The following is a 72089-nucleotide window of genomic DNA, read 5'->3' as shown; positions in this document are numbered from 1 at the left end:
AAACAGAAAAACAGTAGATGGCACAAGGTTTGTTTCTGGAAGTTCGAAGATGAATCTTCTACGTCTCTCATTCTTCTGTTCCAGAAGGTATCACTAAAAGACTTTGGTGAATACAGCACAACAATTGTACACACCCACTTCAATAGGACTTGCCCTTCGCCTATTGAAACTCTTAGCTTTACAACTCAACTTCTTGAATGATCTTAAATTCTGGAAAAGACTCTTTTCCAGTTACAAATTCTTCTATCAATGAAATAATGAAGTGAATAGCTTGAGAAGATATAACGAAAATAGCTAGCACAATATAATCTCAATGATCAAGAGTATGCAATGAAGCGTGTGCTGCTTTTTCAGTGTTGAGCTTTTGGGATGACTGAAAGTTCTAGCGATGCTCAAATGATATTCTTTGATTTAGATTCGTTCCACTTCTCTCTTTTTTTTAAAAAAAAAAGTGCTTCGTCTCCATATATATAGACTTTATCCAACGTTAAAATCGGAACGGCTCTTTTTGACTTTTCAGTGGTTTAGCTTTATTGCCGAAAATGGACCCTGCAGAATACATTAAAAGTAATCAGTCGCAGTTCATATCAAAAATGGTATACCGTCTTAAATGTTCTTGTATAGCATTTAATGGTATTTAATGAAGCAATAAATGCTGGTATCACGTTAATAGATCAACGGTAATATTTAGAGACTTTGAGATACGCAAGATTCTGTTAGTGTATATTTCGAATTTTTTATCCTTCTAGTTCTGATTTTAGCTAAGAAATAGTACTTGACAAGTGCTGCTACTGGTCTTTAGCTCGATACAAGTGCTTCTGTTTTTCTGCTATTTTACATCTACTGGTTTTGTACTAAGCCAGCATCTACTGGTTTTTACTAGCATCTCCACTTTTACTAGCATCTTCACAACAAATTTAAGTCTAACAATTTCCCCCTTTGTGGTGATGTCAAAACCTAGATGTTCCTTAGACGTTAAGATGAATAGATAAAACAGATTACGAAGCAGATAAAAACAGTTATTATCCAGAAAAATCACGTAAAGCACAAATTAGTTAAGACAAGAAAATAAAACTAATTTGTTCCAATATCTCTGAAAGTAGCTTCATCTGGATTTTGATCCCTTCCAGAAGAATGTGGTCTGCTGCTACTCGCTCCAGTTCTATCTCCAGTTCTATCTTCTTCCCCCTTTTTGGCATCATCGGCAATGACCCTAGCAATTAAGTCATCCATTCGCCCAGATAAGTTGTGAATGCCATTAGTCAACATCTCCAGATATGGAGCCTGATTAGAAACTCGATCATTTAGAGCGGTGAGAGATTGAGATTGAGAATCGATCTTGGCATCCATTAGGTCCATGGTGGTAGAGATTGAGCGAAAAAGACCATCATGCTCGGTGAGCCGGGTAAGTATGTCAGATTGAGCAATCATGAGCTGACTGGAACTTCTGGATATAGCTTGTCGAAAAACAATGGTTTCAGCATTCATTTTATGCACAGATTCCGCCGTTTTATGTATTTCCTTGGACATACGGTCTCGGAAAAACTGAGCACCACTGATTTCTACGGCATTCTCACGAGATAGCCGCTTGACTATATCAGAAAGATTCTGTAGCTCCTTTTGTAGATTATCAATCTGAAACTCTAAATCAAATGGTTCCACAACTGGTGAAGGGGTTTTTGCAAGCAATCGTTGCTTAATGTCTTCCATTCTGGCGATGCGCTCAGGAGACTGCAGAGAAGGAATAATAAGAGCAGTAGATTGTGCAACTTCTGCTTGAGTGATAACAGCTGGTTCTGGTTCAGCAGAAGGTCCTTCTGAAGCAGTAGATTGACCTGTTGGCCCTTCGTCTGGTTGCTGCAAAACAGCAGCAGGTACAGATACAGCTTGTGGCTCAACAACAGAGGGTGAAGTATGCAACAAAGTTGCCATTTCAGCTTGATGAGCTTCTGAAAAATGCTCAAGCTCTGGAAGAGATGAAGAAGCAGTAGCCGTAACAGTAGCAGTGGCAGTAGCAGTTGCAGATTCTGGGATGGATTGGACTGGAGGATGATCAACAGAAGGTAGAAGTAACGATCATTGTGTCATCCTGTGCTGCTTGAGTCTGCACAATCAATTCGATCACCTTATCAACCGATGCCAGATCATGAACATAAATCAGAGAGGATGATTGAATAGGAACTTCTTGAGGTGCAGGAGTACTAGAGACCTTGACTTCAGAAGAAGCTTTGGCCGGTTCCTCAACTGACTGAGTCTTCAAAATGGTGGGGACAGTGGTGACACTGAATTTTGGAGGCTGAGAAAAAGCCTTTTCCTTATCAGCAATTTGTTCAGAAAGAATTGTCAGCTGCTCCGACAAAATTTGAATGACATTCTGGTCATGAAAAGCAGTAGGACTTGCAGAGTCAAAATTTGACTTTAAGGTTTTCAGAACAATGTTCATCTTCTGCATTTTGAATTTTTCCAGAATGTAATTGCGACGATTTATAGCTTCTATCACATTTCGTGTCCCGGCAGCATCAAAAACTTTTTTCTCATTTTCTACTGTTTGAGCATAAACACCAGTAGTTTTCAAAAATGTGATTGGGTGGTATACTCGTACCTTAAGCCAATCGTCAAAAAATTTCATATCTTCTCTAGTTGAGATCTCAACTTCTTCCAGATGTAGATTTATTGCTGTTTGAATGGTTGATGTTGCCACCGGTGACTGAGACAACTCAGTAATCTTTTCTTTCCCTTTTTCAGAAGCAGCAGGGACTACTGGTTTAAAAGCAGAAGAACCAGTAGCAGATTCTCTAATGACCACACCAGAAGTTGGTATGAAACTTGGAGCAGTTGAAGGCCCTGATTCAACGGCTTTAGCTTTGGTGGATGGGACAACTGGTGGAAAAACTTGTCGAAGAGGAACATTCTCTAATTCAGCAAGAGCTGCTGTTTTCTTGATGCGGATGGTGGTGCGAGGCTTCTTCTTAGCTGGGGTGGGAGGCAGTGAAGCTTGCTGAGTGGGTGCTGCTGATTCTCCAGATTCCGTTTTGTCAGAATCAGACAAGACCACAACTCTTTTTCGTTTAATTTTCTTCTGCCCCTCAATTTGAGATTCTCCAATCTCCTTCTTAATGGCCACAAATTCACCAACTGTTGGCTTTGGCCTTAAGGCAAGCACATTATCAGCATAAGTCATGGTGACCGAAGAGCCATCCTCTTCTGTTGTGCCAGGAAAGCCATCATCTTTCAACATCTTACTGATTTTCACAGCAAATCCAGTACTTTTCCTGAGAATCATATCCTTCATAATGCGAAACAGAAAACGTCCCCAATCCACTTTCTTTTCTGATGTGATGGCCACCATCACTTGAACATTTTCTTTTGTTAGTTTGTCAAAGGTTCCAGCCTTAACTAACAAGGCTTTTGCTACTATATCAGCGAGTACCTGATACTCAATTTTCAGTAGCTTCTTGAAGCAGGAAGGTGAGAGCTCTTCACCAGTAGCTGAAAAGATGGTTAAAGCAGTAGACATTTCTTCCTTTGCGATATCCGAAAGCTCGGAAAGGCCAGAAATCGGTAGGAAGAAAGTGGAACCCAGAAGTGCAGCATCAATAGAGATCGATGCATCTCCCTGTGTAAAGGTAATCTTGCCTTCCACAACTTCTGCTTTGGCATAGAAATCCAGAAGAACAGACTTGTAGATAACAGCAGGCGATTCCAAGAATATTCGAAGCCCAGACTTTTCCAATGATTTGAACATCTTGACAAGATTCTCATCCTTAATAGTGAGAACAGAAGCAAAATTCACATGATAAGCATTCAACGTATATGCTGCGGCCATTTCTAAGTTTGAAAGAGAATAGAAGTATGTTAGCAGTAGATGCGAAAAAGCAGTAGAGACAAGGAAATAATCTGAGTTCGTAAAGCGTAGTAAAAAAAATGAACGATTAAAGCAAAATATACAGCCGTCAGTGAACATAGGGACACGTGTCGATGTGTTAGAAGAGAGAGAGGCAAAAGTGTCAGTTACTCTACTCATTTTAAAATATTTTAAAAATTGGCGGGCTGTCCGAGGCGGTTGCTAAATAAACAGAAGCTGATTTGTCATTTTATGATAATATCTACTGGAAGTGGATAAGATGTTGAAACAAATGCAGCACTTCAACAACTTCTGGTAGGTATACTGTTTTATCGAAAAGACAAATCCGTCGACTAAGTTCTGCTTTTTGAGATTGTTGATAGACTTGAAATTCAGATGATTCAATCTCTTGTGCCACAGCCAGTGTCTATCACTTAGAGATGCAACTAAACATGTAGGAGCAATGATATGATCTATGTTCCATGAAATTTTATAGGTGTTGCCTTTTCTAACTCCGGTTAGAACAGTAAAGTCATCAGCATTTTTGACTGTGCAAATGTGCTTCTGGAATGCTACTGAAAAACCACTATCACATAATTGACTAATACTGATCAAGTTATAACAAAGATTTTCAACTAAGAGCACATCCTTAATAGTGATGTTACCATGAATAATCTTACCCTTACCCACGGTTATACCTTTTGAGTTGTCCCCAAAGGTTATTTCTGGACCAGCACAACTCACTATTTTTGATAGTAGACTTTTCTGTCCAGTCATATGTCTGGAACATCCACTGTCCAAATACCATGTTGAGCTACTGATCTTGGTTTTCTTTACCTGTACCTGCAAACACAAATTTTATTATCTGGTATCCAATCTATTTGGGTCCAAGCCTTATTAGTCCCTTTGGAACCCACATTTGTACAATTCTTGTACTTCGGGTATCCATGGAGGTGTGTGCAACGAAGGGTCTGTTATTTCTCACATTATGCATCTTAAAAAGTTGTTCTTCCCTTCTGTTTCTATTGTCTAGCCTGTATCTCTTCTGAACAGGTCTAGAATTGTAGTACTGGTAGTTTTTAACCTTCATAGGAGGTTGTCTTCCTGAGTTGAACCTCTACTGGATCCAGAACTCTGGTCAACTCTTTCCTTAGGTTTAACATAACCCAGACCATAATGCATCATGTTGTTCATGTGATTTACATTCCTCTCAATTGAAGCAGTAGGTACTTCTGGTTTCTGTACCACACTGGATTTCACAAAGTGAATGTACTTTCCTTTGCACATATCCAGTTTTGGCTTAGTATTCGTTTCAGAAGTGCCTTCATTATTACAAAATTCGAGACCACTCCTGTCTCCAGATTGTTTTTGTAATTCTTGCATCTTTTCCAGTGAAATAGAGGACTTGTTCCAAGCATTCACCAGTAGCGATAGCTTCTGATTTTCCGAAAGCATCGTTTGGTAATCTGCTATTACTCTTTCATTCTCAGTTTTTAATTTACTCATCTCAACTTGTAGATCATTACAGCTGTTTACTTGCAAGCAAGTTAACTTACTGTTCTGATCTCTTAAGTTCTGATTTTCAATTTTAACTTCCTCGAATGATTGAGAAAGTCTAGAATACTCTTCTACCATGTCGTGTAATGCTTTGACTAAATCATTGCGTGTAAATTCATCAGAATCAAAGTCAAATACCTCTCCGGATGTCGAGGTTGACTCAGTATTTGCCATCAGACATTTGATCTCATCTTCATCACTTTCACTCGAATGGCTTTCAGAACCAGAAGATTCAGAACTTGAGTCTGTCCATTTGGACTTACTTTCTTCTGCAACCATTGCCTTCCTGTCTCTTCTGATCTTTTTATCATTGCGTTTGACACCCTTCTTCCTCTGGTCATTCTTCTTTGGTTTTGGACAATCAGCAATGAAGTGTCCAACTTTTCCACAGTTAAAGCATGCCATATCACTAGGTGATGATTCCTTTTTGAAATTGCGGTTGGGACTTTGAAATGTTCTATGATTCTTTCTCATGAATTTGGAAAACTTCTTAACAAATAATGACATTGCGTCATTGCTTATCTGTTCAGCACTTCTCTCAGAATTGTTCTCTAAAGCAGTAGCAGAAGATGAGCTTGGAGCAACTGTAGTAGTAGAGTTAACAATAGCTGCTAGAGCTTTGGTTGGTGGATTTGCTAAGGGCTCTTCTCCACTTCGAACTTCAAGTTCAAACTCATATGCCTTTAAATCCGAGAACAATTCGTGTAGTTCTAACTTGTTGAGATCCTTGGAAGCTCTCATTGCCATTGTTTTGACGTCCCATTCTCTGGGTAGGCCTATCATTATCTTTAATGCAATTTCTCTATTGCCAAAGTCTTTCCCAAGAGCTGAGAGTTCATTGACGAGGCTGCTGAATCGTTCATCAAATTCATTCATAGTTTTCTCCAGCCCTCATCTTCATATTATCAAACTTCTGCATGGCTACAGACAGTTTGTTTTCCTTTGTTTCTTCGTTTCCTTCACAGATCTGAATTAATTTTTCCCAGATTTCCTTGGCAGTATGGCACATCTTGATTTTGTTGAAGGTATTTTTGTCGAGTGTCTTGTATAAAATGTCCTTCGCAACGTTGTCAAGATTGGCTTCCTTCTTGTCCTCACTTGTCCATTCATATCTTGGTTTTTCAAGCATCTGAGGTGCACCTTCGGTGATAGCAATAGCTGGATTTGGCTTTAAGATCTTTAATGGACCATCAGTGATGACATACCACATGTCATCATCTTGAACCGCAAGATGAGCGTGCATTCTGATTTTCCAATCATCGAAATCTTCTTTTGAGAACATTGGAACATTGCTGAAATGAGCCATGTCTATTAAATATTTTTCAGAACAAGAATAACTCTGCTCTGATACCACTTGTTGAGGATCGGGTTGAGTTTAGAAGGGGAGGTTGAATAAACTCAACGGAAAACTTAACCGATTTTTCGGAATGTTGTGCTAGAGTCCTGTTAAAGATACTAGCAGATTCTTGTTCAAGTATAAAGACCAGCAGATCACAAGATAATGTGCGAAAACGATCTGTTGGTTAGTAGGTGAAAAATAGTGGAACAAAAAAACAGTAGATGGCACAAGGTTTGTTTCTGGAAGTTCGAAGATGAATCTTCTACGTCTCCCCTTCTTCTGTTTCCAGAAGGTATCACTAAAAGACTTTGGTGAATACAACACAACAATTGTACACAGCCACTACAATAGTACTTGCCCTTCGCCTATTGAAACTCTTATCTTTACAACTCAACTTCTTGAATGATCTTAAATTCTGGAAAAGACTCTTTTCCAGTTACAAATTCTTCTATCAATGAAATAATGAAGTGAATAGCTTGAGAAGATATAACGAAAATAGCTAGCACAATATAATCTCAATGATCAAGAGTATGCAATGAAGCGTGTGCTGCTTTTTCAGTGTTGAGCTTTTGGGATGACTGAAAGTTCTAGCGATGCTCAAATGATATTCTTTGATTTAGATTCGTTCCACTTCTCTCTTTTTTTTAAAAAAAAAAAGTGCTTCGTCTCCATATATATAGACTTTATCCAACGTTAAAATCTGAACGGCTCTTTTTGACTTTTCAGTGGTTCAGCTTTATTGCCGAAAATGGACCCTGCAGAATACATTAAAAGTAATCAGTCGCAGTTCATACCAAAAATGGTATACCGTCTTAAATGTTCTTGTATAGCATTTAATGGCATTTAATGAAGCAATATATGCTGGTATCACGTAAAAAGATCAACGGTAATATTTAGAGACTTTGAGATACGCAAGATTCTGTTAGTGTAGATTTCGAATTTTTTATCCTTCTAGTTCTGGTTTTAGCTAAGAAACAGTACTTGACAAGTGCTGCTACTGGTCTTTAGCTCGATACAAGTGCTTCTGTTTTTCTGCTATTTTACATCTACTGGTTTGTACTAAGCCAGCATCTACTATTTTTTACTAGCATCTCCACTTTTACTAGCATCTCCACAACAAATTTAAGTCTAACAAAAGTGATTCGAAGGTTGTTTTCTGTTAACGGCGATTTGTCTAGTCTATTTCAGAGGTCGCTTGTGATTCGGAATTTTTCAACAAGTCCAATTTCTGGTAGTAATTTCTTCCGTCATCGTGCCTTTTATATTTTGTACATATTAACGGGTGGAAGCTGTCTCGTAAAAAGTAATGGTGTTATTCGGATATGCTTGAGGATTATTTTTGGCGTTTGCTAGGAATATGCTCATCTCTTATCCCAATCTTTTGCTAAAAAAAACAAGAAGAAGTTAGCAAGTATTAGCAATAGATGAGATTCCTTTGTCATGTTCTAGTGACACTTCACTTAATGTGTGAACAGCCTGTTTTCAGGACATAGTTTATCAAATATTCCAGTTATTTCGTTCTTTGGAATTAAGCTTATGTTTCATGATCTGCTACGCAGCTGAATATGTTTTCTCTGAGTTAAATCTGGGTTTTGATGATTGATTGCTAGATTATTTGATGTAATCTTTTACTGAAAGTAGTTCTAAGATTTGAACAATTTCACTTTCTGCTGATGTAGATGAAAATTATAACTTTGGCTCGTCCGAGTCTCTTGATTTCGAGCAATTCATTGGTCAGAAGAATGGTCCTCATATGAACTCGTTTTATCGAAAACTTGACAAAGCTGAGAAATCTTATGACCACTATGGAGTTGGATCTAACTTGAATGGGGGAGCCAGATCCGGTCACTTGGATGGTCTAAATGATGGTTTCAGTACATTGAATGATGGGATGAGCCATAAATTAAAGCAAGCAACCGCCTATTTCGAGCATGACCCTGTTGAAGTAAATCAAGAGAATTATGCCTTTAGACCAGATGTTAATTTATTGAGCGGGATGACGTATGATACTAAGGTGTGAACTATACAGTAACATTTCCAACTTCTTGGAATAAGATTTTTAATATTGTTTTTGTTGGAGAGTCCACTCTGGACAACATTATTATCTGTTAGTATTGTGATATTTTGCCTATACTTCATTTGTTTTATAGTTGAATAGTATTTTGTTTGCACTTAATGTGTTTTGCAGTTGAATAGTTACTCAAAGACCTACAACGAGGAGAGTTTGTCAGCATTCCTTCTTCAATGAGAAAAACTAGATGATGCCCTTTCGTCTAGAGAAACTTGTCGATGATTTGAATTCTAGTACTTTTTTATTGTCATGTTAGCATGAGTACGACAAATATCCATTTTATTGGAGATGTTCATAATTGAATTAAAAAATGTTGTGTTTCAATGTTGGACTCTTGGAGTGATGAATTAACACAAGTCTATAGCTTTCAGGTCGAATCACTTGTCTTGTTTCGACATCGATTTACTACACATTATTTTCCTCATTCTCCATTATTGAACCTCTTTTACTGAGGATGATGAACTTGTGAGGCACCATTAGCCCCTTCCTCATTGTTGTAGCATTCTTATAGAAGTGTGATTGTCTGTTTTCATCAATTTCTGGAACCAGACTTGTATTTTTTTCGATTTGGAGGCTATTATTGGTGGAAGCATGTTGTTCTACTATCTAATTTTAGCTGACTTTTTTATGTCTCACGATCTTCACTACATGCTCAGAAGATTCAGTTTCCTGTCTGTATTATGCTATAGTGACTTCTATTGCTAAAAAATACTGCTGTAAATGAATTTATTGTAACACGATTTTCTGCAAATTAACCTCGATGGTATTGGATTCTGCATTTGATATGGCTACCGCCCGTTTTAGGTTGCCAAGCGCTTGGAGAAGTTCAAGCATGGAGCTATCAACCTTGGACAAGGCTTTCCCAATTTCGATGGTCCAAAGTTCGTAAAAGAAGCAGCTATTCAAGCCATTAGGAATGTTAAAAATCAGTATGCTCGTGGATATGGAGTTCCTGATCTAAATTCAGCTGTGGCCGAGCGTTTCAAGAAAGAGTCCACGTCTAATTGTTGTGACTCAATCATAGTTAATCATGATCCAAAAACTTTCAATAATTCCTTCTTCTCGGCCTCACTTTATTCTTGATTTCCTGAATTTTAGTTAAAGCCTTTTTCTTGTTAGTTCTGTCCTTTCAATGGATGGGTTGCTGTTATTTTTTAATCTGTCATTTTTCTATTTTATGGAAAAATTATATTTTACTACGCTTACTCTGTTGATTTTTGTACTAGTTGAAAAGGTGGATTTATTTTATTTCTGGAATTTTTTGTGTGTTTTGTTTTAACGTGTAAATGCAACCGCAGTTCGACTTGGAAGGTAGCAAGAGATAAAACTCTGCCTAGTTTAGATTCAGATTCTAGATACAGTTAGTTTTGGCCATTAATTTGGTATTGGCTCGGTTTTGTATGAGTTTAATATCTGAAGACTTTATTCGCTTTAGTATCATTCTATCATATGCACCAATTGTTGTACAAATGTTTTTCATCATCATTTTATGGTGTTACACTACTTTAGTTCAAATAAGCTCAAGTTAAGGTTCGAATAGTTCGAATCGAATTCGAATTTTAGCCATTTCGAGCCATAGTTCTATTATGCTCGAATCGATCTTGAGATAAAATGAACATCACATATTTTTCAAGCTCAAACTGGAATATTCAAATTTTATACTATTCGTCTCGATATTGTTTGTTTACTCCCCCTACTTTGTGGTCGCCCTCTTCATTTCGTTGATGTTTAGTCTTGTGGTTTTAATTTTGTTGAACAAATTAAGAAATCCATGAAGAAAATAGCGGTTGTTTTGCAGGTGAAATGAAAGTGATTCGAAGGTTGTTTTCTGTTAACGGCGATTTGTCTGGTCTATTTCAGAGGTCGCTTGTGATTCGGAATTTTTCAACAAGTCCAATTTCTGGTAGTAATTTCTTCCGTCATCGTGCCTTTTATATTTTGTACATATTAACGGGTGGAAGCTGTCTCGTAAAAAGTAATGGTGTTATTCGGATATGCTTGAGGATTATTTTTGGCGTTTGCTAGGAATATGCTCATCTCTTATCCAATCTTTCGCTAAAAAAAACAAGAAGAAGTTATCAAGTATTAGCAATAGATGAGATTCCTTTGTCATGTTCTAGTGACACTTCACTTAATGTGTGAACAGCCTGTTTTCAGGACATAGTTTATCAAATATTCCAGTTATTTCGTTCTTTGGAATTAAGCTTATGTTTCATGATCTGCTACGCAGCTGAATATGTTTTCTCTGAGTTAAATCTGGGTTTTGATGTTTGATTGCTAGATTATTTGATGTAATCTTTTACTGAAAGTAGTTCTAAGATTTGAACAATTTCACTTTCTGCTGATGTAGATGAAAATTATAACTTTGGCTCGTCCGAGTCTCTTGATTTCGAGCAATTCATTGGTCAGAAGAATGGTCCTCATATGAACTCGTTTTATCGAAAACTTGACAAAGCTGAGAAATCTTATGACCACTATGGAGTTGGATCTAACTTCAATGGGGGAGCCAGATGTGGGGACCCGGGCTCTAACTCAATTCTTTTCGGGATTAATCGGATCCTTGTTCAAAAATACGGGTTCAAAATTTTGCTCTGAACATTAAATCAAATGTTTACAACTCAAGCATAATATAATTCTATATTCATTTCCTTACAACAAACATAATATACATGCCTCTTTTTATTCATATTCTACAAACCAGTATTTAAGTACAGTACATGTCAAAATTACAACTACTAGTTCCTCTGCTACGCCCGTGATCACCACGCTATGTCCATCTCTCATCTCTGTCGCGACCCTGATCCTGCCCCACCTGTTGTTATGCACACATACAGACATAACAACAGTCGGAAACTCCGGTGAGAACAAATCCCAGTATAAAACATGTATACATGCTGATACATAATCATAAATCATGAATCAAAGCAATAATAATGGGCTCCATAGTCTATGAAACCAATCTATATAAACATACAATTCAAATCAAATCATGTCTTGATTCAACTCGACTCTACTCTAGGGATCCCGGTGTGAATAAGACGTCACTGTCTGTCACCTACCCTCCCAATCGGGGTAACTGTACGTCTTATTCCTAGACTTCGGTCATGTCTGTATCGAATGTCTACAATCGGATTGAATCTGATCCGAAGCGTCGATACCACCGAACGTCTAGTTTAGCAAATTATTGGAATGTTGAGTTTAACTGAGTGCAAAAAGTTATGGTGGGATACTTTGCAGTTTTCGATTTGGGGAACGGGTAGTGATTGGGAAATTGTGATATGGGGCTTTTAGTTGGAATTGGGAAGTCTCGTGATTATCATGAAAGTCTGTTAATAGTTTTCAGCATCACGCCAAAAGGGGAAAAGGGGAAGAAAAGACCTACAACGAGGAGAGTTTGTCAGCATTCCTTCTTCAATGAGAAAAACTAGATGATGCCCTTTCGTCTAGAGAAACTTGTCGATGATTTGAATTCTAGTACTTTTTTATTGTCATGTTAGCATGAGTACGACAAATATCCATTTTATTGGAGATGTTCATAATTGAATTAAAAAATGTTGTGTTTCAATTTTGGACTCTTGGAGTGATGAATTAACACAAGTCTATAGCTTTCAGGTCGAATCACTTGTCTTGTTTCGACATCGATTTACTACACATTATTTTCCTCATTCTCCATTATTGAACCTCTTTTACTGAGGATGATGAACTTGTGAGGCACCATTAGCCCCTTCCTCATTGTTGTAGCATTCTTATAGAAGTGTGATTGTCTGTTTTCATCAATTTCTGGAACCAGACTTGTATTTTTTTCGATTTGGAGGCTATTATTGGTGGAAGCATGTTGTTCTACTATCTAATTTTAGCTGACTTTTTTATGTCTCACGATCTTCACTACATGCTCAGAAGATTCAGTTTCCTGTCTTTATTATGCTATAGTGACTTCTATTGCTACGAAATACTGCTGTAAATGAATTTATTGTAACACAATTTTCTGCAAATTAACCTCGATGGTATTGGATTCTGCATTTGATATGGCTACCACCCGTTTTAGGTTGCCAAGCATTTGGAGAAGTTCAAGACCACAATTTTTACACAAATGAGCAGTCTTGCCATCATGCATGGAGCTATCAACCTTGGACAAGGCTTTCCCAATTTCGATGGTCCAGAGTTCGTAAAAGAAGCAGCTATTCAAGCCATTAGGGATGGTAAAAATCAGTATGCTCGTGGATATGGAGTTCCTGATCTAAATTCAGCTGTGGCCGAGCGTTTCAAGAAAGAGTCCACGTCTAATTGTTGTGACTCAATTATAGGTAATCATGATCCAAAAACTTTCAATAATTCCTTCTTCTCGGCCTCACTTTATTCTTGATTTCCTGAATTTTAGTTAAAGCCTTTTTCTTGTTAGTTCTGTCCTTTCAATGGACGGGTTGCTGTTATTTTTTAATCTGTCATTTTTTTATTTTATGGAAAAATTATATTTTACTACGCTTACTCTGTTGATTTTTGTACTAGTTGAAAATGTGGATTTATTTTATTTCTGGAATTTTTTGTGTGTTTTGTTTTAACGTGTAAATGCAACCGCAGTTCGACTTGGAAGGTAGCAAGAGATAAAACTCTGGCTGCCAACTATGTGGACACTGGACTTGGGTATGAAAAGTGATCAAGTATAAAACAAATATACAGACCTTCCGGGTACTTTTTCTTCCACATCACGTGTTACATTCAGAGACGGAGCCAAGGAGGGCGAGTGGATGCGACCGCCCCTTCAATTTTTTTATTTCATTGATTAGTGTTAGGATCGATTCGGGGGGGCAATCGTTGAGCTACAATAGTTCGGTTTTTGAAATATTGAACACCGATGAATTAAATCAAATTTGATATGAAATCAAGCGGAAAACACTCGAAATAATCCTTCGTAGAAACCGATTAAACATTTTGTAAAGCATTTAAAATAAATGCAAGTTGAATGAGTAAAAATATTTTAGTTGAAGCATTTTATCAAACACTTGTATGCAATATTTTGGTACTTGAAGAACACATAAAAATGCTTCAACAATGCATCTTTAAAACTATGAAAATGATAAGTAAATGCGATAAACAAATAGACACGAATTTGTTTATGGATGTTCGGAGATTAACAACTCCTACGTCACCTCTTCTTCCCCTTGGAAGGATCCTTTAGAAGACTTTGATTTATACAACTACTTGTACAAACCCATTCAGCTAGGACTTACTCACTGCCTAAACTGAACTCCTAGCACTCAAGATTGTAGGCAGCACCTCACAATCAGCATATTGTTTAATGTCTCATATGCAAAGACTACATACACAAGTTTATTGTCTTTGTGCAAGACTCACTCAACTAATCTTTGAAGTTCAACTCTCTTGTATATGTGTGAGTGATTGTGTGTGAGAAATTTATCATTTACAGTGTACATCTCAAGTATCCTCACACAAGGGCTTGTGCTCTCAACTAGCAGATTTCTTCATGTTAAGTGCCCATGCTTTGAATTCACTTCCAAAGCTCTTGTTTGATCTTCAAGATGTTGTATTTATAAGCCCCAACAATGATATATACGTTAGACACAAGAATCTGACCGTTTGAAAAGTTTATGTACTGTTTCTGGAATTGCAACGGTCAAATTCAGCTTGCTGGGCATTTTTCCCGACTGATCAACTGGTCAACTCTGGTCAACTCAGCTGGTCATTCAGTTCAATTGTTCAGCAGCTGATTCAGTTCAGTTCAGTTCAGTTGGTCAGCTGCTGGTTCGGTTCAATTTCAGCTGGTTCAGTTGATCAACAACTGGTCTGGTTCAGTTGGTCTTCAGCTGGTCTTCAGTTCAACTGGTTTGGTTCAGTTCAGTTTCAGCTGGTGTGCTGAAATCAGCCTAGCTGATTTCAGTTTGTGCACAACCAGTAGCTTCATCATCATTTATCAGCATATTAAGATTCGATTCAAACTTTGACTTCTGCAGATGATTTGTAGATCTTTGTCTTATCTTTCCAACGCATACTGAATCGCTTCATTTCGATAATCGAGCTGAGAGATATGACCAAAATACCGCAGCTGCTCAAACCCAACTGATTGCTGTTTTTGTGTGATCAGTTCGGTAGTTGAGCGATCAGTTAGACCATGATAACATCCGATTTTGCTCAACTGACGTGAAATACGACTTGTTCCAAATTGAGTTTTCTGACTAAAACGGTTGGCGGATTGTCATTTCGATCAGCTAGCTGGGAGATATAATCAAAACACCGAAGCTCGCTAGAAATTCAGTTTGTGCAGAATTTAGTTTCAGCTTGCTTCTTGTGTTTGCAACTTCACACTTGAGTAAATATGTTAGAAACACAATAACAAGTTTTATTAGCATCAAAACCAAGATTGTGAACTTGAAAAGTTCTAACAATTAGTAGTCTAAAATTAATTATATTTTTCATCTTCTCTCGTAATATTTTTTTTTTTTGCCCCTATAAAATTTTTAGATTACGTTCAAGCTGAGAAAGATCAATTTTGCTATAACATACATAAGAAAAAACAACTCCATCCTAAAAAAAATACATAATGATGATATCCGGGTGAATCGGGTCTAGTTAGGTAGGCAATTCACCGAATATGAGATAGATTTAGGAAATTTGAGTGTGGAAATGGCCTCTACAACACCTGGGAACAAGAAAGAACTCGTGAATGGGCGCCGGAGGGGTGTTCGACGTAGCCACTCTGATGCTTAAGTCAGCAGGTTGAAGATGATATATGTGAAGATATATGTGTGTTTGAGAATTGAAAGTTTCAGAATCAGTAAATGAAAGGGGTACCTGCTATTTATAAGAAGAAATACCATCATTATCTAGTAATTAGTGCCACCTGCTAATTATAGCAAGTCTGCTGCTCATATTGTCTGATGACTTCTTTGATACGCCAAAACCCAAGTTGTTCTGACAGATAAGATAACCCATACTGACTATACTCGAGTGCGCTTCAATTTCCGAGGTAACCCGGATAGTAAGTTATCGGGGACAGGCATGAGGAACCGGGCTCTTTATTGCCCGAGAGGCAAATAGATGTCCGGGTGATGTGCTCGACTACCCAGGATCCTGATTGCCCGGGAAGAAAACTAAATGCTCGTCTTGTGAGAATACCCGGTATGCTTAATATGTTTTGGACTATCCAGTTAACATCCCGGGTCTTAGATGACCCGGATCCTTATGGGGATATCACCGAATGCAATATCGGGTTCCAAGAGAAGCCGAATTTGTACATGATTTGATTGAAAATGTTGCTTCAACAAGGAAAGAATAGCCAAATGAGATTTAAAGTAGCAGTTGGTACAAATATTGTTGCTGCTCATATATATATATATATATATATAATGATTTAGTCTACATTAGTTGTAAGGAGGTGACACGCCTCATTGGAACATAGCGATGGCTTAGCTCCAAAACTAAATTTTCCATTGTGGTCCTAATTCTATTGATCACAATTAGCATGGCCAATTAATTATTTATTCTGGAAAATGATTATTTTTTCAGAGATTAATTAATTAAAACAATCAAACGCCTAGGCTATATCTCTGATCAAAATTTTGAATCCCATATTTTGTCTTAAATTAATTAATCAATGTATAAATAAATTAATTTTATATAATCGTCGTTTAGGACTTTAAATAATTGTTACATTTGAAATGAGTCCGTTGAAAAAAACAAGGCCACTAAGAGTTCCCAATATAAACTTTTATCACTCTTATTAATTTTTTGATATAATTGTACCCGATTAAAGCTCTTTCCATTTTATTTATATAATTCCATAACATAGATATTCATTTTCTTTTATTTACCTTTTTCTCGATTTGATATTACTAAGAAGTTTTTATAGTAAATGCTAATTTTTATATGAATATTAATACCCCCAGATATCCCGGGGTGTGCCCGGGTCACGGGTAACCCGAGACCATAGATGACGTTCGCATAAGAGTCCGGGTCACGGACGACCCGAGATATTGAATGGATAGCTCATATCAGGGTCAATCTGCAGGATGGATTCTTTAGAAGTCGGGCAGATGAATGCCCGAGACATATTCTTCCCGGGCAACCAGATGCCCGGGCTCTCGAGCCATCTCCCGGGAACTTTCTACCCGGGCCACCTCGATTTGAGTACCGCACTCAAGTGTACTAGCAGAATAGGATATGGGCGGCTGTCCCATCTCTGACACAGATCCAAGTGGTTGACAGAATCAGACAAGGAGGATTGGACTAGTGTGTGATTTGACATGTCAGGATATAGGGTATGATTAGCTGTCCTACTATAGTTAGTAGGTAGCACGCAGTTCGAGGTCATCATTACTTCCTCTACTATAAATATCAGGTTCTCTCTTTACATTTACATTCATTCATTCACACCAATATCACAGCCATCACTAGGTTACATTGGTCTTTTGCTGAATCAGTCAGTGACTTAAGCATCGGAGTGGCCACGCCAGACACCCCTCCGGCGCCCATTCACGTGGTTACCTTCTTGAGTGCAGGTCTTCCTATCTATCCGAAGAAAGAAGCTTCTGGTTCAGACGTCTACATTGCTCTCATTTTCCTTCATCATTTTGATAGCAGATCCGGTGGAGCTCCGACCCGGCTCACCCATTTCACCCAGATCGCATCAAATATGATTGTTTTTTTTTTAATAATAGCATACTATGTACCAAAACAAATAAAATCTATATATAGATAACATATTTTTCTAGATTGCCGATAATTCTTTGACATATATTAGTGATTATCAATGATGTTGCTGAAAATCGGGATGGTAGCTGGGAGGTAGGATCTTCGTTTAGGGAGCTCGGATCAGACCTTTGAAATATAGCTGGGAGGTCGGATCTTCACTTGGGAGCTCGGATCGGACCCTCGAAATCTGGAAGCACAAACAAGACTGTTAAAAGAGGGCCGGAAGGTTGTTCCGACGTAGCCCCTCCGACGCTCAAGTCAGAGAATAGAAAAACTGAGAGAAAGTAACGTGTGTGCTGAGAGAATATGAATATATGAATGCGTAAATAATGGATGAAACCTGGTATTTATAGGAGGATGATAGAGTCTTGATTTGATATATTTAGATCCTCAGAATCTTGTGTGAGATTTGGTTAGATTTTGTACAAGATTTGATTAGATCTTATCGAGCTTTACCTTTCTGGGTTTTATTTATGTGGGCTATCCGTTGTTTTCTGGATAAAAGTCTTCATAGGCCTGAGCTCGTCTGAAAACTGGACACTTTTGGGAGCTCGGCAGAGGCATTACCAATTGTGCCCATAACATTATCTTGGAGGTCGGCTCGGCTCCTTGTTGGTAGGTCGGCTGGGAGGTCGGCTGATATGGCCTCCCTATTTGACTAGTTTGTGGATTCGGGAGGTCGGCTGGGATGACCTCCTGAGTTTCTCTAAGACCTGGGTCGTCGACATGGGCTATCGAGAGTGGGCCGAACCCATCTCCGATCCGGGGGTATCAGATAATAATATAATAAGTATTTATGGTCTATATATATATATATATATATATATATATTTGAAATAATAATAATACCGTGATAAACTTAAAGTGTCTGAATAATAATACACAACTTTGTTTGGGAGTAATAGTTGTTTGTTTGGGAAAACGTTTTTTATACACGACGTTTAAACTGTTATAGTACCGTTTGGTTCATGGTATAGGATATATAGTATGAAGATAAGTAATATTTTGTAATAATAAAATAAATAGAAAATGATAGTTAATATAGTGTTTGATTTGATTGATTTAATTGATTAAATTTGAGATAATATGATATTACTATTTCGTCCTTTTTAAAATATTAATAATATTATTTATTAAGGGTAATATCATATTTTTATATTATTGATTTGATTGATGTGAGATAAATAATTACGAATTTGATTGATTTGAGATAAATAATTAATAATTTGATTGACCGAGATAAATAATACTTGGTACAAAACAAGTGATATGATAAAACTATTTATATTAGTACTTACCAGTACTTGAACCAAACGGTATCTATATGAATTAAAATATTTAATTTTAAATTAACTATTATTTATAAAAAATTATTTTTTCATGCAAACTTGTAATAACACCGATGAGGTCACGAACATAGAAATAATAATATAAGACAGCAGTACATTTGTATCTGTACTAACTGACGTGCCAGTTGATTGCTCCCTTTACATTAAATAATTTATTATTTATTTCAATTGCTTCGACGGCGCCCACTGGACTACCTCACTTTTAACCCCACAAATATATTCAAAATTCTACATGTTTTCTACGTCATTATTTCAAAATTATTATTAACTATTAAAAAAACTGTATATTTAATATATAAACTTTGTTTTTCTCAAATATTAAGAAAAGTATTATAAATTTTCTATTTAATTCATTTTTCAAGATTTAATTAATAATGATATATTAGTGAAAACAAGAAAATAATGTTAATATATGTAAAAACTGAATTATATATTCGGAAAAATTACAAAGAAAAAGAAGACATATATTTGGCACGGATGAAGTAGTATTAGGCAAGTTAATTATATTTCGATCAGCCTGCTTGGGTAACTTATTTAAGAGTGAGTATCATGTGAGACCGTCCTCACGGATCTTAATCTGTGAAACGGGTCAACCCTACCCATATTTACAATAAAAAGTAATACTCTTAGCATAAAAAGTGATATTTTTTCATGGATAACCCAAATAAAATATCTGTCTCACAAATACGATCCGTGAGACCGTATCATACAAATTTTTGCCCTTATTTAATTAGCTATTTGATTTCGGGAGTCAAAAGTTTATACCTAAATCTGGAATTTTTTTAAAAAAATAACGTATTATACCAAGTAATTTAATTATTAAGCTGCTGGCCATGTGTTGTAATAGGGTAAAAATCTTATGGTTGACTACTTATTAATTATCGTGCATGCATGATGTCAATTAATAAACGATTAAAAATATATGGATTTTTTTGAAAAAAATGAATATATATATATATATGTATGTATATTATTAATCATTGCACATGATTTTCACATTCTCATCTAATTTAGTTATTTGATGAAATAATTTTTTTTAAAAAAAACTCATTTGAGATAAAATACGGAGAAGTTGGAGAAAAAATGAGAAGAAGATGAAGAGAAGTACGCAGATTACTAATAAACTCACATCATTAAAGTTGCATAACAAATTATGAAAAATGATAAAACTAGATATAAATTTTGGTGTCACATTAACACATCAAAAGAGTTAAATATAAGGTGTTCATCTATTGTATAATAGTAAAGATAGTAAATACTAAATATTAACTTTAATTAAGGGTAAAAAAATTAGAGAAATTTTTCTCAAATGTAAATGGTTATGTACTCGATAATTTTTAAATTTTTTTTTGGAATTGTGTGTTAGTTAATTTTCATTCGAGAAAGATATTTGAACCCAAGGAATGTAAAAACGTTTTTTTGTAGATCAGATGGTACAAACACTATTTTTTCATGAGTGACCACAAAGACAAGTTTAGGTCTGAGAATTTAAAGCCGTTTACCCTATATTTAACCAAATTGAATTGATGATTGATTGAATGATACCAAATACAAAACTTGAAGTGGACCGGACCTACCTCTTTTCGCGATAGAAACATGTTTGACCGATCTCGGAATCTTTGAAACCTATCAATAATTTCTCCAATCAACTTCATTTTGACCAGTCACATTTCCCTTTCAGTTTGTATAATCACAATATATGAGATACCATTTCCCTTTTTTTCCCTCAAAATTTTCTTATTGGTTGTCCAAAGGCATTTCCTTCATTGGGACCCAAGATGTCATTTTTCTTATGGAACCCAATATGTGATTGGATTAATTGCCACAGATGGGAGGATTTACTTCAAATTAAATTGTGAAAATATGGAGTAATTATATGAATTTGGATTTGGTGTTGTGTACAACGCCATCGTTGGATCAAGTAGATCTCATATTTTTCATTATATAGAACCAAATTTAATTATATGTACACGAGTAAGGAAATCATACATACACAACACAACATCGTCCATGTCTTGGTTGGCAATGACTCGAGCAATGCGCATATGACAAATCCGTTTGAGGGAAAATCCGATGTTGGCCTGAACCATTGCCCATGTTTCACCACATAGGTCTGGTCAGTCTCACGTCGCAACAAATCCATTTTACCATTTGATGGATAGTAGACTCCACATATTAGACATGGGACTCAGAGAAGTACCATCACACGCGTTTATGCTAATTCTAGAATTTTGTATAGACATGAATCTGGATATACATATGGATATACATGCGTATTCTTAGATTACAGGTGGTGGACGCTAGTCGAGCCGGAGCCGGAATAGCCGGCATGGCTGATGCTATACAAATAGCCAGTGACATTGCCACATTAATACTAATAAAATATTTAATTAGACTAGTCAAAATATGTATACAAAATTGTTGTAGTAACTAGTTCGTTAAGGACACTAGGTTGGTTGATCAAATATATTATTAAGTAACAAAGCCTAGTTTTCACTTTGATGATTACTATTAACTGATCGGATCCTAGTCATTTTTACATATTTAACTTTGTCTTTTCAACTGCTTGTGTAATGTTGGCGTTTCATGTTTTAGAAGGTATTTAGTCTCTCTGTTTTCTTTTTTGTTTTGTAATTTACGTTGTGACTTTGCATTTGTTGGATGAATCAACGATGTTACCACAGCTGGTCGGAATGTAAAGAACTAGAGGACACAAATCTTTTTGTTGACTAGGCACTTATGCAGACAATCAAATGGGATAATATTAAACGGCTTAATAGTAAAATAAATCTATCAAAATGTGAATAATATTGAAATTATTTAGATACATTGATAATTGTTTTATTACATTAATAGAGGTCACATATATATTTTTTTTAACATGAATTCGAACTAACGGTTATTTCTTATCGGAAGATTCACCTTCTTGATATGAGTAGTACATATCAAATCTTTAAAGCACTCCTCAACTACACAGTCCCATACCTGAACAGTTTTGGAATCTCTTTCCTTCCGGTGTGATATCGGTTCATAATGTTCCCTTCGTCTAGAAGTCTGTCAGGAGCCGCTCATTGTCCGTGCAACCTCATGACACTGGCGATCACCCCCCGCCCTCTTCGAGCTCAAGCCTCACCATGTATACTTGTATATATAATGAAAATTGTATTACCATGTCATAATCAATATATGAGCACATAGTAGTGTAAGTAAACGAGATTCTCTTAAGTTGTTTAAAGATTATGTATGAATCAAAACAAAGTATTGCAGGTTGGTGAGCAGAATTTTATGGGAAAATGCAAAATTAAATAAAATTTTAATAGAGTCACCAATTAGAATGAGCATCAAGTTAGAGAATATCCAAAGATAATCTATGGCGCCTTAACCTCCAACCAACACTTCCCTATTTTAGAATTCACACACTTGTTAATTAATTTAGCTGCTGAATATTATACAAATCATTATAAATTATTTATATCCTCAGATGGGACTATAGTTTCTTTCTCTATTATTATTAAATTAAAGCTAGACTGACATTATTGGATTAACCCATGATTAGACACAAATTATTATTTAAATCAAAGTACAAATCCGACCTCTTTATATCACTACAAAAAAACGGATCAAATAGCGACGGTTTCAGTCAATCCGTCTCTATATTTGCGACGGTTTTTTTACAACCGTCGCTATGTAGCGACGGTTAAACAAAAAACCGCCGCTAAATAAAATAAGCGACGGTTTAATAATACCCGTCGCTATTTTAGCAACGGTATATAGTTTACCGTTGCTATTTTAGCGACGGTTCCTAATAAACTGTCGCTACTATGGCGACGGTTAAACAAACCGTCGCAATTTATTTCGACAATTTTAAATACCACCGTCACTATAAAAAACAAGCAAAGGTTTAACCATAACCGTTTATGCGCGAGGAGGGTCGCGCATATGCGCGAGACGTGTTGCACAAAGATGAAGCCATTTGCCCATACATGCAAGATATATATAATTGTATTCATTTCTTTAGCTTTGGAAGTGAAAAGAACGAGAGAATCTTAAGGAAAGCTTCAGGTTTCTTCAAATCAGAGATTTGTGATTTACGCAAAATCCGTTTGTTCAGCATGTTAGTTTGGTAAGCAAATAAGATCTTTATTCAAAAACAGAGGTTGTAAATCATCCTCCCGATGCTTAGAACTGTTACAATTGGATCTTTTTGGTCCAATACCAGTCATAACTTTAGGGGGAATGAAATACATCGCTCTTTTAGAGACAGTTTAACCTCACCCGTCGCTATTATCGCGACAGTTTAACATAAACGATCGCTAATATTGCGACGGTTTAACCGATAATCAAAATAAGCGACGGTGTTCTAAAAACCGTCGCTTGTTTAGCAACGGTTTTTAGTCAACCGTCGCTATTGTAGCCATTTTTTTTTTGGACAACTGTCTCTAATATAAGCGACGGTATTATAACCCGTCGCAATATAAGGCGACGGTTATTTCTAAACCGTTTCCAATCTAATCGGCGACGGTTAAACAAAAACCGTCGCCGATCTAATTCGGCAACGGTTAGATATAAAATGTCACCGATCTAGAGTTGATGAATATGCCGTCGCTATTAGCGACAGTTCAAGATCTAACCGTCGCCCATAGCGACGGTTTACCCGTAGCCCGTCGCTATAATTCTATATATACCGAGGTTCGCGAACATTTTTCTTAATCGATTTTCGCCTATCTCTGGTAGTAACGAATCTCTATAAATTTTTCGAAGTTTCGGTTTTTAATTTTGTACTAACTATTTTTTATTTATTTTGTAGATTTGCTACTCGGTGTGATTTCGCAGCGTTACGTGGAATTGCATGTCATCGCGCAACATTAGGTTTTAAAGCTTTTTTTTTTTACAGAAAATTTAGTACATGATTTATGATTTTAATTTTTGCGTAGTAGTTTGTTTATCTGTGTAAATTTAATACATTAATTTTTGCGTAAATTTAATATCTTCGCGCATATCAGGTTCGATTTTCATGAAACACCGTCGCTATATTAAGCGACGTTTTTTGTTTTACCGTCGCTTATTATAGCGACGGTTTTTGTAAAAAACCGTCGGTTAATATAGCGACGGTGTACATATAACCGTCGCTTATAATAGCGACGGTCTTGTTCAATAAAACCGTCGCTATAATAAGCGACGGTTTGTAAACCGTTGTTTTATGAATGCGACGGTAACTTTTGTTACGGACGTCCAAACCGTCGTTAATGAGGGTTGCGATTGGAACGGCTGGTCACCGGTGATCGACTGGGAGGAATTTTCCGGCGGACAAGATGACTTCCACAACCTCATTGACTCCATAATGGATGATCAAAATATTGTGATATGTCAATCAAATAGTCCTGACTTAAATGAAGAGTATTATAATAATTTGTCATCCCCGGAGTGCCACACCCTGATGAGCACTGATGTTGAATCCGGCGGTGGCGCCACGGAGGATTGTAAGGGGCTGAGGCTCGTCCATCTCCTCATGGCGGCAGCTGAGGCTCTGGCGGGGGTTAACAAATGCCGCGAGTTGGCTAGGGTGATATTGGTTCGGCTCAAGGAGTTGCTGTCATCAAATGTTGGCACCAATATGGAGAGGCTGGCATCCTATTTCACCGATGCCTTACAAGGTTTGATCGACGGTGGGAAGTGCTGCGGCGGACACCCATACAAGGAGGAGCACCGCCAGACAGATGTTTTGGTGGCGTTTCAGTTGTTGCAAAACATGTCTACTTATGTGAAATTCGGACATTTCACTGCAAATCAGGCTATTTTGGAAGCTGTGACTCACGATAGAAGGATTCATATTGTTGACTATGATATAATGGAAGGTATCCAATGGGCCTCACTGATGCAGTCCTTGGTGTCTAGAAAAGATGGGACACCGCCTCCACATCTTCGGATCACGGCCCTATCGAGGGGAGGAGGGGGGCGGCGTTCGTTAGGCACCGTCCAAGACACCGGCCGACGCCTAACATCCTTTGCAGCGTCCATAGGTCAACCATTCTCATTCCACCAATGTAGGCTGGATGCGACTGAGACATTCAAACCATCCTCCTTAAAATTGGTACGGGGAGAAGCCCTTATAATAAATTGCATGTTACACCTACCACATTTTAATTATCGATCCCCCGATTCAATCGCATCATTCTTATCTGGGTCCAAGACCCTAAACCCACGACTAATAACCTTGGTCGAGGAAGAAATGGGGCCCACAGGAGACGAAGGGTTCGTAGTCCGGTTCATGGACTCAGTGCAACAGTACTCAGCCATGTGTGACTCACTGGAGGCCGGGTTTCCGATGCAGAGCCGGTCACGTGCGTTAGTGGAGAGGGTTTTCTTAGGGCCCCAGATAGCCGGGTCATTGGATCGTATTTATCGTGCCCATGGGGATGTACACGAGTGTTCGTGGGGGAAGTGGTTGGCCGGGACCGGTTCATACCCGATGGACATTAGTTTTTCGAATTATTGTCAAGCTAAGTTGTTGATAGGATTGTACAATGATGGGTATAGGGTGGAGGAATTGGCAACCAATAAACTTGTTCTAGGATGGAAGTCACGACGCCTACTTTCGGCTTCTATTTGGTGTTCTCATGAAGATTACGATATGTAATTTGTAATCTTGTGTTTTGTTTATCCATTTCTCCCACTTCTTCTTTCTGTCTTGGTTGATTTTTACTTTCAATCCGTACACATTTGTTGCGTTGCTACAAGCCTTGTACTAGGTTTGTTTCAAAGCAAGTCTTTTGATCTTATTGTCCTTTTTATGTTTCAAACATGGGGATTGAGCAAACTTTTGAATAGTAGATCTCTTGTGAGACGAGTTAATCGTGTTCATATTTATAATAATAAACAATATATTTAGTATAAAAAGTAATAATATTTCATATGTAACTCATATAAAAGATCTATATCACAAAATTGATTCGTGAGATCGGCTCACAAAAGTTTTTATGACTGTTGAAATATCCCTCTCTTACGCGTTGATAACATAACTAAAACATTTTTTTGAGGAGGGTATCAGTATAACATGGGAAGATTCCTGGAATGTACCCATCATAAAACATAAATGCCCCAAATTTGATGACATTAGGCATCCAAATTAAAACATAAAAATTGCACATTAAATACTAAAGATACTCCCCAGACTTCATACAAGTTAAAATATTCGTCGCAGTTTTCTTTTCAATTTATTATATATTTTTATTAGGGAAATAAAAAATTAATAATCTGTCCAAAGCACTTCCAATCATCTTGTCACTCAATTATTTATGATAAACCCTCTCTAAATTCAGTGTACAATTAATTTTTTTTAAAAAAAAACCTTCTTCTATTCTTGATTTTGTATTATAACAAACCTTTAACTGCTAATTATTCGTTCAATATTTTTTGGATACAAATATTGTTTTACTTATTTTCTATATAAAAACAATACACAAAACTCTCGTGAAATGATTTAATGAGTCAATTTTGTGATACAGATTTTCTATTTTGGATTACTCATTAAAAAATACTACTTTTTACGTTATAAATATTATTTTTTATTGTAAATATTAATAGAGTTGATATGTTTCAAACCATAATTAGACGATTCTTTTTCAAAAATTTGGAAGATTTAATTCAAAAAATAATTATATGTTTGATTCAATTATACGACTTTCCACCGAACACCAAAAGTCCGCAGCTGTAACGAGACAGGGCATCAACATTTTGTCTTACGTCATGGTCATCCATTTGTATTACAATATAGCAAATTTTATTAGTTTTTAATTCGGGTATTAATTAATTAATTAATTAATTAATCAAATGTTTTTATTTTTGTTGTGTTTACATGCGTCATGTTTCCATCATCGTCTGTTTTTATTTTACTTCAAATTCGTGGAGGGCTCGGCTTTCTTCATTTTCTTTTAAAACCACAACAATTTTTTTTTTATTTTTATTTTTTGCATGCGACATCATGATTAGTGTAAAATAATCGTGCCATCTTCCTCAATTGGATTAGAATATATTGTACATTTCACTCAACAACAATATCAACTATGGCCAATGAATCCAGTGTGTGTTTTGTTTTTGAAAATAGTCGTCTCCTCTAAAAAGAATCGAACAAATCGAGGGTTGGTACCAGATTCACAGAGACGATATATTACCAATGAGATAGCTATTTTTTTTAAAAAAAAAAAACAACACAAGTAGGACATTAATAGTTCAATCGGTGAATCCTATAGATGCGATTCTCAGATCTCATTTCTTATTACATTTGAGGATGTCATTTTCTTAAAAAAATAGTTGACCAATGTTATTTTACAAATGCTTCCTTATTTACTCGTAGGAACATATGATAGGTAAAATTTAATAGAATCAAATTCTTCATGGGCCCTAATTACTAAATGGTCCGTTCTCAAAATATAATGTGTAGCTCTTCTTGATTAATGTATCCAACTCATTAGAAAAGCCCAAGATGTGTGGTAATGAATATAAATTATGTTTTAGTTGACAAAAAAGATTTTAAATTTATTCAAATTATTTCAGAGATCTTTAAACTAATGGGCTTCAAACTAAAATATTTTCATTTAAGAAGAGCTTTTTTAAACTGTTCTTGAAGTGATTTTATTTATTTATTTTTATGAAATTGGTTTGAAATTCTTAATAGAAAGTTATTTAATTTTTTCGTGTTTCTTAAATCTATAAATTTAAATTTCTTGATTTGAAATTCAAATTACTTTTTGATGTCCAAATCTAACCTTGTAATGTTTATGTAAGTCAAGCTTACAAGGATCAACCTCTGCCATGCTCCATGGTTTTGTTCTTTACTTGTCCATTAATTTTATAATTAATAAAATATAGGAACTTTGCATTTTTGGTTGAGTATATTTGGTTTTTGTAAAATTTGATATTATTTTTATCAAATTCTAATTTTAGTAATTATGATAATTTATCATTAAAAATATTGTTATGGTGACATAAATTAATATATTAGAGTCACTTTGAAAAGAACTAAATTATTACAAAAAATATTATATTAAAATTTGACGTCATAAAATATCAAATTCCATAATTTTCCTAAAATATAAGAAGAATTGGTTTAAATTTAACACCAAAAGAGAAAAATGTATCAAGCTTCCTTCCCCAATAACTTTTCAACCAATTACAAGAATAGCTCGCCGCTCATGCTTCATCCCCGCCCTGTCCATCGTGGTTCAATTCATTGCACCTGGACATCGTCCCACAAAATGCTTAGACTCTACACCCTCAAATCCTTCAGTTTTTGCCAAACATTGTCCACATGTGACGGCTTGAATTTTAAAACTCCTAGAATCTATTGCATTGGTTGCAGCACAAGGCTTTCAGCTATCATGGCTTCCACAATATCCACCTCCATTACTACTGAGCAAGAACCTGTTTCAACTCTGGACGGATCAATCCAGAAACCACCTCCTCTACAGGTGATGCCCATTTCTTTTTTTTTTTGGTTGGATGGACATCTTTTGATATGGGTTTTTGGTGGACCCTTTTGATTGGCTTGCGCAAGATTCATTTTTTTTTATGCGTTGGCTATGGATTTTCTTTTGTGTTTTCTGAACCCTAATTATTGGAATGTTGAGTTTGATTGAGTGCAAAAAGTTAGAGTTATGGTGGGATACTCTGCAGAGTTCAATTTGGGGAAACGGGTAGTGATTGGGAAATTGTGATACGGGGCTTTTAGTTGGAATTGGGAAGCCTCGTGATTATCATGAAAGTCTGTCAATAGTTTTCAGCATCCTGAGTGTTACAGTATAATGGAATGCACGCCAAAAGGGGAAAAGGTGAAGATGCCAATCGAAGTTTTTATTTCTTGTTCACGCCAGTTATTGATTTCGTTCTGATGCCAAAATCTTCAAAAACAAGGCCCTGTGCATTTTAAATTTAGCCGTAGGTACATTCACACTTTCTAGTACTTTTTTATTGTTCTGTTAGCTTGAGTACGACAAATATCCATTTTATTGGAGATGTTCATAATTGAATTAAAAACGTTGTGTTTCAATGTTGGAGACTGGAGTGATGAATTAACACAAGTCTATCACATTCAGGTCGAATCACTTGTCTTTTCTCGACATCGATTTAGTACACATTATTTTCCTCCTCATTCTCCGTTATTGAACCTCTTTTACCGAGGATGATGAACTTATGAGGCACCATTAGCCCCTTCCTCATCGTCTGTTTTCATCAATTTCTGGAACCAGACTTGTATTTTTTTTCGATTTGGAGGCTATTATTGGTGGAAGCATGTTCTACTATCTAATTTTAGCTGACTTTTTTATGTGTCGCGATCTTCACTACATACTCAGAAGATTCAGTTTCCTGTCTGTATTAGGCTATATTGACTTCTATTGCTACAAAATACTGCTGTAAATGAATTTATTGTAACACGATTTTCTGCAAATTAACCTCGATGATATTGGATTCTGTATTTGATATGGCTACCACCCTTCTTAGGTTGCCAATCGCTTGGAGAAGTTCAAAACCACAATTTTTACACAAATGAGCAGTCTTGCCATCAAGCATGGAGCTATCAACCTTGGACAAGGCTTTCCCAATTTCGATGGTCCAGAGTTTGTAAAAGAAGCAGCTATTCAAGCCATTAGGGATGGTAAAAATCAATATGCTCGTGGATATGGAGTTCCTGATCTAAATTCAGCTGTGGCCGAGCGTTTCAAGAAAGATACTGGCCTCGTGGTTGATCCCGAGAAGGAGGTCACCGTCACATCTGGATGCACTGAAGCAATTGCTGCAACAATTTTAGGTTTGATAAATCCCGGTGACGAAGTTATTCTCTTTGCTCCGTTCTATGATTCCTATGAAGCTACATTATCCATGGCTGGTGCTAAAATAACGTGCGTCACATTACGGCCCCCAGATTTTTCTGTCCCAATAGATGAACTCAGGAAGATTGTTTCGAAAGACACACGAGCCATACTGATGAACACTCCGCATAATCCAACGGGGAAAATGTTCAGTAGAGAAGAACTCGATGCTATTGCCTCCCTTTGCATCGAACATGACATACTGGTATTCTCGGACGAAGTTTACGACAAGTTAGCATTCGAAATGGATCACATTTCCATTGCATCGCTTCCCAGTATGTACAACCGGACCATTACCTTAAATTCTCTGGGGAAGACATTCTCACTTACTGGCTGGAAAATCGGTTGGGCCATAGCTCCCCCACACTTGACCTGGGGAGTGAGGCAGGCACATTCTTTCCTCACTTTCGCTACATCCACCCCAATGCAAAATGCCGCTGCGACGGCTCTTAGGGCTCCAGAATCTTACTACAAAGAGCTGAGGAGGGATTACATTACCAAGAAAACTATCCTGGTAGAGGGTTTAAAATCAGTGGGATTCACAGTTTTTCCATCAAGAGGAACCTACTTCGTGGTGGTGGATCACACCCCTTTTGGGCTCGAGAATGACATTGCCTTTTGCGAGTATCTGATCAAGGAAGTTGGGGTGGTCGCGATCCCAACGAGCGTGTTTTATATGAATCCAGAAGATGGAAAGAATCTTGTAAGGTTTACTTTCTGCAAAGATGAAGGGACTCTGAAAAGCGCCGTGGAGAGGATGAAGGAGAAGCTGGTGAAGAAGAAATCATGATTGTACGTGATTCATGGACCGAATAGGTTCTTTGTTTGTGGAACGAAAATTTATAATACTTGGTTGGCATTAACTATTAATCATATTATTGCACTTCAACTTCATAGACTTTGTTTGAATATATGGATTATGGAACTAAGACGATGTCAATTTTTCGTTTCATCGGAGGCCTGTGAAAAATAATTGGTAGATATAGTGAGTAGACTTGGTTCCAATACGATGCCGCTCGAAAATATTTTATTTAATTATTTTTTAAAAAAATAAAGTATTTTATGTAATTTTTTAAAAAATTAAAGTTTTTTTATCTCCAGATTTTTTAGCTAGTATGTTCCTAAAAAATTTTAACAAAAGAATTCAGCTCAAACGAGAAGTACATAAACTTCATGTTTCTTGGCAAAATTTCAGTCTTACTAAGGTATACAACTAGGGGGCAAATAATTATTAGTCTTTTATGTGGTCTCAATATCAATTTTATTCTTCTAAATATATTTTAGTATAATTAATTTTGGGTCATTTTCAACTAAGTACTAAAGTATTTCGCCTATGTTTATCTATTCCGGATATGTAAATTAAGAATAATTAAAAATTGATTTTCGTGATATAATTATTCGGCTAAATTTAATTACACATATTACACATCAATATTTATACATAGGAAATCGACAATAATGAATTTAAACTGTAAATTATACAAATTTTTTTGTACTTTATAAAAAAATTCGATTTTAAATCTATATTTACAATACTTTTTATTAATTATAACTGAAAGCTATCTTTAAATTGAGTACTTCTTGTGGAAAATTCAAATATTTCTAATTTGACAAAATATGTATTTTTTATGATAATATAATCGGAAACCGTTATTTTTTGGTGCGCAGTAAGCAAATCCATGAGTTAATGCAGTAATCTGAAAACTAGACTATGTAAATTGGACAAATCATGTACAACAAACTTCGACTTGCTCGAGAAATTATCGACGGAAAAATCAAACAAATTATCACTCACAAATGCTCAACTATTTCATCATCTAGGAAAATATAATTGATTATTAAATAATTGTTATAGGACTCAAACTAATAATTATCTATATAATTGATGATTAGAAACATCACGTACGTCACATAGGCGTAAGACTAAAAGGGTAAATTTAAATTATATATATATATTTGGACGGACGGTTTAATCCCACATGATATTTTGATTTTAAAAAAATAAATTTGAAATTAATACTCAAATGGTAGCGTCATATGTTCATTGGATGAATGGGGCATCATATTTATGTAGGCCATAAGATTAATTTTGCCAAATATTAAATAATTCAAAGACCAAATACAATGTAAGAAAAACATAAAGAAATGGAACTCTGAAAATCTAATAAAAGATGACAACTCCATGTGGAAAATTTGATCAAAACCAAAATCCTTCGACTCCATGTCTCGCGTTCGACAACGGGTATTTTATAATATTGTTATTTGTTAATGCTAATATTTAATTTTTCAGAAGGATCGTTTTCTTGAAACGAGAGGGAATTAAAAGAAATTTGGAGAAGAGTTATTGCAGTGTGAGTTGACATATTTTACGAGTTGATTTTGTTTAGATCACACATGAAAAAGTATTATTTTTATGGTAAAGTGTTACGTATTATTGTAAATATGAACAAAATTGATATATCTCACGGACAAAGATACGTGAAATATTCTAAAAAAAGCCCTATTAATGAGTTAAATCTAACATAAATTAAACTCGTATAAAATCACCCCAGCGTGAAACTTAAATAAATATAAAATAATACCCAGAAATTCAACAAAAGAAAAACTAAAATTTAAAATTAAAATAAATAAAAACATATATTCCAGATAATTTATACGCCTAATAAATACATAATACACAGGAATTCACATGGGGGAGGCAACAAATATGTCCCTCTCGTGAAATCCTTTACACTAAATTCAATAAAAAAAAAAAAAAAAAATTCAGAGTACGTAATATATGGAAATTTTTTCTGTCAATGTCAGTGTAAAATTAATGCCTTCAAGAAATAAACTGAAGATCATCAAACGAATAAATAAATAATACTGAAAACAAATAATTTGAGGCATATGAACTCCAGTTCTTGATAATATATTTATGATCAGCAGAAGCTCCATAAACTGATATCGTTATATTCGTACGAATCCTCCATCATCAGCGGATCAAGGAACACCCCATCGAGCATGTCATTGTACTTCGGAGAATCGAAGTTGTACCAGGAATCCATAGCCATGTAATCGTGATGATCAGATGATGCAGCTAATGAGATGGGGTCATATTCAATTTGCAGAATATTGGAGTCGTAGTTATTGGAAGAAGATGAAGAAAGTGACGGCGAGGAATTTGAATCATTCGTCGTCGATGTTGATGAAGTACCGGAGTGAAAAGAAGAAGATAATAGAGATTGTGGGATCGGGTTTTTAGAGTTTTCGAGAAACGTGGTGTTGGCCGCGGCCGCCGCGATTCGTTGGATGGACTTAGGGGACATGGCTGAGTTTTCAGGGTTAAGCTTTTGCTGCAAAGCTTTTGAAAGTGGGAAATTTAGGTTTGCGGAAGAGCCCTTGAGGCACAAAAGGGCAGCATCGTAGGCCCTGGCCGCAGCTTCTGGTGTAGAATAAGAGCCCAACCAGATTCTTGTCTTCTGATTTGGTGCCCTTATTTCCGAAACATATGATCCCCAACTCCTCATTCTCACTCCCTTGTACTTCTTTTTCGACTGAGATTTCGAGTTCTTTGTTGATGAGATCTTGCTTTCTGCCTTCACCATTCTTGAAAAAGATTGAAGCAATGAAATGCTTTCTTTTTTCAAATTCCTTCTTTGCGATTTTATTGCTGCTGCTGTTTAATTAAATTCTTCGTCTTTCTTGAGAAGGGGAAAATGCTAGTGGTAAGTGATTGTGAAGGGGAGGTCTGAGCTGATATTTTATAGATGGAGAGTTTTAGAAAATAGAAAGATCCCTTCAGTCAAAACAATAATATAATGCTGAAATATATATCATATGTATACTTTATTTTAAGAAAATATATATACAATATAAATATTTATATTTCAATATTGGCTGACAGATAGTATCCAGTAATGTGCTGATTAAAGAATCAGATTTCATTTAGTTCACATGAAAATGACTTCTCTAACCACATTGGTAATTAATTAAGAACACTGTATTTTTTGTTTGTAATGAATTGACTATTTCTACGCTCTTTTCTGTTTCAGTTAAAAGTTTATGTTATATTTTTTCTGATGATTTGGATCAGTACTTTAATACTATTTATAATTTTTTTCTTTAATACAAAACTTTATATATGTCTTTGATCAAATTGGTTCGATTCAATCGATCCTTACAAGACCGAAATCAATTTTGTTGCAGTTGGTTCAATCACTGATATTAGATTTATTTATGGACAATCTAGCCAGGTGAACAAAAATTTTGTGTATACAAGATCTTAAAGTTAAGTTTTTAGGTCGATCAGTGTGATGAAATAGAAGTCAGACATGAATATTAACAATATAATTGGCCAAACTTTATTTGTGTGTGTGTGTGTGTGTATATATAACTGAGTATATCTAATAATAGCCTTGAGGTTTACATAATTTGAAACTTGGTTGTGAACCATGCATATAAAAATATTGGAATATATTGTTTGTAAGTTCGTCTCTAAACGTAGTTTATAGTCAATAGCTGGTCTAAATAGAAGGTATCGACTTATCCTAGTAGATACTTAAAAATGCGATGCACGGATTATATAACATGTATATAATGTGAAAATTTTGTCTGCACACATGAAACGTAAACACAAACTAATTTGATGGTGACTAATACAATTTAATGAACGAAAGTATATATATAATTTATTTGTTCAGCAATTTAATGACTCTATAGATTTAATAATGTTGTTTAGGCGGAAAAGATTGATATTACTTCTTCTTCTTTTTTTTTTCCAGAATTTTCTGATTTTATATATAGATGATGATGGTGATGATGATGACATCATTATTATTAGTAATACTACTATTATTATCACTATTATTGTTGTTGTTGTTGTTATTATTATTATATGAAGTCATTAAATTTGTCTTGGAAATATTTTTGTTAGTCTCAAGATATTATTTAATGCTATATCTTTACTATTTTTGGACGGGAAAATAATAGTATTCTATTTTTTGCGGACTTTTCTGTTTTTATATATGAATTCTCATTTGAATCACAGTTGGGCATTATAAGGTCTCAATGAGCATTGCATTATGATCTATTGTCCGATAAGTTCATGACAGAGTGGCAAATTTTGATTGTCATGTAATTTGTTCACATGTTTACACATTGTAGTCGGCGACTCGCGCGTCGCACCAACACAAGCGTGGATATTCTATATGTTATGTCGTAGAGAAACAAAAAATAATAGATTAAGAATCATTTCAACAATTGTGATCGGATATAAATGGGAAAAAAACCAATATCGATCCAATTCACTTGTTGTGAGGTTGATTAAACACACAAGTCTCATTCATTTGTTGTTTATTTATACAATACAAAGACTTTAAACAACAATGATTCAATTTCAATGTGCTAGCTTCCTCTGAAGTTAGATCTTTTAATGTGGAATTTGGACCGAGTCTTCCACAGATAAAGGGAAATAAAAACTTCATAATTAATTATGTATGAATGAGGATTGTCATGAATTTTTTCAAAGGCCAACAAAATTCTTGCTCAGAAAATGAAAATGGGAGACTTTTAATTTTCAGTTGTCCGACTGGAATCCATATTTACCATCAATAAACCATAATTTAAGTATAAAATAGTTGATTAATCTACATTTCTTGTAACCACAATTGTTATCCTCGAAAATGACTTTAATTACACCTCCAAGTCATTTGGCCACATGGGGTGGCTTATAATCAATCACATCATTATATTATGTATATAAATTAATATTATTAGACTGAAGTTAAATAATGATATTCAAAATATATAATTCTTATTTAAACATCCTGAATATTATATATTTACAAACAGACGTGTACTGCTAGAAACATAGGATCCTGTCATTGATCAGTAGCTTCCCGGAGTGTTCTTTGTGTTTGAAAATAAATAGAATGCATATGCACTCACATACATTGATATGCATGTGCATGTATGAAGTTATTTTGTACTTGAAAATGCAAAATATATATTCAAATTCATTTATAAATGTTTCAAAAAAAAAAAAACATCAAATTTTATTCTCCTTTAATAAAATATATAAATGATCCACGATCGACTCCGACGTCTATAAATATCGATCAAACCATATATATATCATAGAAAATTTTGATGAATTTCTGGATAGTCGATGTACACACTAAATTTATATAAATTTGAATAAATTAAAATAAAGTGGGATTCAAAAATAGAATTATTAACCCATTGGATAAGAAAACAGCTTGTGCTTCTCTGTCATCCATGACAAAAAAAAAAAAACGCGTTTTCGGGCCCTTATCTTTATTTATTATCTGAATCTCTCTTTTTTCTTTTTTCATTATTTATTATTCAGTCTTTCAGAAATCAAGGTACAGAGGAAAATACGATCAAACAATAATTTAGCTTTGTATTATAATATTGATGAATTTTTTGAGGAAAAATGCAACTGTATGATGGGCCAATAAGTCTACGTATGCATGGATTGAATTTTAGGGTTTCAAATTTTGTTCCAAGTTGTTACTTTTATTTTTATAGGATTCGGAAAGATGTCTTTTGCTTTAAAAAATGCGATTACACGCATAAGAACGTGGTGATGACACAATAGCCTTTTTCCATGTGGGCTCATTGTTCACATTTTTAGGGATTAATAATTAGTCGAGAAAAATGTTACCAACAGACGGATAGTCGATGGCATTTTGAAAATTGATATTTATCGAAAACATCATTAAAATTAAAAAATATAGAATTTTAACAACATAAATGATCAAAATAGCATAGAAACTAATATCCAACGCCAAAATTATAACTTTCTCTGCCGATAATTTAAATTATAAATATCTCAAAACACTATTTGAAGCCGCGTCGAATGAAAATTTTCAAACAAGTTGCCTGAAATTAATGTGTGGCTTTCATCTCCTAACAAAAACATTTTGGGTCGAATCTATCAGAGTACATGCGACGTAGCTAAGGTCGGATCACTTTGAAATTTGGTATATGAGAGGTCCATATCTTTTGAGTTGTTACGTTCCATTGGGTGCTTTAAGATTTTGTATCCCTACCTAAATAATTATTTGTCGAGTAAATAAGAATTTATTATATCATTTTTCTATTCCTAATATTTCCTAACAACGCTGTCATGATTTTTCCTAATTCAAATAACAATTTTATTTGACTTAACTCTTAATTATGTATCCCTCAAACTAACTTCTAATATCATAAAGTTGGAAACTCTCTCTATAATAAATATCATATCTATGATGGTATCTCCGCCTAGGCATGGTTCGGTACGGTATACCGATTTTCTTTTAATAATACCATATATCGTACCGAAATTTTTCGATACCGAAAAATGAATACCGATACCGTACCGAAATTTCGGTATCACATAAATTATATACCGTTCTTACTAAAAAAATTAGGTATACCGCAATTTCGATATGGTATCGGTATAATACCGTCTATACCGAAATTTTTTTAAAAAAATTGTTAATTTCATCACAATCACAACAAAATAATTTTATTATAATAATTTTTAGGTATTTCGGTATATACCGAATTACCGAACATTTCAAATACATATATCGATATCGATACTGAAAATTTCGGTACGGTATTGAAATTTTCGATATCCCGTTAATATCGGTATATGCGGTATATTTCGATATGGTATGCACGGTATACCGAAAATTTCAGGTATTTTTTCCCAACCCTATCTCCGCCCCAATTCCTTTTTTTTAATCGAGGATTCTCTAGTTTAATAATAGTTGGGATTAAGTCTTTATCAGGCCTCCATGCCCGATTCTATCTATTTGATTTGAAAATTCTTCTTTCGACTTCGCAGACATTAAATCTTTATCATAGTCCTCATCCTAGTTCAAATAATCTAAAAATGGTAATGAGGCGGGCCGGATTTGTCATCATCATCCCTGAATTGATGTGAATTAAATCACTATCCTCACCGTCGTTTCAAATATCGGCTGAATTAAACAAAAAAAAAATCTTCAAATTCAGTTAAAAAATATTGATAAAATAATCTAATTACATATATAAATACTTAAACAATTCAAACTATTGTAGTTCATGGTTTTAATAAACAAAAAGATGAAACAACATAATTATAATTTGTTGATAAGTTGGATCATGAATGAGATTTGAACGTCATGAACTAGAGTTTTTTTTCTTAATTATTAAGAAAAATCATTATTATTAATGATATTATTATCGAGAGTTTCGAGACGGGTTTGAGAATAGAGATAATATTCTCATACTACCCGTCCCCGATTTTCAAATCTCCAAACTCGTCTCATTTCGGGTTTTTCCTTAAATATCCTAATAAAATTGTCACTCTCTATAGGTTGAGTCTCACACTCACTCAACTAATTCGAAAGAGTACCTCGGATCGTCATATGAATAATTCCATCCCCACAAAACTAGCCTTACCGATTGTATTACCCTATGAATCCTTGATCTATGAATGCCACATTTGAGACACTAAATATGTACTAAAAAAATAAAATAAAAAAAGTCCAAAATTCCATGAATAAACAAACTATATCATTACATCCAATAATCTTGTACATTGGAAAATGATGGACTAATTGGTATCCAAAATAAAAACTTTAGATCACATGAAAATCGAATTTACCGAATAAACCGAAGCAAAGGAGGAATAGGTAAGCAAAACAAAACAAAAATGGCTGCGGTGCGAAAGGACGCTCCGTGCGTACCCTCGAGCACATTCAGACCACTGAAAAGACATCGCAATAATGTAATAATGAATCGAGACCAGCGTCCAGTTATTGCCAGAACTATTTTGTTTGCCTTTAGTTAAACAATTGTTCTCTCTTTTTATCAATGGAGTAAAAAACAACTGATTATGATTTTAATTTGCAGACGAGAAAACTTTTGTTCATGCAACATAAAAATATTATTCACATAAATATATTTGTAAATCATTGATTTTTCTGGTGGCATGAGAGATTATTCATTACTTGAGCCATTTTAACTTCCGAATATCTCCTCGATTTGTTGGATTACCCGATATGGGCCTTCAGCACACTAAAATCCGGCCCATATAGATCTGCAACGACTCTATTCGGGATTATGTATAGTTCTTGCGGCCCAAAACAATATTAATATAGACGGCCCAAAGACGACTGAAACAAAGCTATTGCAACAAAATGGAAGCGCGTGGGTAGACTCCCAATCCTTGTCCAAACTGGAGCACCTAGTCAAACAAGAGGCTCAATTTGATTGGTTTAAATGAAACCTTAACTGCGTGGCGCCAACTAATTGACTCGCCGATCCCAATCGCATGTCCACGCGCGTTTGCTCACTTCCACTACAAAACCTTAGCAAGTCCCTCCCCGTTTCACTCAAACCTATACTGCTTGTGCTCTACACACCATTAACACACACACATATATATATATATATTTATCGTAAGGGTTTATTGGAATGAAGTTGGTGGAGGCAGCGGCGGTGCTACTGGTGGTGGTTGTGGTGGCGCCGGCGGTGCGTGGGTTGTGGGTGGACCTGCCGAGAACGGGGACAAAGTGCGTGTCGGAGGAATTACACAACAACGTTGTCGTTTTGGCTGATTTCCACTCCTTCTTCGGCCAAAACGATGACGTGAATCGTACCGTCTTACCCTCCATGTCTGTTAAGGTTAAGCATCGCTTTCCCTTTTACACAATGCCACTTCTCTGTCTGTGTGAAGCGAAACGGAGAATTGAGTGATATAATTCTGGCGTTGGTTTGATCTTCGATTTGTTTCAATACAAATTTTCAACCAGACTTCATTTTGCCCCTTTTTCAGTTTGTGCAAATGCTAGATCAATCGTAGTACTTGCATTTATTGGATAAAAGAATTTGCTTTTTTTATTTTCCCTGGAATGAATTTGGAGGAAATTGGCAAAATTTTCCACATGGCCTAACAAAATTGGCATATCGGTTGTAATCCGTAATGACACTTCCCTGGACTTTGTTGCATGATAGAAACATGCATTAGGATATGAATTCTAGTTTCAGATTTGATTTAAGAGTGTTAAGAGTTATTTTATCCATCCAATGTTTGGCATACCAAAGTACATGTCTCGCTTGGTATACATAAACAAAGAAAAAGATTCTTGTTTTGTTGTCGGATGAACTGCTCACATCGATGTGTATATAACAAGTTTCAGAGTGTTTTAAGACTCGAAGATGAAACTTTACTGAATTTGGGTTCAGCGGACCAAATCTAGCTTACGCTCTTGGGGCATGACTCGGTCTCGAAAGTTTTACGATTTACAAACTCGTTTTAGTTCGTCTTTATCTTAACGATGTCTTGTAATGTGCATTTTAGGTTACTTCACCGTATGGAAACAATCTCTATCACCAAGAAAAAATCTCTTATGGTCAGTTTTCTTTCACTACAACTGAGACTGGCAGCTACATCGCGTGCTTTACAGTTGATGGAGAGCAACATGGAGGTAAAACTGTGACCGTGGGCATTGACTGGAAAACGGGAATTTCTGCAAAAGATTGGGACTTGGTAGCAAAAAAAGAAAAAATCGAGGCTAGTTTATTTACTTCCCATCTTTGTTTATACAGTTGTCTGGATTGAGGATAGTTGGTATTCAAGACCTTCTTGTTATCTCTATCACTCGTAACTCTCCTTTAGCATTCTCACATATCGTATATTAAATTTGTTTGCAGGGTCTTGAACTTGAGTTAAAAATGCTCGAAGGCATTGTGCAAGCAATTCGTGACAATATGAATTATATGATGGCTAGGTAAATTTCCATGGCTAAAATCGATTATGCTTTTCCCTTTTTTTTTGTTTACCTGTTAGTGGGGTGATTTACAGATGTAATGTTCGAGTGGGGAAAACTTACATTTTTAAATATGTTCGGTTTTCTTGTGCAGGGAAATGGATATGAGGGAAGTGAGCGAGACAACGAATGGTAGAGTGGCTCGGTTTAGCAATATGTCTCTTGGCATCTGCATTGTGGCCTCAGTTTCGCAATCGTTGTATTTGAGGCGGTATTTTCGGAAGAAGAAACTAACCTAGAGTGCTTTATAGAATTTGCAGTTGCATAAAATTTGAGAGGAAATTATTAGTTCAGTGGTGACTTTTATGGGCTGAAAGCCTGAAACCTCATTCGTATGATTATTCTTTCCCTAATTTCTTTCATTTGTTCTTTGCTTTTTCCGTTGCCAATAGTGTTAGGGAGAAACAATAGCTAGTATTATAAAATTCGACTTTCACATTAAGTCAATTAATCCAACGGAAATAATCAAAAGAATTAGATTCATCGAAATGGGTATTTTCTTTGGATTGAATCGAACTTAATTTTGTTCACTCCTTTTTACAGTACATGACCAAGTCTAATTGAAATTCTGAAATATTTCATGTGAGAAAACCACACTTTATACTCGCCCCATTGAGATTATCACAAACCTTATTGAGATGATTTTTATTCTTGAATTTTACATTATTTCTTTTTGGCTGAGAAATAAAAATCTGACCTTGTATTTGCATTCTACAGTAAATTTCGAGCCCCATTTTTCATAAACAAAAATAACCATGTCCAGGCCGGGAGAATATTGTATTTATTTCTTGAAATGCCGCTCTTGTAAATCTGATAAAAATTGTTCGTCATTTCTACAGTAAATATCTACCACCGCCATCTTTCCTAGCCAACCTCAAGCGCAAGATTCAGACTTTCTCATTTAATTTCTCGCTAACCAATGGAATGAATTCCATTTTGGCGCGAGGGGTTCCTGGTGTCTGCTGCGGGAGCATGTGCCTCACATATCCATAGAAGGTGCACCCCAGGAGCGTTACAGCACATCCAACGATATTCATAATAGAGATCGGGTTACGAAATATGAGCCACGAACATGCAATAGCAACCGCAACCTGGTGTGAATCAGAAATCGGATATAACAAATAGTTGCACAATGGTCGTCTTATATTTCAAAATAGGTAACGTTATATCATCGTTCAGCATGCAGGGATAAAAATGAACGAGCTGGATGAAGAAGCACTTGATGAAATAGTTGAGCTTCTTAATGCACTTCATAGAAAAGAGACTGTGGGACGGTTCTCGAGAGACGCACGTCTTAAGATTTCCGGCAACGTCAGAAAGTCATCGCGGTTGTGTTTTGAATGACATAAAAGATAGAAAAGTTGAGGCAGAAGGCTGAAACTCCAGATCCAAAAATGGTGATAAGGGACAAGAAAAGTGAGGGGCACGTATGCAACCATCCTATAATCCCTGATCCTTCGAGTACCAGAGCTGGTAAAGCCAAGATCATGGTTGCAAATGGAGCCATGTAGTATACCACGTTTATGCTGCAGTTGGCATACTCGATTTTTAGGAACATAAAGAGATAACATCTAATCTTGCTACGAAAAGGGAAATTCAATGAGAAGATTGGGTACCTGTCGAAGTTGTACCCATGCAACAGATGTGAGAACCCGAATTTCCATTAGAATCCAGCAGCAGACAGCAGATTAGAATTCAGTAGCAGACAACAGATAAAATCCAGCATAAGAAGAGCGAGATTCCAGCAGACAGTTACTGATTCAGCTTATGACTTGTAACTGAAGCATTTAACATGGAATAAAGGCTGTTAATGACAGATTATGGTCATTAATTGGGAGGCTAACGGTCAGAATTTTGCGTATAAATAACACCCTCAAACCTCTGAATTGGGTTACACAAATATTGAGATTATCCCTTGAATTTTAGAGCTAAGAGAGTGCTTATTTTCGAGCAGTAGAAACCAGTAGCAAGAACAAGCAGATTCCAGATTTCTACCGAAACCTTATAGCAAATTACAGTAAGTGGGCTTGTATATAAATGTCTTGAAATCAGTTTGATAAATTCTGTTTAAAAGCAAAGTTCTATATGTTTGATTTCTGATATCTGATTTTTGAAACACTGAAACCTAGTGAACTAATGTTAGGAATATATATTCTGAACATTTCTGAATTCTGATTTTGATTCTGGCCTCACCCCTTAGAGGAGATAATATATAGGGCATGAAATTCACAAACGTGCTTAATGCTTACTTACTTGCTAATTTCTGATTTCTGTTCTGAATACTGATTCCTGTTATGAAAATAAGAGTTTTCTGTATATTATTTGTATTATTGTTTCTGTTGAAAATGATTTCGAAAACTTGGAGTTATTCCCGCCCCCGCTTATTGAGTGACAACCATATCACTCACCCACCAAACTCATCTCAGATAAGAACGAGGAAGAATTGTTAGAAGAAGAAGAGCAGAATCAATTCTGGGGCTGGTGAAGAAGACTGTTGTTCTCAGTTATTATTTTTGTTATTTCCGATGCATTTGTTAAGACACTGTTATGTCTGGTTTTAAATTTCCGCCGTAAAACATTAGTTATTTGAGTTGTAACAAATAATGAATTATTCAGTAATATGAATAAAAGACTGGTTTCTGAATTTTGTACTTCTGAGGCTTGTTGTTTTCGAATGTAAATTTGAGAGCAACGCCGGTGTCAACCAACCCCGTCCCGGGGCGTGACAACAGAGACTCTGCGAGAATGGTTTTGGTAGAAGTAGCAAGACAGCCAAATAAAGCAGCAAAAAATCTGATCATGTTAAAACTGAGCTCGGTCATGGACGTGAGCAGAATCCCTGCCACAATCGGAATCAACGAAAGCCAAATTTGCCAGTCGAAGTGCTTTCTCCAGATTAGCCACTGCAAGAAAACTGTATCAAAAGAATTAGAAGTCGTCAGTACCACAAGGTGTGGTCGATATCTATGTATATATTCTTTTTAACCTTAAATAGAGATTTGTATAATCTTTGATGACTGGTTTATTATCACCAATTTAGAGCGCAATGCAATAAAGTTTATCCAACCTCACCTGTTGTATCAAGGGTTAAAAACTTGATGGTTTGCATAATGACACGGGAATATATCTCAGGCTAACATTTCCTAAAACTATGTTGACACAGAATATAGATGACATTGGAAAAATCCTCCACCATCTATCTCCGGGTTCGACAATGATGAGCGGCTTGAGTTTAAGCACTTCGATCACCAAGTATGCACCGATTGCAGATGATATGAAGTGAACACATGACACCGACAATGGATAGTGGAACCCCAGTTTCTGACGAGTAAACAGAAAATTTGAAACCCCACAATTGAAAAATAGCCGACCAAACAGATGAATTCCTACCCGAAAGATCCACTTGTTCATGATGATAACTGCGACATTGAAAACCCACCATTGAAAAATAGCCAGTATGGAAGGAAATACACTCCGCTGACCCAAAAAGGTCTCCTCCATCAGTTCTTTCACCATCTTTAACCCAAGAAAATACAGCAAACAGCAAGAGAAAATAAAGCCCAGATGGAATACGTAATAGAACTGAATGAATTTCAGCGCCACCTTAAAGACGGTGGTTGGAGGGGGACAGGCTGTTGGTGGCCTGGGGGAAATGTCCAGACTCCAGCAAGGCCTTGAGGCGCTTTTTACCAAATTTTGTGCTCTGTTTTATCTGATTTTGTCAGCAATATCTTGTCTTTTTCTGCTCCTTCGAACCTTTATGAATCAGTTAAACAGCCACACCAAAACTCATAAATACGCACAACGCAGGTACTTCGATGGTGGAACCAAGGATTTTGTATCTGTGCGGGTGGCCGCAGTCTACAGGCCAAATATTTTTGAATTAAAATTTTGTGTTTTAATTTTATTTTATCCATACAAATCGAAATCTTGAAAAGGTTACATTTTATTTGATATATAAATAACCATATTAAATTTCAGGAAAACTGTAGTAAATATTGAATAAAAAATAATATTCACTTAAAATCCAATTCTAAATATTTCCCCCCTACGAGGAAAGTTTGATGCGCGATTTACATTTAAGTATTTCATTTATTTGTTTAATAAGCACGAAAATATAAAACCATTGTATCATCAGTTGGATTGTGCTGCCTGCATAAACAAGGTTTGGAGTTTTCAAGAAACTAATCCAATTTAATGATATACTCCATACATACTCCGTCCCAAATATATCATATTGAAATATGATTAGAAAATATAATATTATGAAAAAAAAATTAATTTCATCCTGATTAAAAATACTACTAAATATAAACTATGAATTACATATTCAAGGCATCCCATAAAAGAACTGCAATATATATGTGAAATGGAGAGTGTATTATTTTCAATAATATGATCAAATAACACAAAAACTCATGTAAGACAAATGGTTTCACGCGTCAATTTTGTGAAAAAGATATTCTATTTGAGTCATCCATGACAAAATATTACTTTTTATGCAAATAGTATTACTTTTATTAAAATATGTGCATAATTGACTCGTCACAATAGACTTACTCATCAGATAAAGATTGTTATAACACAAAATGATTTGGGGCTTTAGTTGTGTTCAAGATTTTGAAAGTTCAACCAGTAAAATGATATGACTTCTATATATTTCCCCTTCATTCTTACTTGTATTCATTAATGGAGAATTAAAGCTGGAGGAAAAGTGGAATGCATTTATTATTTGTATTAAAGCTGGACACAAAATAAAAATTTGTAGCTAAGATGGTAAAGTTGCAAAATAAGGTAGGATTTCCTTCTTTTACTTGTATTCATGGATGACTCAAATAGAATATCTTTCTCACAAAATTGACGTATGTTGAAGGAAATATGTGAAGTGACTAGGATATTGATTATTGTGTATGTTGAATTCATTGACGATACCAAATTAGAAGCAACCACCACGGGAGTTGAATCCAATCAAAATCTATACACAAAAACTCATGTGAGATGATCTCACGAATCAATTTTGTGAAACAGATATTCTATATGAGTCACCAGCGAAAAAATATTACTTTTATGTCAAATGTATTACTTTTTATTGTAAATATGTATATGATTGATCTGTTTCACGAATAAAGATATGTGAGATCGTCTTATGAAATACCTATATTAGTAATCCACGAAAAAATATTATTTTTTATGTCAAATATATTAATTTTGACATTATTATACACATTTCCTAAATTACGTGCCACAAACACAATTGTGTAAAATATGGACAATTTACATATCCATCTATACTTACCGTGTTATAATAGTGTAACTAATTAGAGTAACTATCGATAATAAAGAATACCAATTTTTTTCCCAATTTCATATCAATATTATAAGAGTAGGTTTACTCGATAGTGTTTCATTGATAATGAAAAATAAATTTTTTAATATAAATATAATATTTTTCATTAATTAGATTGTATATAAGATCTCAATGGCAAAAGTAAAAGTTTTTTATATTATAAATATACTTTTACTAATTAATTAATAAAAAAAGAAATAAGTTAATTGAATGACTAAAATGACCCCCGCCACGCTTCCTTAAATCTTAAGTCAACAATTCCTTCACAAGCTCGAGTGGACTTCGCTTTCCGCCACTTCCAGCCTGAACTCTGAGAGAGCAACAATGGTGGACACGAAAGTGGAAACTATAGCAAGATTAGCCCAGTGGAAAGTGGAAAATTTCGGGCCAACCTTGGCTTACAAAAGATCCGAACCTTTCAAAATCGGCATATGGAATTGGTACATGATTTGCATAAACTTGTATTTGAATTGGATCACCAATTTAAATCCAATTTCTGGTTTTGACGAATTTCACCTTTCACAGGCATCTATCCGTGGAGAAGAATCGATCAGTTTATATCCGGCTTTTCCCTGAACCGTCTCGGGTTTCGAAAGATCAGCCACCGATTGCCCGGTTTGTTCTACGAGTCACCACAGCTGGCTCCAATCGAAGGCCCTATATTTCGCCGAGTATGTATTTATCTACGTTTTTAGTTTTTTTTTTTTTTTGTCATTCTGATTTCGTTGACCTTTACTTGTGATTTTATCAATTGATTGGGTTTGATTTTGTATTTGCTTTGCTTATGATAGTATGTAAAATCGTGGATGAAAATCTTTTTGTTCTACTTTTTTCTATCACATGTCTGTTGGCTTTCAAAAGTTGAGAACGTTAACCTTATAAGCTTTTGGAAAGCATCAAATTACCTCGTAAAGAAATCAAATTTTTAGAATATATTTTCTACTGCGAGACTTCTGCTTCACGCTCCATCATTACCCTGAGGAGGTTTGATGAGCAAAGTGAATGAATAAATGCTTGAATGTGAATTTCGATGTACCAATGGAGTTTTTTTACTTATGTGGAGTCTTGGATTGCCTTTTGTATATGTTCATTGAAAATACGGTTATGGTTTTATGCTCAGTCCACGAGAGATTGCTGCGGACAAGTGATGACTTTGCCTGCCCCGTGGATGTTAACTTTCAAGGTCGATTCGTCATTGATGTGGAGTTTCTGGACCTCAGGATTTGCGGTGCAAATGTGAGATGCTCTTGCTTGTTTGATCAAAACTTACATCAATTTTTCTATCTGTGCAGTGTCTTTATACATACATGAAAATATGACTTCGCCCCGCCATATAAATGTTTCAGCTCAGTTTTTCACCCTTTCTATACAAAAGTCCGACTCCAATGCTGAGATGCCATAGTTTTGAAGCCTCGTGTAGCCAATGCATTTACACGAGTAACATTGTGAATCGGGATAGTAAACTTCTAGTAGATTTGTCCTTTTCTTTACTTATTTTTTATTCGTCCTTCGGATGTCCTCGTCCTGTGAAATTTAAGGGTGGAGAAGGAAGCTCTATATGGCCCAGTGACGGCATGATGCAATATCTGACGACACAAAGTACTCTCAGATGCCTCTCTCGCATGCTGGATGAAGCCATTTATTCAGATGTGACCATCAACACATGCGACGGAACCCTCCAAGCCCACAAAGCGATTCTTTCAGCTAGCTCCCCCGTTTTCCTCAGCATGTTCCAGCACAATCTCAAAGAAAAAGAATCATCCACTATCGACATCGAAGACATGACATCCCGAGTCCTGTATGGCCCTTCTCAGCTACTTGTACGGAACCATAAGTCAAGAAGATTTTTGGAAACATCGATTAGCATTATTAGGTGCAGCAAACAAGTATGATATCGTGGACTTGAAGGATGCATGCGAGGAGAGTCTTTTGGAAGATATCAACACGGGGAATGTGCTAGAGAGGCTGCAGGAGGCTTGGCTTTACCAGCTGAATAAACTGAAGAAAGGATGCATGATGTATTTGCTTGATTTTGGGAAGATTTATGATGTCAGAGACGAGATGAATGAATTCTTCAGACATGCGGATCGAGAACTTGCGGTCGAGATGTTCCAAGAGCTGCTTGCAGTTTGGAAACCAGCGTAAGTATGTGGTGTACTCCTAAGATTTGTAATCGAGAACAGTATCATACATATAAGTGTTATATTATATGAAAATGTAATATGTAAAATGACAGTTTACAAATTGGATTACATATTCGCTTTAAAATATCAAAATTATCCTTACATTTTATTTGGAAAAAATCTTTCAAAAATACATTTAAGATATTTTTGTAATTTCAAATGCTATTTGTAACCCAATGATTATCCGTCATCGTGTATATAACATAAACTTATATTCTATCAGTGTCAAATATGATATGCATATTTAAAAATCTTTGTTCGATTATCAATTAAACCGAAACTATAGAAAATAGATTTACTCAAATTCATTTCAAATTAACATAACCAATCAAATTAAATATCATAAATATTCAAGCTGAAACAATCAAAGTTTTGTGTTTCCATAATTTAATTAATTTTCTTTTTCTTTGGTCATGTATATATTACTGAATTAAAATGAGCTAACGTAGCTTGTAAAAATAGTAATCAATCTATCAAGCCAATCAAATCAAACAAAGCCGGTAATTTATTTAACACAATAATTTGCATAAGAGCGACTCACGAGTCAATTTTGTAAGAAATTTTTCCTATTTGGGTCTATTTTTTATGTTAAAAGTATTTTTTAAATATGAGTAAGGTTGACATGTCTCACAGATAAAGATCCGTGAAACCGTATCACAAAAAACCTATTTTTTATTTAATTAGTTTTTTTATTATATTATATTATAAGTTATCTTAATATTTTATTAAAGTTTTAATTGATTTGATGAAATTTTATTTAAAATTACAATTATAACATCATTATATAAATTTATACTTCTTTATTTTACTAAAATACTCTTTCTTCTAAAATCTTAAATCCTATATAAATAAATAAATAACAGTTCTGTTTTTATCACTCTTGATCTAAGCAAATACTCATTCTTTATTCTCTGTGCTCAACCAAGTTCAGTTCATCAGAAGTAAAATACTGTGACGTTCGGTTTTCAAGATTCAAACTTTGAACTGTCATAATCATTGATTCATGGTACATCAGGTCGTAGCTATCAACAAGGGATGGAAGTTGAGAATAATAATGAGATTGCTGCAGAACTATACACAAAAAACTTGGCAGGGGAAAAAATTACGTGTACAGTTGCTCTTATTTGCCCAAAGGGTGTGCGCCGTGACAATTTATTTCCAGATACTGAGCTTCAGCTTGGATTTTCTTGTAAGAACGAATACTGTAGAACAGTTTAGTTAAGGTCTTGATCATTCTGTTTCGGAAGGGTTCACGATGGTGTATGAAGATCAATGGGAGAAAAAAGAATCAATACTCTACGTTGATTTGCTCAAAGGAGATTGGTGAGATCCTTGTTCCACCGAGTCTCTCCATAGCCTGTACCTGACTACAAGCTTATCATAAGATACAGGCATATTCCATATATTTGCGCCGTTCAGCATTCGCTCCTGTTGACCAATCACAAGACGCAGATCCTCGTTCAAAACCTGTTCAAGTGTAAGCTGGGATTTGATCAGATATTTATGGATCATCCAAGGAATTGGAATAGCAGAATTTTTTCTGACAGAATCATAGACAAGAAGAAACCAAGAATGTACCTTTTCAGCAAAATGTATCCACATGTATTGCATGAAAGGAATGTGTTTTAAGATAGGAGCAAAGTCCAATGACATCCTGTACAACAATCTAGTCTTCTGTCTAGATGAAGGTAGGCAAACATGAAGTTGGTGTAGATGTGTTGAACACTCTCTTGTACTCTGCCCCTCTAATTTCCCAGGTTTCGAGATTCCAATAGTAGACAACACCATACAAGGCGGACGGAATTCCATATCAATTGGATAAGGATCCCAGTGTCCTTGAATTCCAGACGCCGGAGTCAAAAATTTCACCAAGCTGTGAAGACAACAACAAAAGAAGCAAATATAAGTGAGTTGTGCGTAGTAATTTTTCTGGTGACACACTGACGTAATAAACCAATGGCATCACCACCGGGCATAAGTTGGCCCGATTAACAAACCTGGGAACACTCCATCCCTTAGCAAATGTAGAAGTGTGGGTGAAAGGAGCATGGGCAAGGTCCAAAAGATTGTCCAGAAGCAGCCCATGTTCCACCGGAAGTTCCATTACAATCTGCCATGTCAAGGGCATAAGAAGAATCACGATAAATATATATTTATAATGAAAAGTTTGATGAATAGACATGACATAATATGTTTAGGAGCACAAAAATACCTCGGCATGTATTTGAAATCCTGATGGTGGTAATAAAGAAGGGAGGTTAGCTGCAGGAGGATCCTCCCCGGGCCAAATCCATATCATTCCCTCTTGCTCCAAAATGGCAAAGCTCTGATCTTTGCATGTAGTTTTTTAGTTGATGGCATTTTCTCACAATTTCCATCAGTTGAGTATTCCCACCCTGATGTTGAAAATTAAGTGAAAAGTATAAGTTTATAATCATATACAGATCATCAAGTTTTGTCCTATGAAATACACCAGTTGACGGTTCCAATTAATGACCATGCCCCGAATCGCACATAAAATTTCCGGACTGATACTCTTAATCTTACCATGATAAGGACATTGAATACGACCCTCGTTGACTGAACCCAGATGAAGCGGGCAGGCTCTATGAGCACAAGTATTCTGGACACACCCTGGTTTGCCATCTTTCCCACGAAACAGAACCCAAGGTTCTTCAAAGCAGTCCATTGGGACCTTATACATAAAAGAAGTGTTGCTGAAGAAGTCCGAAATAACATGAAACAAATTTCCATTAAACAGTCCTCACCATGGTATCATCCTTCAGATCTGCAGAAAATGCAACAGGGTACCAAAAATTCTTCAAATTGGCACTATAAGGTTGGACAGGACCAGACACATCAAGACCTCGTCGGGACTGCTTGCTGCTCTTCATAGTATCACGAAATTGAGCGGAAGAGGTGCTTGGAGTAGAGGGTAGAGAGTAAGATTCTGAGATTTTTGTGTCTTGTAATATTTTATCGTTAACCAATGTTTCCATGTAAGCTAATTTGTCCAAAGCAGCAGAAACCCTTGATTCTGATATATGTACCTAAAAATATTCGAAAGTTAAAAAAAGATGCAGCCACAGATTACACCATAAATTTAGTTATTCAACCACTGCTTGATATTTGATATCTCATCATACAAAATTGTTAGAATAGCTAAATTTCACGGTGTACTTGGTGGATTTTGAGAAAACTCGTTGAGTAATATGTACCTGGTTGTGAGCAACTACAAGTTCCTCCTGCAACTCTGCGAGATCCTTCTTCAGGGTTCCTATTGATTTGAATTCACGAGCCAGAGGATTTAATACCTCCACAACCTACACAACATTATAGAATTTGAGAACATCCGAAACCATGGAAAACCTACCAAATTCAAATATATCAATTCCAATACAGTTCAACAATGCACCATCAAACAATATCAGATTTGGGCGTCCAATAGAACAGAAAGAGCAGACATCTCATTAACCAACCTTTTCGTGCAGAAGCATGATTGTGAGAACATCTTGTCGAGCCTTCCAATCGCAGTATTGTATATCATATCGCGCCACTTCCAAAGCTTGATTCACATCAAGAAACTTGCCTTTATTGGTGGGAACCTTAGATCGCGGATCTTCTACATCAAAAAGTGTAGTCCACGGGCTTTTCCTTTCGACGAAACCACCGTTTTCACCAATAATAGCAAATACTCTAAATCCTCCTCTGACAGCCTGTGAGACTCCAAAGAAACACCATGGCTGAGCTAAGGATCAAGAATTTTAAACTTAAATAGAGATTGAAAAAAATAGTTTGTCGATTCTGAAAACACAAGGGTAATGGGACACCGTAGTTTATGAGTTTTTAGTAAATACCAAAGATCAGCGGTGAACAAGAGCAAAATGTTGCCTCATACATTGAGAAAATGTAAACCCCCATTATTGAAAATATAAAAGGTTAAAACTTTCTAAACAGAGAGTGAGCACAGTTAACATAAAATCTTCTAATTGTAGCTCTCTCCTTTTTTTTCCCCTGAAAAGGAAAACCTTCTGCTTTCAAATGCCATATACATAAATAAAATCCAGAATGCTATATTTCATAAACTGTCTCCTCAAATATCTCCTACACTATAATGTCACAGAGCACCATCCATTAACGATAGACAACATAGATGGTGTGATCAAATGCAAAGTCTCAACACCTCAGAGCAACTTAAGACCACAGCGGAATTAACAAAATAAATCGATATAAAAAAACCAATTCAACTGTTATTAATGGAGCTGAAAGAATTCCCCTGATGAGTGAACACAAATCCGAAAACAAACCACTATAACTCGATCAAGAAACCATTTAAAAAACACACAGAAATTGTAAAGAAAGAAAAGAAAAAAACCGTATGGGAAGCACCTTTTTGCTGTTGTTCTTGGAAGAGCGGCAGAAAGAGAGTGGAAGAGCAAGAGCAGCAGCCGTCGCAATGGCAGACATGGGGGAAACTCGGGTCGGGTCGAAAGTCAGCAAGGCAATCCGAGCTTAGAGAGAGAAAGGCGGGCCAATATATTTGATCTGCAAAAGATTTAATTGTTGATAAGTGATTGGTATTTCGCGCGATCTCGATTACCATTCCATGGATTGCCAGCTGGAATTTCGTGGGCTTTTCTCCGATTCCCTCGTGGCACCTTCCTCCACCACAATTTTTCTCTCTTATTTTTTTGGTCCATCCTCCTCCATAAATTCTTGAATTTCATCGTTTTTGAATTTTAAAGAGTATCTTTCTCCATTTTTTTTTTTAAAATAGAGTAACTTCCTCTTGTTTATAATTCAATCTGCTCTCTCACATAGTATTATATATATAGATAATCTGAAAACTAAATAGAAATATTAGATCTTAAGATTTTGTAAAATTTGCATGAATACCTCTGCATCATTTGAAAATATAGCTAATTATAATATTTTGATTATATCTCGTAGACTAGTGATCAAAATGATCAGCACACAAAACGTTTAAAGAGAAAACTCAATTTTCTGTAAGTCATAATTAAGACCGGCTTGACTAGTTCGGAAGTAATCTATACTAATCGTACAATGTCAGTTGTTGTATCTGTGTCATCCAACTCAATCTTGTAACATCCCGCTAACATAAATAATGTTCGAACAAGTTTAATCGACCTGAAATAGGATTTGTATCAAATTGAGTTTTTTTCTAACTGTTTTGTCCCTAGTCATTTCGATCATTCATTTATGAGATATCACCAAAATACTTCAACTCGATAGATTTTTAGCGTAAATGTGTTCGTGTAATTTTTACAAATATTAAGATATAAGATGCGTATTTAATTTTCATAAAAAAGAAGTGTGAATATTTTATGTTTCACAGGAGTTAGTTGCAAAAAACTCTAAAATAAAATATAAAGAAAAGAATAAAACTCTCAAAAAACGGTCTCATAGATTTATTTTTGTGAGATGTGTCAATCTGAATTATATATTTAAAGTGAAAAATAATATTTTTAGCATAAAAAATAAGATTTTTTTATAAACTAGATTGGATGAGAGATTTATCTCACAAAATAAACTCGTGAGACATCTCATATAAAGTTTTGTACAAAAAATGATATTATAATATAGTAAATTCATGCAGTTAGTTTGATAAGATAGAAGGTGCTCTAATCAAATACAAAATTACACTATGAATTCATATAATTAGTATACGGTGATTTGTATTATATAGAATAAAAATACATTAATTATATATATATATACAGTTAAATAACAACGTTATATATGTTTGGTTCAATATTTTAACTAAGCATAAGACTAATAATTTGTGGGGGAATATTGGATGTTTCTATATTTATGATATAAGCACATTATTTTATTTTATTTGTAGCCATTAATAATTAATTGATCTAAAAAATAGAATTGACCTTTTTTGACAAACCTATCCACCTCACGCGCCATCATCTCAATTTTCATCACGTGTGAAAGTTAAAAACGTAACGTAATCAGTTGTGAGAAGAAACATATCCATCTAAATCGAACGAGAGTGCAGAGCCAAATCCAATAGATAGAAAAAATTCAAACCAAATTGATATTTGTAAATATTAAAATTAGAATACGTTTTTTTTTTAAAAAAACTTAATTTACTATGTTTTTTCTTAACTATAGAAACTTAATTTGGTGTAATTTATATTTTCTCTTTCTTAAATATATTTATTTCTCTTTACTATTTTTCAATATATATTTATTGATACAAGTGATAGAAGATGAGCATGGAATCACTTTTGAAATTAAAGTAATTTATTTTTAGGATTTTATTTTTTTAGCTAAAGTCATGATGTCATTATCATACATTACATCGTCAATTGTTGCAATGTTTGTTTTGTGAATTAATATTTAATACTAATTTAGAAAATCTTGATTTAATAATCTAAATATTTCATTTGGTTCGAGTTGTTTTTTTCTTTCAAAAATAGAACCAATCTGTATTTGTTCACGACTACATGTTAGATAGACATAGTGAATTTACTTGACCAAGAGTGATTTAAAGTGTGTAGTACTTCAAGAAATTTCAGATTATAAAGGATAAAATTTGAATTTTTATAAATAACATATGGAATTTAATTAACTTTCTTGGAAATAAATATTGATGGTTAGTGATAATTTAATCCAATCTTTTTCATCTTGAGGACACTTGGTCCCTACGTATATCATAATTAATTTAATTAATTATTAAAAATGATGGTTAATAACTCATAATTAAGATTAGCCTAATAAAAGAATCATGAGTAGGTTTCTTATCCAATCGGACAGCCACCCAGGAAACTCTGTTTAGTTTAGTCTATGGCTCAGAAGCGGTTTTACCTGTGGAAATTGGACAGTCTTTTGTTCGGGTATAATCTTACCCAAGCAATAACGACCAAACCCGGGCCATTGAGCTTGATCTGGTGGAAGAAAAGAAAAATCGGGCAGCCATTCGGATGTAAGTTTATCGAATCCAGGTTATGAGATCATATAATAAACGTGTTTGAACACGAGACTTCCAAGTCGGAGATCTGGTTATGAAGAAAGTAAAATCAGTCGGTGATGTGGGAAAATTGGAAGCTCGTTGGGAATGACCTTTCATGGTGGTCCAGAGAGTCAGCTCAGGAGCAACTTTTTATCTAGAAGATTCTCAGGGACACCTTCTTAAGAGACCATGGAATGCATTTCATTTGATGAAATATTATGCGTAGTCCTTTTGTATCTATCAATCTGTGCGTCAAATAAAAAGAAAATTATATAAAGAAATGTTGTTAAGACCAGGGACCCGTACCCTTGCCCGTGGACCCGTACCTCGGTCACTTACTAAGACCGGGGACCCGTAACCCCGGTCACTTACTAAGATCAGGGACCCGTACCCTGGCCTGGAGACCCTAACCCTGGTCACTTACTAAGACCAGGAACCTGTACCCTGGCCCGAGGACTCGTACCCCGGTCATCTACTAAGCAAAGCCCCCATGGATATTTTCAAAAGAATCTAAAATTTAAGATATTCTTGGTAAGGACTCATTATACAGAAACTCGATTTTTTAGGAAATTAGCGAGTTTATTTAAAGAAGCCCGAGCCGTTTTTAATACTTGGAAGATATTCTTGATGTTATCTACTTATTACCAAGAAAAAGACAAATGAAAAGGCAAAAATATATATATATTCCATCAAACAAAAGGGAAATTACATTGTGCCCAGAAGCTCGGGAAGAAAAATAAAAACCTACTCTACTTACGCCTCTGGGTCCGATTTATCTTTCTCCTCTTCATCCTCCAGGAGAGACGCAGCAGCTTTTAGCAAAGTCTTCTCGGTCAGGAGGAATAAGGCCTTCCTCTTGAAACTGCTCGAGACATTTGTTGAAGCCCAGGTCAAAATAAACGAAGGCTTCGTCAGCAACCATTTTCTTAAATTCCCGAGACTTCAAAAATTGAGCCATCCTCTCTTCGTGGGAAGTCTTCAAAAGCTCCAGAGCAGCAGTTGCTTCTTCAGCTCGAGCCCGGGAGGATTCCGCCTCTTTCCTGGCCACTCGCACCTCTAGACGAGTGGTCTCTAAGTTATAACCAAACTCTTTTCGGGATGACTCCAACTCAGATCGGGCCTTAGATAGCTCCGTTTGGGCCAGATCCAACTATTGCTTCCAGGTGGCCTTCTCCCGGTTTAAATATAGTTCGTGAAGCTCTGTTGTGGGGCCCCCCGGGTCCGACATCTAATATTAATAATTATAAATATAACAAACCCAACGATTTAGTAAATGTATAATTTATGGTTCACAATCCACATAAACATCGTCAAAATAATTTAAAGGTCACAAATGTTTGAAATATAAATTTTACATGCCAAAATAAAGTAGTGAACCAAAATAATCCAAACATCATCAAATAGCTCCTAAGACCCGAGAATCCCACTCTAACTCGTATCTCCTCGCCTGGAACTGGACTCTGGCATCCCAAGCCTCGCCTCACCTACCGTCAAGCACATGAAAACAAGAGGTAGCCGACATGCCGGTGAGTATAAACCCAGTATTATACAATCAATAACATATGAGAATTTAAATTCACAACGTTCATATAAACTCATAAAGATGCAATATAATGCAATGCATGATCAGAAGCTGTGGGCTGTCAATAAATCTCAAGATCAAGTGAATCATCTGGTCATAGGGTACCCAAGGGAATAGAATCATCCAGCAACATCCACCGACTCATCCACTCGGGGTGGGGTGCTGTGTTCTACAATCCCAGGATTACGGTGCGCCTATAGAGAGTGTTCAGGCCATAGCAGCGACCTCCGCATACACTATGCCAACTCAATTATAGCCCCATACGTCCAACAAATCAATATATCAAGGCGACCTCCGCCATATCAAATCTGAATCAAAAAGTGGCTCAATATGCAATGTAACGATGCAAATCAATATCATCATTTCGATATCATAATAAACTCATCTCAATACAACAATCATCATCAAATCACCAATAGTTCATCGAGCCATAGAATTTAAAATAAAAATGATACTTTTACCTCGTATGTTATCGACCGTAACATAACTTTCAAATATTACCAAAGGAAGATCGAAATGTGTAGGTGAGAAGTCTTGAACCTTTGAATTCTACTATAACTCAAGAACATTGATCATCTATCACAACAGAGTAGTTTCTGTTCAAAATTCATAATTAATTCAATACTACTTCGAATCAAGATCCGTAAATTTCTTAACCGTAATATGCCATAAAAATATTTATTGAATCATTTTGTCAAACACGTGGCGTGCATGCTAAAGAGTTAGCTCCTCTACAATTCCATTTCTTTTCCAAAATATCAATACATACAATATCATCAATCATTATATTAACAAATTTACCTCAACCCTCAAACCAAACAACCCATTATTTTCCCTTTAATCACTAACCCAAGGAAATAAGCTTTCTTACCTTGCTTCTAAACTCTTGAGGAGAAGAACTTCTAATCTCCAAGCAAAGATTAAGGCTTCAATCAAAGATTAATGTCTTGGAAGAAATTGGATTGAAGGAGAAATGAGGAACCCTAGCTCTAAACCGATGGAGAGAAATGAGGATGAGAAGAAATGATACAAAAATCATTCCCCAATCTAATATATACCATCCAAACCTCAAAACACGTTTTTTTACAAGTGCTGGGCGCCATAGCGCGTGTTTTGGTGCAGGGGCGCGCACCATGCTGCCCAAACATCAAAATTTCAGCAATGGGCGCGCCATAGCACGGGTTCTGGCGCAGGGGCGCTCCGTATTCTATCCAAAACGCATTTTTAACTTCAGAATTTGTAAAAGTGGTAAACTACAAAGTTGTAGCCCTATGTCTTTTCTTGAATATCCCCAAATTTCAGGTCATTTAGAGGTCTGAGTAAAAAGTTATGCCTATTCTCCCAACATATGTCCTTGTAGGAACGACGATACGCACGACACACTTCGGGGCGCTTTTGGCTCGTCTTCCCTAATGATTTGACCAAAACTCAAAATAAGAAAGTTATAGCCTTATGTCTTATCTTTCTAATGAAAGTGGTCTCACATCAATTGGATCAATATACAAAACATTATGCTAAAAACCACAACTACTGCCACATTTTTCATACCGTTTCTGCACTTCCATTACCTATTTAGCTCAAATTCCACCTTTGATTCTACCCATCCATTATCTATTCCATTCTATAATATCATTACCATAACGTAAATCCAAGAACCATCACAACTACTGCCATATTATATCAAAATTTGGGCATTACATCTGTCACCTGGCCCAACTCCACCAGGAGTTGGTAATGCATCTCCCGGGCAGAGTTGGCTTGGTTATTTGCTTTCTTGGCTGCATCAGCCACCTGATCATAAGCAGATATGAGCATCTGCAAGCACTGCAATCAAAGGAAAAAATTAAAAATTGTCAACAACCAGGTAAAGAATAGTAACAAAGGCCACTTACAGAAAAAGACCGGACAACCCCCTCGTAAAGCTTCTGGTTGGGGTGAAGTCCCCTGAGATGCTCGACCTCCTCGGGACGAAGGAGACCTCGCACCATCTTGGTAAGGTCCGTGCCGATGTCATCACCAAAAATTTTTGGCAAGACAAAGGCCACTTCACCCTGTGAGGCAGAAGGACCAGTAGGTGAGCCGGGTGGTGTGCTCGGGCAGTTATCTCGGGCCCTCCCTCAGATATGGTGATCACGGGAGCCATATCAGTGATTGGCTCCGTCGAGGCTTTCCTCTTGCGGTGATTCAAAGGAGCCAGATCCTCCTCGCTGGCCGATGAAGTGGTCCCCTCCGCGTTTGGGGCAGTTTCCTCCCGGGACTTAGCCTCAGCCCGGACCCGGCGTTTCTCTTACGTCTGGGCTTCCCGAGCCCTTTTTTCTATCGAGTTTGCTTCTTCTCAGCCTTTTTTCGGGCGGCCGCTTTAAGGAGACTGACCTTGATCATTTCTTCATCTTCTGCACCAAAGAAACAAAGTTAGAAAAATAAAACAGAAGGAGATGGTCAAGATCAAGGGAAAGTAATTTACTAGCCTGACCAAATTCATCTATAATCCGGTCCACAGGTCTTTAGGCCGGGGCCCTATCCTATAATGAACCAGATTGCCCCCCCTCCCCCCTCCCCCCCCCAAATCAGCATAATGATAAGAAAGATTGGCCCTCTATAACGTCCCCGGCCTGAGTGAAAGGGGGAAGACGTTTGAAATCGCGGGGGAGTTCGGGTTGCTCGGGCATGGAGGATAAGAAGCCTATTGAACAAGTCAGGGGGATTGGGAGTTGTAAAAAGAAAAATTTGGTTTTCCACCCCTTCAAGGAAGAAGAAATATCTGTCAGAAACCGGTATTTCATCCGGGCTATGAAGGAAAAAACCCCTTCATTAAACCGACATGAATAAAAGAAATGAAATATGGAAGGGTTAATCAGGAGACCTTTCATATCTAATCGGAGAGGATTTATCCTAGAGACCTAAGGTCTTCAGAGGTCCCAGGACGAAGAGTATAGGTCACTGTAGAGAACCACAAGGGACTTGTAACTTTGTTCTTCCCTTTGTCCCGGGGACCAGCTGATCGGGAAGAGGAGGCTGTGGTTTTGGTTTTTTGCTTTTTTGGAAGAAGCCGGGAGGATGGAATAGGGATGACTATAGGCATGTGTACAGAAGTTTCAGAAGGGGTCGGGGAGTTGTCCTCCGAAAAACCTTTGGTATTTTGGCCAGAGGTAGAAAAAGTGGAGTTTGACATGATCAAAAGAGAAAAAAGGAGGCGGAGTTAAAGGAAAAATGAACTTACGAGTTTAAGATGGTGGTGAGTGACTGGTAACAGAGATATCGCTAGAGCTAAGAAAGCACGTCTCCGGAGGAGAGAAGATGAAGTTCAGAGACGAAGAGTGCAGGAAGTGAAAAGTCTTAAATAAACCTAGGACAAAGATATATAGGGAAAGAGGGATTAATTTGACCCGTTGATCGCAAAACAATTGGACGATTGCGATTTACATGGGGAAATGTGTTGGGAATGTGAAAAGACGAGGTCAGAGTATGAGGCGTCATAATGATTTATCTTCTCGGAATACAGAAAGATTATGACGGTTCAAGATTCTAGGGCTTACGTCAGCACTAATGAAATGACAGCAGTCCTACCAGCCCAAGGAGGCTAAACGACAAAATATTTCCTATGATAGGGCACACAAGACTAATCGTGACAACGAGTATGGCTCTAGCCCGACTATTTAAGAAGGGAGTGATGATACCCCTGGGATAGCCCGGGTTGTGCCCGGGTCATGGACGACCCTGGATACTGAATAGATGGCCCAAATATGGGGGAATCAGCAGGAAGGGTTCATCAGAAGCAGGGCAGGTGAACGCCCTAGACGTCTCTATCTCGAGCTCTCATGAAAGTTCCCGGGAACTTTATACCCGGGGCTACCTCGATGAGAGCACAACACTCGAGTGTAGTAGTAAAATATGATATGGGCGGCTGTCCCATCTCTGATACCGATACAAGTGGTTGACAAAACCAGACAGGGAGGATGTGATTAGTGTGTAACTTGATGTGTCAGAATATAGGATGTGATCAGCCGCCATTCTATAATTAGTAGGTAGCGCGCAGAACGAGGTCATCATCACTTCTTCTACTAAAAATGTCAGGTTCTCTCTTTGCATTTAATTCATACACAGACTGAATACACGAGCATTCATTACTCATTTGACGCCAATATCACAACTATCATTGGTTACATTGGTTTTTTTGTTGAAACATTCATTGACATAAGCATCGGAGTGGCCACGCCGGACACCACTCTGACGTCCATTCACTTGGTTGTCTTCTTGAGCGCATGTCGCCATAGTTGTCCTGGAAAGAAGCTTCTGTTTCAAACAATTCACACTGCTCTTTTTTCCTTCATTATCTTGATAGCAGATCCGGTGGAGCACCCGACTCGGCTCACCTATTTCACTCGGATCGCATCACCCGTCTATTTGATTTACCTTTTACAAGCATTGATTTCTTGTCCCTGGTATAGCACTGTAGTTTCGATTCAAAAGCTAAGGCAACGCGGCAACAGGGAAGAGACGAAGAGTGGAGACACAGATGAGGAAATACATGAAGGAATCTTTTTTTTACTTGCCCGATTTTGGACGTTATCAAAATGAAAAAAGTTAAATCCCAAAAAATAAATATTACAATTTAGGCCCTAAATTTTTAATTTTTCTAAAATAAAAACTTATGCTGGTTTAATCGGAAAAAAATCTATTTTTTAATCCCTAGCCGAACCGATTTAACCGGAATTGCCGTTATCTTTTAAAAAAGCAAACTTCCGAATAAATTGAACCAAATTTACGATTATTTCGGTTTGGTCGAAACGAAATTTTTCTCACCCCTGCTTTTTAGGTACAGACCTACTTTTTGAAATAAAAATAAGATGGGGTTTATATGCCCATTTGTTCAATTTTAAATATATTCTTAGTCATAGCCTGACTTTGCCCTTGTTAAGAATCGCTTCAAGTGAAGGGAATGCAAATACACATTACACGTAATGGAACTTGACGTAAGGCCCTCAACCATCAGGTCTTGCAATATTAATAATTTAAAGGGGTTTTTTGTTCAATTTGTAAATTATGGGCTATAATTTTTCAAACGCATTCCAAAATTTAAAAAATTTCAAGTAAATGGATGACTTTATAAATTATGAGCCAAAGTAAATTTTGTACTCTAATTTATAAATTATGGGCTTTAACTCTCTAATAGATTTGCGAAAACAGGCCAATGGGTCGGTCCACAACCCGAAATTTGGCAGGAGGGGATAGACTCGAAATTTTCAACTCAATCCGCTTATTTGGCAGCGCATGATAGCCCAACTCGCTAGTTTTTAGATATATTAGACGGGTTGAGACGGATTGACTTGCAACATTGCCACAACCCACCATTACATGTCTACTCTCCAATTATACTTCTTTCTTTTCTTGTATCATTTTTGTTCACATTGTGGTATTTTATAATTTCGGTTTTGAAAAGAGAAGTTAATTCATTACTCCATAATTTTTTTATTTATTTTTAATCTCAGATCTAATAATTTTTTAAATTTCGTGCTTTTTTATTTGATCCCAATTTTCTCATAATCTTCATAGTTTGGCAATATTTTTGTTTTGATTCATAAACATAATAGGATCAGTCGGATAAATGTTTTTAAATATAATTGGACAATCATTTTTCAAACTTTTTATCGAATAGTTGAGTGTTGTTATTTTTTTTCACACACTCTGTTATTGATTAAGAAAAAATAGTTAAATATTAACTATGAAAATTTAGTTATTATTTTTGCTCCCAAAATGAGACGATGTAATATATTTATGTGATTATCTAGAGCATTTTTGCTATATTATTTGATTATATTACATGTATATTTTGCAGTATATGTTATTTAATATTTTAGTTTATATTTTATATTTTTGTTTTTCTAAAAAAATATCACATTATGAAAAATATTATCGAGGGAGACTATTTTTAAAATTCGGCTCACACCTTAAATTTATGGTACGACCATATATTTTTATGTATACATACATGGTATCTAGGGATGTAAATGAACCAATCCATTTGTGAGCTATTTAAAACTCGATTCGATAAAAGCTCGTTTGATGAGGCTCGTTAAGATAACAAACCAATATCAAACTTTACAATAATGGGCTCGTAGCTCGTGAACATGTTCGTTGATAAGTTCATGATTCAATTCTTAGATGAAAAATAATAGTTTTGATATTTGATTTATTGATTTTGCACGTTACTTGTGAAATATATAGAAAAATTCTATTTAATTTATTTATTATAATAAATTTACAAATTTTAAAAAGAATATTATATTTTTTTCTAAATATATAATTTATTTTTTAATGAATTTAATGAAAATTGAAATATATAATTCATATTTATTAAGCTCGTTTAGACTCGATAAAAGTTTGAATAAGCTCGTGAGCCATTCGTTAAATAAAGCTCGAGCTCGACTCTATTATAAACAAATCAAGCTCAAACATTCAAAGTTCGGCTCGGCTCGACTCGATTATATCCCTAATGGTATCTACATATTTGTGAGTGAATATCCCATGTTATTGTCAAATGTTTGATCAAACACGTGATGTTTTTTAGTAGCAAAATATGATTGCCAACCCCAACCATTGCTTTTGGTACCTTTTTTTTTCCTCCGCTCTTTTTTTTCCGTTTTTATTAAAGGGGTTACACATTTTTAGAATATTCTATCACCTAAGTTTTGGTAAATGAAAAATAACAATGTCAAATTTTTTTTTCAGGATCCAGTCGCTTTTTTTATGTATACACATGTTTCTACCCGTGGGACAACTCGTCAAGCCGATCAACATAATATCAAGAGTTCAAGTTGAAAAACATCAGAAGAGCATCTCCAGATCTGCTTCAAACCAGACCGCTGGAATAATCAATATTTAACCGTTCAAATTTAAATGATCAGACTTTAGCAGATCAATGTGGACAATGCAACTCGTGTTATTCAATGACTACCCGTTAAAGTAATAAAAGCACATTATCCTATCAAACACCCTATGGACATAATATTTCTCAAGTGTCGAAAGTAAATCAATTTTTAAGAGGCTAAAAGAGCTAAAGCCAGAAAATCAAAGAGACAGTAAATGACAGTTATTGAAGTTTAAGATGATTGAAAGTGACAAGGACCATTATGTCAGGAGTTAGTACAAATAATCTTTGAAAAACATTTCCGAACATTGAACCTTTTCAAGGATAAATATGCAAATTAAAAGTGAAGAAACAACGGAACGAACGACGATCAAGAGTGAACATTATGTATTTCCAGTCGGCATTACAAGATCTTGAGGAAACTTATTTTTTCAACTTCAAGCTACTAACTTAGCACACGCCTATAAGTTCATATCGGATCTTTTAAGGATCAAGGTTTCATCGAAGAAATGCCCATAGAAGTTTTCATGTCAAAACGTTGTTGAATGTGTTGCTGCAAGGATCGATGGATGTCAATTCTTATTACACGAAATTAAGAACATTTTGGGATGAATTGAGATATTTTCAGCCCGTTTCCACATGTAGTTGTGGTACGATGAAGGAGTGGATGAGCTACCAAAGTCAAGAGTGTGTCATGAAATTTTTGATGGGATTGAATGAGTCATATTCTCAAGTCCGAGCACATGTGTTGATGACAGATCCTCGACCTACGATCTCAAAGGTGTTTCGCTAGTAATATAAGAGGCAAGAAAAAGATCCATTCATCAAAATTAATCTATGGAATTCATGGATCGGAAATCTAATTCTGTTGTTGCAGTTGTGAAGAAGTTCCAAAATAATCGAGGAGGCAAGGGAGGTAAGAATGAACTCGTTTGCTCTCAATGTGGGTACACAAATCACACGGTGGACAAATGCTACAAGTTGCATGGATTTACACTTGGACACCCTGAATACAATCAGAAGCAGAATAAAGGTCAACGAAAGATGCAAGTGAATCAAGCATCTAGATCAAATAGTGTGGCACATGTATCTGCAGCTGATTTGACTCCGAAACAATGACAACAACTCATTGATTTTCTAAGCTCCAAGCTTCAAGTTGCGGCTACATCCATTCCAACATCACAACAGCAAGAGCCTATGGTGTCTTGTGTCAATGGTATTCATTCCTTATCTAAACCATTTTCTTCCATTCTGCATTCAGATTGGGTGATGGTGGTGATGGCCACAGTAGCGACTCACAATATCTGTTGCACTATGTCTTTCTTTCACTATTATAAACCTATAAAATCTCAAGTCATTTTACCCAAGAACCTCTCTATTCCAGTCACACATATAGGTAGCATTCACCATTCTTGTGATCTTATATTGCACGATGTGTTGTTTGTTCCAAACTTACATTTTAACTTGATTTCCATTAGTTCTCTCACTAAACAAAATCAGTGTATGATTTCCTTTATGATTAATTTTTTCAAATTCAAGGTATCAACAGGACAAAGGTGATTGGGATGGGTAAGAGTCATCAATCAATATGTCTTCAACAATCCAAAAGTTCACGCGACTATCTGTAATGTTTCACAACCAAAACTGAGATTTGGAATTCTAGATTAGGGCATTTGTCGATCACTATACATTTTGTAATAGGTTGAATTGCATTTCAATCGAGTAGATGAGGATTTAACACATTGTTATGTATGTCATATCTCTAAACAAAAATGATTACTTTTTATATCGAATAATACAGTTTTTTATAATTCTTTTGATCTTGTCCACATTGATGTCTGGGGTCTTTTTCCTCCAATTACATTCGAAAGGTTCAAGTATTTTTTACCATCATCGATGATCACACTCTATTTATTTGGGTCTATATGTTAAGATCAAAATCTGATGTTCCATTGTATTTACAGTTTTTTATTCTTTAACCCACAACCAATTAGTAAGAAAATCAAGTCAGTTCGAAGTGATAATGCACTCGAATTTAATTTTACCAATTTATTTCAAGAAAAAGGCATTGTTCATTATCATTCTTGAAGTCTCACAACAAAATTCAGTGGAAAGAAAATATCAACACATTCTCAATTTTTCTTGTGCCTTTCTTATTTAATATGTCATTCCCTTGTTATTTTGGAATGAGTGTGTTACCACAATCATGTATCTCATTGACCAGACTTCTTCTTCTGTTCTATCTCAAAAACACCTTTTGAATTGTTATATCACAATCATTCGGCATATTCACATTTAAATATTTTTGGGTGCTTGTGCTATGGGTCTACTCTTATCTCTTCTCATTCAAAGTTCTCTCATAGAGTCATCAAGTCCATGTTCCTTGGGTATCCACCTAAGTATAAAGGATAGAAATTGATTAATCTTGATAAAAATGAGGTTTACATTTCTCGGGATGTCACATTCCACGAGTCTATCTTCCATTTCCTTGAAAAATCTTCACAAACTATGCATAACCTGTACTTTTTTCTGACCGTGTGTTACATACACATTTTTTCTCAGAAAACCTCTCCCGTGACTTTGCTCAAACTAATACACTTGGTCCAACTCGCTCACAACACATTTCTTCTAGGCCTTTCCATCTTCGTGATTACCAGTGTTATGCTGTTGATCATCATATTCAGTCCTCCATTGCCCATCCATTATCTTCAATTCTTTACACCACAAGTTGTCACCTTAATTTTGTGCTTTCGTCTCAAACGTTTCTTCCACCATGGAGACAGACCATGACTGAAGAACTTCGAGCCTTAGAAAACAAAGATACAAGATCAATTGAATCTTTTTGACTAATTAAAATTTTAGTTGAATTTTGTTGAGTTTATAAGGACAAGTTTTCTATTGATGGAACTTTGCAACGTTATAAAGCTCGGGTCATTGCAGAGGGGTATACACAACAAGACGATGTTGATTACCTTGAAACCTTCTCTCATGTTGCAAGCTTGTGTTTGTTAAGATTTTATTAGCTGTTGCAGCATCACACATGTGGTTTATGTTCCAGCTTGATGTGAACAACACATTCTTGCATGGGGATATATTTGAAGAAGTCTATATGCCTCTGCCTCTGGTGTATAGCATAAAGCATGAGTCTTTACCAAAAGATGTTGCATGCAAGCTACATAAATCTCTTTGTGAGCTTAAACAAGCATCTCGCCTATGGTTTTGAAATTCTCTTCTACCTTGATAGATCTTGAATTTTTACAGTCACGTGCTGATAATTCATTTCTTATTCGCACTAGTGTATATATTTTCTTGGATTTGTTGGTGTATGTTAACGATATAATTATAGCAAAAAATAATGAAAAGAAAACGATAAATTTTATGATCCTCCTTAATAGTAAGTTTTCGTTGAAAGATTTGGGATATTTGAATTTTTTGGGGATAGAAGTTGAACGATCAAAGAATAAGATTTATAACTGTCAAAGACACTATGTTCTACAACTGGTAAATGAAGTGGATCTCCTTGGATGCAAACCAAGGACCACTCCTATGGATTTTAATGTGGAACTAAGTCAATAGGATGGAGAGTTGCTCCCCGATGCATCTCCGTACAGAAGATTGATTAGGAGGTTGTGGTGATTTGACTTATTCAGTTGATAAACCAAGTCAGCATGTATCCAAACCTCGAGTCCCACACATGGAAGCTGCGATCAACGTGATGAGGTATATCAAGGGAACGACTGGACAATGTGTATTTTACAGTTTATATTCAAATCATAACCATAATTTTTTTCCTGATGTTGATTGGGGTACTTGTTTGGACACGAAGAGTTCCTTGGAAAATCTATGATATCTTGTGGTAAAAGAAACATCAAACCATTGTGAGGTCATATGCTGAGTCTGAGTATAGGTCAATGGCTGCAGCCACTTTTGAAGTTTTATGAATGATATCTCTCCGAAAAGAGCTAGTTGTTTTGTTTTGTGACAGTAAAGTCGAAAGACAAATTGCATCCAATCCCATCTTCCATGAACGAACCACACACATTGAGATTGACTGCAATGTAATATGAGAGAAAGTCCAGTTGGGATCATTAAACACATGCATTTTCATCAACACCTCAACTTCCAGATTTGTTTACAAAAGCATTTCTGCCATCAAATTTTTGAGTTCTCTTGTCCAAGATGGGAGTAAATAATCTTCACTTTTCAGCTTATGGGGGAGTATTAGAGTTTTCTAGTCAAATACTCAGCTTGCAGGGTTTCTTTTATTTTAGTCACACATGTATTTGCACAATATATAAGATCAAAGCCTTTCTGTAGTTAAATAACATTCATTCATTTTTCATATTTGTACTATACAAAAAATATTCTCTATTATTTCTCATATAACAAAGAACCTCTTCTGCGTCAATGGAGTTTTCTCTAATAAACCATTCATGTTTGGCAAAATTGGACACATGCCTTCATCTAATAACCTTACTATGCCATACATGAAACAAGAAATTGTGTTTTAAAAGCATTGGAACTTTTATATAATAGCACTACCATCAGCATCAACTTGCTTAAACTTTGGTGTGTTAGGAAAAGCATGTACTAATAGGATTCAACATCCGCCCGGGACGTCTGCTCAGTCATACCCTCTGCCAGGGATTTATTCTTGCCTTCAAGAAACGAGACGTGTTCTTGAAGGGATTTCTCCCGGACAAGACTTTCTTGTAAATCATCCCGGGCTACATCCAGGGAGGCGTGAAGGGCAGCCTTTTCTTCTTCATGGAGCCCTTTCAGCCGGGCAATCTCTCCCTGGAGGCGATCGTGGATCTCTCTGGAAGCCCGGACTTGGGGAGCCTGCCGAGTAGCTATGGCAGCTACCTCCTCGAAGGCTGATATCAGCATTTGCATGCCCTGTTTTGTAAGAAAGAGGTTAGAAACAAACAAGAAAAAGAAGAGGAAAGAAGGGTAAGGAAACTTACTTATAGAAACCTGTTTGAGTCCTCGAGGAACCGAGAACCCGGGGTGGAGCTCTTCAGAAAAGCCTCCTCGGCAAGGATCAACATCTGCCTAATAAGGTTCACCCCGAGTGCCGTAGCCCCTGCTGTGAAGATGCTGGCCCGGGTAGGCTGCTCGGATAGGGAGGGCTCTTGGAGTGGCTCCTGAAGGGCCTGTTGGAGGGAAGGGGTGTTGGATTGGCTTGCCCGGGAAGAACCTTGGTCTCCTGCCTGATCATCTTCAACCAGAATCAACTCTGGGCTTGTGGTAGCCTTTCGTTTTCTCTGCCGGAAGGGGATATGATCTTCTTCATCCTCCGGGGAGCAAGGCACCTCCCGTTCTGGCTCAGTATTTGCCCGGGCTAATTCCTTCTCCCGGGCCGCCGCCTCCTCTGGTGCTTGTTTCCTCTTTTCAGCAGCAGCCTTCCGTGCTTCCAGTTTCTTCTCCTTGGCTAGCCGCTCAGCCTCCCACTTTTTTGCGAAAGCTTCTTGCATCTTGTCTGCATTTATGAAAAAACAAAGGGTATCACCTAAGAAACATAAATAAAGAATAGGAAAGACAAGACAAGGAAAAGAGAGTTACCGGGCTGAGAGCCCGAACCAGCCGCCTCATCAATCGCACGATCTATGTGGTCTTCAGCCCGGGCACTCAACCCATAGGCAACCAGATTCTCCTGGGAAATAAGGATAGAGGAGGAGTATCTTTTGCCCTCTACCAAGTCTTGGCTCCAGGTATAAAAATCCTCAAATTTGTAGGCCCGGGGAAGGGTGGGTTGTTGAGGAAGGGAAGTAAGAAACTCTGTTAAACAGGAGAGAGGACCCGGGAGTCGAATATAAAAGAATTTTCCTTTCCACCCCTTCTGGGAAGAAGGAATGTCATCAAGGAACCGGGCATTTAGCCGGGCAGTGAGGGAGAAGGCATTATCTCCCAATCTACAAACGAAAAAATAGTGGAGAATAAAGGGAGTGATGAGGAGATTATTCATTTTGAAAAGAATATAGGCCGAGGCCATAATGCGGAAGGAATTCGGATGGAATTGGTTAATGGGCACGCCAAAGAATTCAGCAACCTCGATATAAAACGGAGGGAGGGGAAAACGAAGACCACTTCTGACTTGGTCCCGAAAGAAAGTGGTGTACCCGGGAGGAGGGTTATTGGCTCTATCGGAAGGATCCGGGAATCAGAATGGAAAAAACAGAAGGGATAGACCCCAGAACCCGGAGCTCCTCGTCCGCCCCTGAGCGCAAAGTGCTGCTCATTGAGGAGAACCAAGGAACTCCCGGTACCTCAATAGAAGGATGGTCAGAAGCACGGGCTTTGCCCTTACCCTTGTCCTTCTTCAGGACACGTGAAGTGCCCGAAGAAGAAGGTTTAGTTTGGTGGGCTGTAGGCTTTTTAGAAGTTTGAGCAAAACGATGGCGAGGAGGAGAAGGGGGGGAATCGGAGCGCATCGCGATGGACTCATACCCAGATGAGCCTCGCGCATTGGCTCGTGAGGTGGAAGAAGTAGAATTAGACATGGATTATAGAAAAGTAACTTACGAGTTTTTGAAGGGACTAGTTGCAGTGGTACCAGGTCGCCGGAGATAGAGGAGTTTACACGCCGGGAAGCTGAGAGGAAAATTTGCAAGAGCTTCGCCGCAAATTTGAATTTGAAATTAATTTTTGAAAATGAGGAGGGCTAATATATATGGGCGAGGGGAGATCTCTGTCGCTAATCTAGATACACGTGGACGATCAAGATGTCCCTCGTAAATTGTACCGGGCATATGAAAGGACGTGCACGAATGTCAATATGTCAGACTTATCGGATCCTCGGAATATGAAATGATTTTCGACGGCATAAATGCTAAAGCATGGGTAATAATGACACTCTTTGGACTACCCGATAATACTAAAGACACTACATTCAAAACCCGGGTTGTATCAGACCCCGGTACCCCATTTGATCTGTGGGACATTTGAAGCCTCCAATGCTCTTACACACTCTAAATTATGTTTCAACAAAAGTACAAAGTATAACTGATCGGGACAGCGAGTCAAGCTCTAGCCCGACTATTTTAGGGATGGGTGGTGATACCCCCACAAGGATCCGGGTCGTCTTTAATCCGGTTTATTAAATGGGAAGCCCAGATCATAGCCAGCTTCCCGGGCATTCCATTTCTTCCCGGGCCATCATCATAGCCCGGGCTCTCATGCAAGCTCCCGGGAAATTTCTACTCGGGCTACCTCGAGAAGCGCATCATACTCGAGTGTATCGGTATGGGCATTCTTATCTGTCAGAACTACAGGGGTTTGGCGTGTCAGAGAAGCTATCAGAGGTAGGGTGGCTTGACAGAAAGTCAACATCAAAGGCTATGAGTGGTAGGTGTACACGAAAGTCGAAGTAATCATGATATTTCCTCCTATAAATAGCAGGTATGTTTCTCATTTAAAGGGGGGAAAAAATCCTGAGCATTGACACTCACATATATTCGCACATATATCGCCATTTTCTCTCATCTTCAATCTGCTGACTTAAGCATCGGAGTGGCCACGCCGGACACGCCTCCGGCGCCCATTCACGAGTTCCTTTTATTGTGTGCAGGTCACGATCGAAGTCATCTACTTTGCTCATTTTCCTAAATAACACTATAAATTATTGATTTGGTCCGTTGGAGCCCCGTACCCGGCTCACCCATTTTAACGGGATCACATCAAATATGTTTATGTAGACGTGTACATAAAAATAAACACTTAACTTGATTTAATATATGGTTTGAGTATTGGATTGAACATTAATTACATGTATGTTTTTCTCATGAGAGGTGTAGAATTCTATTTACGGGAAAACTTTGCCGAAATTTCTAAAACACCAAACTTCTAATATATGATCATATTGAATTCCACATTATATTATTAAAGAGGTTCAATCAAGGGTGTCACAGTTAAGCGACATCATGTGCATGTTAGAGTTAGGGTGTCACATATTCTATGGATATGATAAATTAATAGTGCAAGAAGTTTCTGACCAAAATATGAGTTGTGCTTTAATAATGCTAGGAATCTCTCGCATGCACTATCACTAATACCTAGGAGATCACGAGGTGGTGATACTAGATGCTCTTACTATAATATGATGTGTTCAATCATACTTGAGTTTTGACGTTTTGTGATCAATATGCACATAATGAGGCTAATAAGAGTAAGCTCGTGTAAGAGATAAATGTTATCTTGAATCATATGAGTTGTGAACGTACGGATAGTTGTATCCTTGAATTATCAAGGATCACACAAGTATTGAATTACGTGTTCTCGTTGAGAAATCCGAATTCAAGGAGTTGAATTTGATGATTAAGTTTGATGCAGATCAAACATATTTCTCATAAAAAATTTATAATTATATTCCATATTTGAAAGTTATGAATTTTTCTTGACTGCTAATTTAGTGAGAATAGTGAAACTGCCTAATAAGTGAAAGAGTTCGAAAATAGACTCTTGCTAAAAATGGGAATCAATGGAAAAGTTTCACTTTTCATTATAATAAAGAGATTTTTATTCTCATCACATTGGCGATGTTTAATCGTCGATCAACATTATGATGAAGTCACAATTATTTTATT

General features: G+C 36.2%; 5 protein-coding genes, 2 long non-coding RNA genes and 2 pseudogenes across 7 annotated transcripts in view; 6 read left to right on the top strand and 3 right to left on the bottom strand.

Annotated features, from left to right (window-relative positions):
- LOC142553808 (uncharacterized) overlaps nucleotides 1–11322 on the top strand; it is a 12732-nt gene extending 1410 nt beyond the window's left edge. The window contains exons 2-3 of the long non-coding RNA XR_012822005.1: nucleotides 10610–10714; nucleotides 11162–11322. This is a non-coding gene — a long non-coding RNA (uncharacterized LOC142553808). The remainder of the gene's footprint in view (nucleotides 1–10609; nucleotides 10715–11161) is intronic.
- LOC142553809 (uncharacterized) lies at nucleotides 7844–10329 on the top strand. Its single transcript, XR_012822006.1, has 2 exons — nucleotides 7844–7971; nucleotides 8420–10329. It is a non-coding gene; the product is annotated as an uncharacterized LOC142553809 (long non-coding RNA).
- Nucleotides 11323–23599: 12277 nt separating the features above from the next.
- Nucleotides 23600–25503, top strand: LOC142554825 (protein NODULATION SIGNALING PATHWAY 2-like). The gene has a single exon (XM_075665499.1). The coding sequence runs from the start codon at nucleotides 24067–24069 to the stop codon at nucleotides 25501–25503; it is 1437 nt and encodes a 478-aa protein (XP_075521614.1). The 5' UTR covers nucleotides 23600–24066.
- A 2513-nt stretch (nucleotides 25504–28016) lies between these two features.
- LOC142553807 (uncharacterized) lies at nucleotides 28017–30623 on the top strand. The gene is made up of 2 exons (XM_075664314.1): nucleotides 28017–28333; nucleotides 29364–30623. The coding sequence occupies exons 1-2, from the start codon at nucleotides 28058–28060 to the stop codon at nucleotides 30519–30521; spliced, it is 1434 nt and encodes a 477-aa protein (XP_075520429.1). The 5' UTR covers nucleotides 28017–28057; the 3' UTR covers nucleotides 30522–30623.
- Nucleotides 30624–32314: 1691 nt separating this feature from the next.
- LOC142553805 (ethylene-responsive transcription factor ERF014-like) lies at nucleotides 32315–33447 on the bottom strand. The gene has a single exon (XM_075664311.1). The coding sequence runs from the start codon at nucleotides 33316–33318 to the stop codon at nucleotides 32653–32655; it is 666 nt and encodes a 221-aa protein (XP_075520426.1). The 5' UTR covers nucleotides 33319–33447; the 3' UTR covers nucleotides 32315–32652.
- Nucleotides 33448–39108: 5661 nt separating this feature from the next.
- On the top strand, nucleotides 39109–41028 carry LOC142553806 (transmembrane emp24 domain-containing protein p24delta5-like). The gene is made up of 4 exons (XM_075664312.1): nucleotides 39109–39394; nucleotides 40071–40283; nucleotides 40424–40500; nucleotides 40634–41028. The coding sequence occupies exons 1-4, from the start codon at nucleotides 39185–39187 to the stop codon at nucleotides 40776–40778; spliced, it is 645 nt and encodes a 214-aa protein (XP_075520427.1). The 5' UTR covers nucleotides 39109–39184; the 3' UTR covers nucleotides 40779–41028.
- Nucleotides 41029–41426: 398 nt separating this feature from the next.
- LOC142554599 (UDP-galactose transporter 1-like) lies at nucleotides 41427–44302 on the bottom strand (annotated as a pseudogene).
- Nucleotides 44303–46139: 1837 nt separating this feature from the next.
- LOC142553804 (BTB/POZ domain-containing protein At1g21780-like) lies at nucleotides 46140–48162 on the top strand. The gene is given in 5 exon segments (XM_075664310.1): nucleotides 46140–46326; nucleotides 46412–46557; nucleotides 47007–47122; nucleotides 47425–47676; nucleotides 47678–48162. Coding segments are annotated over 5 exon segments (984 nt in total). The 5' UTR covers nucleotides 46140–46210; the 3' UTR covers nucleotides 48032–48162.
- An 851-nt stretch (nucleotides 48163–49013) lies between these two features.
- On the bottom strand, nucleotides 49014–52639 carry LOC142553802 (chlorophyllide a oxygenase, chloroplastic-like; annotated as a pseudogene).
- Between the last annotated feature and the right edge of the window lie 19450 nt (nucleotides 52640–72089).

This window comes from Primulina tabacum, chromosome 8 (assembly GCF_025594145.1).
Source record: "Primulina tabacum isolate GXHZ01 chromosome 8, ASM2559414v2, whole genome shotgun sequence".
Taxonomy (NCBI): Eukaryota; Viridiplantae; Streptophyta; class Magnoliopsida; order Lamiales; family Gesneriaceae; genus Primulina; species Primulina tabacum.
This window is presented reverse-complemented; position numbering and strand designations above follow the sequence as displayed.

Bases quoted from the DNA above. Each gene is read 5' to 3' on its own strand.
- LOC142554825 (XM_075665499.1), top strand. From the start codon at position 24,067: ATGAATGCGACGGTAACTTTTGTTACGGACGTCCAAACCGTCGTTAAT.
- LOC142553805 (XM_075664311.1), bottom strand. From the start codon at position 33,318: ATGGTGAAGGCAGAAAGCAAGATCTCATCAACAAAGAACTCGAAATCT.
- LOC142553807 (XM_075664314.1), top strand. From the start codon at position 28,058: ATGCTTCATCCCCGCCCTGTCCATCGTGGTTCAATTCATTGCACCTGG. The intron at 28,334-29,363 runs GTGATGCCCATT...CACCCTTCTTAG, and splicing joins AGAAACCACCTCCTCTACAG to GTTGCCAATCGCTTGGAGAA.
- LOC142553806 (XM_075664312.1), top strand. From the start codon at position 39,185: ATGAAGTTGGTGGAGGCAGCGGCGGTGCTACTGGTGGTGGTTGTGGTG. The intron at 40,284-40,423 runs GCTAGTTTATTT...ATTTGTTTGCAG, and splicing joins CAAAAAAAGAAAAAATCGAG to GGTCTTGAACTTGAGTTAAA. The intron at 40,501-40,633 runs GTAAATTTCCAT...TTTCTTGTGCAG, and splicing joins ATGAATTATATGATGGCTAG to GGAAATGGATATGAGGGAAG.